The 72089-nt window shown below is 33.0% G+C and overlaps 4 protein-coding genes and 1 long non-coding RNA gene across 9 annotated transcripts in view; 4 read left to right on the plus strand and 1 right to left on the minus strand.

Annotated features, from left to right (window-relative positions):
• Positions 1 to 2960, minus strand: part of LOC112039412 (serine/threonine-protein kinase PBL34) — a 5149-nt gene extending 2189 nt beyond the window's left edge. The window contains exons 1-3 of the mRNA XM_024072290.2: positions 2241 to 2960; positions 754 to 1091; positions 489 to 624 (exon numbers count right to left, since the gene is read on the minus strand). Coding sequence (XP_023928058.1) covers positions 489 to 624; positions 754 to 1091; positions 2241 to 2454 — 688 coding nt within the window. The 5' untranslated portion in view covers positions 2455 to 2960. The remainder of the gene's footprint in view (positions 1 to 488; positions 625 to 753; positions 1092 to 2240) is intronic.
• Positions 2961 to 27263: 24303 nt separating this feature from the next.
• Positions 27264 to 30138, plus strand: LOC112039414 (pentatricopeptide repeat-containing protein At1g79490, mitochondrial). Its single transcript, XM_024072292.2, has one exon. The coding sequence runs from the start codon at positions 27404 to 27406 to the stop codon at positions 29906 to 29908; it is 2505 nt and encodes an 834-aa protein (XP_023928060.1). The 5' UTR covers positions 27264 to 27403; the 3' UTR covers positions 29909 to 30138.
• Positions 30139 to 30931: 793 nt separating this feature from the next.
• LOC136064036 (uncharacterized) lies at positions 30932 to 32353 on the plus strand. Of its 2 annotated transcripts, XR_010625684.1 has the most exons (5): positions 30932 to 31003; positions 31192 to 31283; positions 31362 to 31584; positions 31685 to 31797; positions 32053 to 32353. It is a non-coding gene; the product is annotated as an uncharacterized LOC136064036 (long non-coding RNA). The 2 variants fall into 2 exon arrangements; XR_010625683.1 differs by having other exon boundaries at positions 31685 to 32353.
• Positions 32354 to 43178: 10825 nt separating this feature from the next.
• LOC136064034 (protein TWIN LOV 1-like) lies at positions 43179 to 47489 on the plus strand. 4 transcript variants are annotated; one of them, XM_065765183.1, is made up of 8 exons: positions 43181 to 43473; positions 43625 to 44384; positions 44990 to 45197; positions 45315 to 45379; positions 45522 to 45601; positions 45710 to 45765; positions 45850 to 45913; positions 47146 to 47489. In XM_065765183.1, exons 2-8 carry the CDS (start codon positions 43787 to 43789, stop codon positions 47296 to 47298), a joined length of 1224 nt encoding a protein of 407 aa, XP_065621255.1. In that variant the 5' UTR covers positions 43181 to 43473; positions 43625 to 43786; the 3' UTR covers positions 47299 to 47489. The 4 variants fall into 4 exon arrangements, with proteins under 4 accessions (XP_065621257.1, XP_065621256.1, XP_065621255.1 ...); XM_065765185.1 differs by having other exon boundaries at positions 43179 to 44384; positions 45710 to 45745; positions 47146 to 47259; XM_065765184.1 differs by having other exon boundaries at positions 43180 to 44384; positions 45116 to 45197.
• A 21051-nt stretch (positions 47490 to 68540) lies between these two features.
• LOC111994821 (aldehyde oxidase GLOX) lies at positions 68541 to 70291 on the plus strand. The gene has a single exon (XM_024026699.2). The coding sequence runs from the start codon at positions 68597 to 68599 to the stop codon at positions 70289 to 70291; it is 1695 nt and encodes a 564-aa protein (XP_023882467.2). The 5' UTR covers positions 68541 to 68596.
• The last annotated feature ends 1798 nt before the right edge of the window (positions 70292 to 72089 follow it).

Genomic DNA, 72089 nt, shown 5'->3' on the forward strand with positions numbered 1-72089 from the left:
CTTGCAAACAATAAATTCAACTGCAATGTGGTGCTACTCCACTAGAAATTAGTGCTATCACTAGAAGTTACTGCTATTTATGTAGCGATAACTCTATCTCCTAATTGATACTACCAAAACTCAGAGGTACCTTTCTTCCATTTTGTTTTGTTTTCTACTTATGACTTCCATCCAATTGAACCCATCACATGCAAGGTTTCCACCAGAAACAATATATATGAGAAAGAAAATACATTTCTTGCCTGTTTGATATCAAAAATTTTAAAAATAATATGCTCATGTCTTTGTAAGCAATCACCCTTTCTATGGAAGGAAATATGCCATAATCATGAGTAACCAGAATTAGGTAACAAAATGATTATGAGAACTGAGTAGCATTAAAATCCACCTACAAGCATATGGGTCCTAAAGAATCTAACATTCATAATCCAAAACTGAAAGAATGGAGGAAAAAAGCCAATTAAACTGTCAAAAATGCAGTTACATACTTCTAAATAGATGGTTTTCCAAGCTCCCTCGAGGCATGAACTCATATACTAGCAGCCTTTGATCATCTTCAATGCAGTAACCAATAAGCTTGACCAGATTAGGATGAACCAGATCACCAAGAAAATTCACTTCAGCCTATTACACAAGATGAGGAAAATAGATGAAATATAATAAGAAAAACATCAATAAATTCGGGCAAAGAAAGAGAGGATAAAATTGTTGTTGAAATTTCATAAAGGAAAAGTAATTAGGAAAGTTACAAACCAGCCATTCTTTATGACCCTGTAGCCCATCATGGTTGAGAGTTTTTACAGCAACAGTAAGCCCTGTGCCAGGTTTCACCGGAGCAGTTCCATTTTCTTCAATCCACCCCTTGAACACACAACCAAAACCTCCTTCACCCAGAAGACTTTCAGGTCTAAAATTTCTTGTTGCCAACTTAAGATCATTAAATGAGAATTTTCGCAGACGAGAAGCAACTTTAAGCTCTTCTTCAAGCTTGGAAGTGGATGAATTACTTTCTGCATTACTAGTGGTTGAGGATGGGACAATTGGAGCTGCAGGTTGGTCTCTGCTTGTATCGTTGGCTGATTTACTTTCAGCTGAACAGAGCAAAGAACCAACATATAAGAATACAAACTAACATAAATGAATAAGCCAGGCAGGTAGACATCATGCATTACAACACTTTGTAACAATGAGCAAATCAGATTTAAGCAAAGATAACAAATAAATATTAGTAGGGATTCTGGAAGAGAGTTTGAGAGTATGAGAGTATGAATTTTCCAACAGAAAACCATAATAAACATAAGACAAATATATGAAATATGGTGTAACATAATTAGATGTATCTGACATGAGAGCAGTGGCAAGGGAGAAAGAGAGAGCACTGGATAATAAAAAGAATCTAAGCATTTATTCGACTTGATTAGAAAATATTTGCTTGAAGTATGAGCCCAGCCTGGATTTGAACACATTGTCTTCCCTCCATGGAATTATGCATAGGCCTGAAAGCAAGCACTCACACTACTGTGACAATATTAGGCAGATTACACTTTCTTTCAGGATTAGAGGAGCTCCACTTTTGGGTTTGCTTTCTGCTTTTGGGATATCAAGTGCAGCTCTTATTACCTTCTACTCAGAGATTAACCCCTCTACTTTTCCTTGATCATGTTGATAACCAGATACAAAGCAGAATAGAGATTTGCCCAAGACCAGAAACAACCAAGGCCATACCAGGTGTGCTTTTAACATTTCTCCAGGAAATTCAAGCTTTCATAGTAATTTCCTCACTTCTGGCCCAACAAAAAGGAGATGAAAGAAAGAAAGGAAGAAGATGAAAAAAGAAGAAGAAGAAGAGGAAGTTTCCATATTAACTCATAAGTCATAACTAGCGAGGTTTTATATATTGACCTTGACCCTGATGCAGCTATTTTATTAGCACCCTAAACCCAGTCCTCACGTTTCACAGTGTTTATACATATCCTCCACTAATTAATTGCACAATATTCTGAGCAAATCAGTCTCAATCACGATAATAATTACATGAGCAAAACATGCAGTAGTTAGTTAAAAATGGACTTGAACCACAAGACATGTTAAAATAGAAACAAAAATAAGACATCCAAGTGAAATCAAATCAAACATAACTAGAACTGTGAAACCAGAAACATAAAATTACTAAAAAACAAGGGAGAACATCATAACCTAGTAAAAAACAAAGTTCTCCCAAAAAGATAAACAGAAGTTACCATAATGAGTAGTGGTACCACTGATTGAGCTATCCACTTTGGATCTTGAAGAAATGCAGCTCCCAAGAAACCTTAGCCTAACCCAACACCCAATTTCTTCATCTTCCACACCACCTTTAGCTTCCACCACTTCCTTCTTCTTCTTCTTTTTCACACCCTTTGATTTTCCCACTTCCCAACTCTCCACTTTACCATTCTCACCACCCAATCCCATCTCTCTCTCAATAACCCCTAAACACTCAAACCCAACACACCATCACAGTCCTCTCATCTCTCCCCACCCCCAACCACAACCGGTAGTCAATCTTCCTTAACCAACAAAAACCCACCTAGAAAATCACCATATACCACTAAAAAATTCCACCTTTTTGGCTTTTTCCCACTTAGGCTGACAATATTAGAAAAACCCAGATGGGAAAACAGCTAGATCACAAGGTAAAGATCAAATTTTTGACTAAAATTTTGAAAACCCAAAATTGATCGACTTGTGGAAAATTATATAGAAGAAGAAGAAGAAGAAAAAAGTACTTAACTTACTTAAACCAGAGAGAAACAACAAATCTCAGTGGAACCCAGAAATGTCTGCTCAAAGATACAGAAATCTCAGACAAGCTGACCAGTTTAAAGCTAGAAAGAGAAGAAAATTTGGAAAAAAATAAATAAATATCACTTACATAATAATACTATGAATTATCGACTCTCTCTCTTTCTCTCTCTGTCTTTTTTTTATTAAAATCGAATCGAGAAGACTAGGAAAAGGCAAAGCTAGCTGCCCGGAGATTAACGGGTAGTGTGGTTAAGGCTGCCCAAACTGCCCGTTGTGCACTGGGAGTGACTGGACAGTGGAGTGGACAGGCCATTAAGCTTAGGATTTAAATAATTTTCACTGATTTTTATAGGATTACATATTAATTACACTTTATTTCCTTAAACTGTAAATACAAAAATTAGTACGAGGTAAATTGCTAATTTTTTCTTAAACTATGAGTATCAGAATTATTATCGACACGAGGTAATTTGCTAATTTTTAATATATTATAGGAGATATTGTTCAATTTTAGAGTTTAGTGGGAAAATTGAAGTGTGCACTATAGTTTAGGGGAAAAGTTAAAATAATCCTTAAAAATTCCAAATCAAGATTTGCTATTATTGTAGTATATTATATGTTGATAATTTGTAGAGACTCGATCAGAGCTCAGCAACTTTTTTTGGGATTTAAAAAAAAAAAAAAATAGTTTGTTCAAATTCCTAAGCTCTTGACTAGGTTTTATTTGGGTGAGAAAAAATGACTTGAAGCATATAAGCAGTCAACATCTTGAAGCCTGAATTCCTTATACGAGTTTTCTTGACAAACAAAAATAATAATAATAATAACTAGTCATTAACTTGTGTTATGCACGAAAACTTACTTATTTGTAAGATAAATTATATAATTTTATAAAATTTTAAATTGATTAAGAAATTACACTATTGCATGATTTGCTCTTGTATAATTTCAATTTGTGTTACAAATTGATGAAAAAGTCATTGCTTGAACGTGCAATAGTTTACAAAAAATTTGTTAGACAATTTCAGATACAGCCAAAAAAAAAAAAAAAAACTCAAAAATTTAGATATTAAAATTTCTGAAAGACAAAAAATATTAAAGAAAAATTATAAATGTTTGAGTTTGACTTTAAATTGCACTTGTTAGAGAGATAAAGTTTCACTCTTTGTTAAGTTTGGATTAAACAAAAATAATTTTCTTTAAAAAAAATGATGAGTTTGAGTTTAAGTTGGACTTGTTAAAAAGATAAAGTTTCACTCCTTGTTAAATTTGGACTAAACAAAAATAATTTTGTTTAAAAAAAATGATGAGTTTGAGTTTGAATTTAAGTTGAACTTGTTAGAGAAATAGAGTTTCACACATTGTTAAGTTTGGACTAAATAAAAATAATTTTATTTAAATATTGTATTGATGTGAAAAATTGTGAGAGTTTCAAATGTTTCGATTTAGAGAGATAGAGTTTCACTTCTTATTAAGTTTAGACTAAACAAAAATAATTTTATTTAAATATTGTGCTGACATGAAAAATTATGGGAGTTTCAGAGGTTTCGGTTATATATATATATATATATATATATATAAATAATTGTAAGGATTGGCTTTGGCTCTTAAGCCCAAAAGATGAATGGGTTAAGGCCCAAAGAGCCCCACACAATGAATTTATAGATAGTGGACTTAGAAACTAGACTTCAATAGGTCAAGCAACGCGCACAGTGGATCAAAGTTAATGAGAAAGCAAAGAATGCCAAGTTTTATGCAAATAAATCTTTCTTCAGTGAAGTCCGAGGAGTGTGATTCTAGAATATAGCTCTTTTAGACTTGGATACAATCTCAGTTCTTGTTGCTACAATGTTTTATTGCAGATTTTTTGATCCCCTCTCCCTGGAGGATCTCTTACGTTATATAACTCCCTTTAAATGATCTTGGCCCTCCATTTGTTAATCGTCCAGGCCACTACTTGAGTGCTTGTCTTATCAGACACCTTTCCAAGCCCCTTGTGAGTTAGGCTAGTCAAGGCAGTAATATTTAGGGATCTTCTCCACATAAATGCAACCAGGAGGTTTAGTGGGATGCATTAAATGTGATGATAGCCACTATCCCTTCAGTCATGTCAAGGCTAATCCCATTTACGAAACTCTTCCTTTATAGTATGACATCCTCTGGTAACATGCCACTAACGTGGCCTTATTGTCCCAACGTGTGACCTCCTCGGCGCGATGGTGGCCTCCTCAGCCATAGGTATGACACATGGCGCAAATACATTTTTAAATTCTTGTACCCCACAATAATAATTCCTTATATGAGCTAAAAACAATCTAGATGCATATGTATTTTTTCAGGTTATATCTATTGAAAGAGTATTAGATAATAATCAATTTATCCATCAGAGGAATATTGCTTGGTTTAAAGGTTTAGTGCGGAGATTTAAGTGTACTCAATAGTTTTTTTTACAAAAAAAGTACAATTGATCTATTTTTATTTCACATATTTTTTTACAATTTAGTTAACTTCACTTGTCATGTAGATCACTAGTCATTGCTTACTTTATTTTTATTATATTCAAATTACAATCAACCACCTCCATATAATTGATATTATTAATTTGTTAATTGTTATACACCAATCATACATTATTAACTTAATAGTTGTGAAACTTAAGGGATTAGTTTAGTGAATTCCATGACTTCATGAGGTCTTGAGTTCTAAACTTTTAGCCAACATCTTAAGGCTTCTATTAAGGGATTATAGATTTCTTTTTATAAATATTGGGTATTTATAGGGTGAGAAACTACTTATGTCTAGGGAATAGTTAGGTATTTAAAGAACTCTAAACTAGGGTTGTAAAAGAGCCAAGTTTTTCCAGGTAGTGAATCTTCAAACTCAACTGGATAACAAAAGTAAAATGTTCAAGCTTGACTCGAGTTCAAACCAAGCCTACAAATAATGTTTGAGTTTGAGCTTAGCTTGGCTCAATTTGATTCATTAATCAAGCCGAGTTTAAGCTTAATATCAAGATTTTGAGTTTGAAATCCAACACAAGTATATTATTATTAAGCCCATTTGGTTTGGACAAGTGGTCCTTACTCTTAGTTAATTAAAGTCTTTATTAGGTATGGGTTCATTTGTTAAGCATATTACTAAGCTCATAAACAAGCCTAAGCTTAGATTTTTTTATTTTTTTTTATTTTTTTTATTGAGCTCTATTATTCACAAGTCTGTCTATGAACAATATTTTTACTTGACCTTGACCTGTTTATTAAACAAGCCTAAAATTGAGGCTCAAGTTTGGATTGTTTATGGATGAACTATTTATCGAATCAAGTCTGAATTAGTTACAAATGAATTAATTCATTTACGCCATGTCTCAAAATGCTCGCATTAGAAGTAGAAGAAAAAAAAATCCTTAACAATTGTGAAAGATGTGAAGTTTACTATTTTTAATTCATGAGAAATGTTACGAAGATAGTATTTTCAATAAATGTTAACATAGTTTGATGTGATTGTATTTTATAAGTAAATAGGGTATATCATGTTTTAGGCGTAGATATGTATGGGTCATACGTGTTGTAAGAGAGCTGAGTGTATATACTTGAAACATAATATTATTTTGTCTAAATAAAAAAAGTGTTACGTCCACAATATTTTCACAACAAATCTTAGATATTAAGTCGGCCTTATAGCTGAATTGACAGCTCCCCATATATAAGAGAAATGTTATATCTATAATATTTTTACAACATTTTCACAACAAGTCATAAAAAACAAGTTGTTACTGGTTATTATTGTTGAAATAAAAAAGCAATCACAATAGTAGATTTAAATTTGAACCAATAACAATTATTCATCTATGATTTGTTATAAAAATATTGTGGACTTCTCCATATATAAAGTGCTTTTAGGGTTTAGGGGAGAAATAGTTTGAACTATGAGACTAACAGCATATTGTAATTATCTCTAAAAAAAAAAGTTGTTATTGATTCTAATTTGAACCTATAATTAAAATTACTTTTTTAACAATTTACAACTTAGAATTTGTGTAAAAATATTATGAAAATGTTGTGGAATTAACATTTATCTCTTTAAAAAAATAAAAAATAAAAGAAAAAGATGAAAATTGAAAACTTATTGGTAGGAAGCACGGCTCGAGGGTGGGCGTGCGTAGAGAGAAAGACAACGGCGGGCAGAGGGAGAAGTGGGAAAAATTGGGGCAATTCGGGCAGGTGAGAGAGAGAAGAGATTAGTGGGACCCACTTGATGGTGACGCGGCTGCCTTCAGTGGGCGGACACATATCACAAATGCAAACGCGCGCGTCAGATTGATCTCATCCATGACATGCAAATTTTTCTCTTTTTCTTACTCAATAAAATTATGACCTTTGTACCTTTTACCTCTATTATACTTTTATTATACTCTATACTGAACCTAATATTAAAGTACAATGAACAAGTCAAATTTCTTTTTTTTTTTTAACTGTGGGTATAAATTATTATTATTATTATTATTATTTTAAATCTATCTATGCCATCTTCAATCTAGCTTATAGATTTTCGAAATGAAAGGCATTTATTTATTTATTATTATGTGGGTTTTTGTTTTATTGCATACATGACATGTTATAGTGCATGTTGTTGATTTCACAAAATTTGAAACACGTTAATTTAATATCTATTAGGGCATTCATATAATCTTCACACGTCATGTGGATATCATAGTACCTCAAATGGTAAAATATGAAGAATTAGACGTCGTGTGGATAGATATTATAGTTCGAATGAATGGTAAAATATGAATAATTAGGGTTAAGAGGTGAAGTAGGACGAGGAGTATAAAGAGTGACAAAGAAATAGAATTTTCGATTAAATAATAATAATAATAATTTAGTACGTGATCAACCAAGCCCACACCTTCTGGCACATATTTATACTAGAGCAATATAACAAGATTACAATAATACCCACAGGTAGCGTATGATAGATGGATTTGAATCCAATGCAATAGTTATAGTCAGATTTATTACATTATGTAATAACTACTTTTATGTGAGTGAGACGAAACATTAGCGGGGTAAAAAAATTAAATAAGTTAAAAGTTAAAAATAAAAAAAGATTCAAGGTTTATTGGTTAAGATTAAGAGCAAGTTTTTTAACATTCAAACTCAATTATGGAAAGTGCTATTGCATGGTGAAATAACTTTAACTGTAGTATTGAATCTCAAATCTCAATTCATGATAGATTAACTTAACCTTTTTCCTTTCACTACATCCGCTACTTTATTAAGGATATAATATATATATATTTTTTTGGAGAGATTATTAGGGTTACATAATTATTGAATCTTTTCTTTTTTGGTTGGGATAAAAGAAGTTTAGGTGAGGGGAGGCTACCCCATACTAGAGCCAAGGCAAGCCACAGGTCTTAGAAAGGACTTACATTGGACTTATAGATCACCCATCAAGAAAGATTGCTAGTAGTGAAACTCAAACCTAGGTATTTTGGGCGAAGCATTCAAGCCTTACCAACTGAACTAAACCTCGTTGACTAATTATTGAATCATTGTTATGTTATTACGTCTCTTTATTAAGATAATACCAAAGTTCTAATAACCTTTGAATATAAAATCTAAAAGACATAGCCTTGAGGCCACCTTGCTCGCTCGAACCAAAAGTCAAAGTGTAGTTTTGTTAACAAACCTAGACTTTGATCAGGCAAATGTAAGTATATAGGTGTAACAGTTAATTAAAATGCCATTAACAGACCCTTTTGGAGATCCTATATATTATGGAGTTTTATTTATTTATTTTTAAAAATAAAAGAAAGAAAAAGTGATCCAATTTCGAATCTTTCAATTGTTATAGTTTACATGACGTAAAATTCATTAAAGATCCATGTCCGTAAAAGAAAGAAAAAAAAAACAATTTCCTTTCTTTTTTTTTTTTTTTTGAAAAGATCTCCCAAACCCCAATATATATAAATATACTAATATATATAATCCCAATATTATTTACAGTCATCGAGTTTTACAGTAAAACCCACCATAAATAATGAGTCTATCTCATGATAGTCATTATTATTATTATTATTAAATTAATATTTTAAAGACATTCTATCATTTCGGATAAATAGAATTGGATTCTACTAATGATTTCAATTAAGCACAGTTGGTAATAAGACAAGGGAGCTGGATCGAATCTGATAACATTTTTTTTTTTTAAATCATAAAAGAATTAGAGTTTCTCACACATACGCCATACCTAATATTAAACCCAATCCTGGCAAATGTACGAGCATGTACATGATTCTTTTTTTCCTTAAAAAAATGAGCGAAAGCGAGCAATTGTGGTTATTTTACTTGGACTCGATCATAATAAACCCTTTATTTATTGAAAAATAAATGTATAAAATACATAAACTAATACAGGGTCATAGACTGAACAGAGACTCCTTAAGGCACGTAAAAATGTTAACTATTTGTCACACGTGTTCTATTTCGTGAAGACGTAATGCTGATTATATGCACCCTTAACGTGAATGTAACTGTAGGAGTGTCAGTTAGATTATGTATGTAGCAGTGTACTTAATACATTTTAACACTGATAATTATTCACAAGGATATAGCATACTTCTACTTCACAACTTTCACCAATTTTTAATAATATTAGTGTGTTACTGCTCTCAGATTCGCATCTAATCTTTGTTTCAATTTTTCTCTCTCTCTCTCTCATCCCAATCCTTATGGCATCTCTAAGCTTACAGATCTATGACGTGGCATCATCTGAATGGTGCCATGTCAACCTATATAATGCCATATGTCAGAATTTCACTAGTTACAGAGATTTGGATGTTTAAGAACTTTATGATTCGATAATCTTATCTGGTTATTTCCAAACGAAGAATTTGGATTCAAATATTCTCTTCTCTATTTGTTGGTGAAAAAAATAAGGAAAATTAATTTCCAAAGGATCGATTTAAAAAAAAAAAAAAAAAAAAAAAGCACCATCAAATCAAAAATTGAATCCAATTCCAAATGTCTTAGTCTAGGATGCACGGACACAGAAACAGACATGGATACAGACACAGGTATGGTATGATACAGCAACACGAGCAATTTATGAAAAAATATAACATGATACTACAGATAAGTTTAGTGAGACTCAGCTAGTTAGTGGCCACCAAGTATTAAACCATATATAAGTACACAAAATAGAAAAATTATATAAACATTCAAATTAACTAATTTGCACTTGGATTAAGCAGTAAAAGCCACTTATTATTATTATTTTAAATTTAAAAAAAAAAAAAATCTCATTCTCACAGCATTTTCATTAACAGTCAAAACAAACAAAATTCAATACTCAAATTGACACAATCAGACATTCCGGGACTTTAAATCAATCTCAGAGATGATCAAATCCAATAAGATCGATCAGATTGGTGATCCAACACCGTAGAGGGTTATGAAGCGTTTACCTGAAGAGAGATCACGCGGGAGAGAGAGTGTGTTTGGTAGATCCACTTGCAGACGCAAACAGACACTTTTGTGTTTTTTGTGTTTCTGTTTCGGGCTTTAAAAGTTAAAAACACACACTCTCTCTCTCTCTGTTTCGATTTGATTCTTTTACAGTTTGCAGACCATGGATTTTTGTTGTTCGGGGCTCTATATGGGTTCCGGTCGTTTTGGTTTTCGAACCCGGCTATCAAAACGCACAGCTTTGCTCTCGGACTTTTTCCAACATGCATACGTTGTCGTTTTGTAGTATAGTGGTGGTTAATTTATTGTGGTGTAATGTTAGAGAAAAAAAAAAATAGTGTGAATATTCAAAATTATTATTTGTGTTCATCTATATATATATATATATACTATAAAACAGAAAAATCTCACTTTCGGTTGACTTCATGATGTCACATTAGCTTTGCTAGCTCCACAAATTTTCTCATCAATATTTTTTTTCCTCTATTTTTTAAATATAATTTAATCTCTTTTGAAATTTTTTTTTTCAGACCTATTACCTGACTCCCCTTATAGTTTTATGCAAACCTTACGCATTCAGATTTCAGACGCTCTCTCTTCTATTTTGATTCTCTTTCTCCTTTGACAAGTTCAGCCATTCTTTCTGTCTTTCTTAAAACCTCTGAAGGCTACCACCATGTCAACCATCACCCTAACTTCAGCCCAGCCTCCACCCATATATTGCCAAAACCTCTATAGTGCAGATATTTTAAAACAAGAAAAATTTGTGTTAAATATGATTTAAGTTTTGTCATTTTGGGTTGAGTGTCTTTGATTTAAGTATTTGGGTTATTGGTTTTTGATGATGCCGAAAAATCACCAATGAGCCACACGGCCCTCACGTGCTCCAAACAAGAACCTGTACAACACAAAAGTTGAAGACCTTAAGAGGAGTACCGGTGTGGTACCAGCCAAATACCCTCCGAATGTCAAGTTAGAACTTCTCACAACTCTAAAGTGCTAGAGCAGAGTCAATTATGTGTACCTTGGTTTGTAAGGGTATTGGGGCTTTTATAGTAGTAGAGGGTTGACCTCTCTTCCTTGGGCTAGAAGTCTTTTCCTTATAGGAATCCTTATGAGCGTATATTGTAGAATCCTTTCCTTGTAAGAGACTAACACTAAGCGTGGGATACAAGACATTTTCTTATATACTCATGCGTGGTGATTAAGACAAACCACGTTAGGGTCGTCAGCATCGCCTACTCCCTTTAACTTTATTAGCGTTAGCTACCTATCTTCATTGCCTAAGGTTAACTCGTCGGCTATGCGGTGAGTTTCGTGGACTTCCTAACATTGTCACTTACTAATGGATCCCGACGAAGGTTTGCTTACCCTCTTCAGCTTGTTCTCATTAGCTTCCTCTTATGCTTACTGTCTTCAACTTACTTTCTTCAGCTTACTGTCTTCAGCTTACTGTCTTCAGCTTACTCTTTAGCTTACTATCTTCAGTTTACTCTTCAGCTTACTGAATTCAGCTTACTGTCTTTAGCTTTCTCCCTGTCAGCTTTTCATTCCGTCCAGGTGTAAATGCCATCAGGTTGTAAGATGAAGTCGTCAGCTTAACGGCTTCATCTTATGTGAAGTCGTTAGCTTAGAGACTGACAACTTCATCTTGCGTGAAGTCTTTAGCTTAGAGACTGACGGTTTCATCTTGTATGATGTATTCAGTATGCATAATAGAGCTGACGGGTCTTTGGAGATCAACAACTTCTTTTATTTTTCCAATTAAAAATTCCCCTTATCAGTTTTGATTAAGGTCGAATGATGAAGAAAAACAAAAAGATGGGCACAAACAAAAAGAAGTAGAGAATGGGTTTTTTTAGTATTGGTTTCTTTTGAATTGTATGTACCAATCGATATATATATATATATATATATTGATATTATTGAATTTTGGTTTGTATGTGTGATTTTTTAGTATTGGTTTCTTTTGAATTGCATGGAATTGAGCAATCGTGATAACTCTTGCAGCTACTATTGGCTTGTAAGAAGGAATGGGAGGACCTGCATTTGTTTATAGCAGTAGTTTATCCTGAGAGTTTAGTTTGATTTTCATTCTGCTTGCACCCCATTTAGTTGAAATGTTCCCGTAAACATCATTATGTTAGCTTTAAGAAAAAGATAGACCTAGCATTATTAGTTACTATTGCTATGTAATTTTTTTTCAATGGCCTATTGTAGTAATTGTGGAAATTGTTATCAGATGAATAAAAGCATTCGGAGTGTTCAACAATTTGATATACAAAATCTGATGTTTAGTAAGCATTTGGTTCCAAGAATACTAAAGCTAAGAGTGTGAAGTAGTTGCATGTTTTTTGGGGCTATTTGCTCTTCTGGCTTAATGTTAATTGGGCAAAAGGTTTTTATGGGATGCTACGCTTCTAAGTACGCATCTAAAGAGGTGTTTAGTATGGTAGTAATATGAAGTTTAGACAACTAATAGTGAAATTGAAAATTGAGAAATGGTTTGTTGCACGCTTTAGGTGCAAGTTGAATCTAGATTGGCTCTTTAGTGAAAAGTTCATGTAAAATAATTGTTCAAATTATTCTTTAGTTTATTATTAATTTTTTGTGTTGAGAAATTTGATGTAAACTTTGACAAGCATAAAATGTGATTTTGGTCAATTTTGTAAATCGTTAATTGGACATTGAAACAAAGGTGTGTAAATAATAAATATTAACCATAAACACATCCAATTAAGAAAAACTCCACTCCTCTCGTACAACCTTAACTAAAAGTTTTTTTTTTTTGGAGAAACCAATCTTGAAACTTCATTAATAGGACAAAAAATTTCTGTCAGAAAATACAAAATCTCTATGGATATCCTTAAACCAAATTGTAGGTTCATACAAGGTCTTAGCTAACTTCACTAATTTATCTGCCACCATATTACCCTTGCGCTTGATATGTGAGAACTGAAAACTCCTCAAAGTCGCTGCTAGATTGTGTGCCTCATCAACTAAGTGGCCAAAGGCAGCCATACTTAGTTGATTAGAACCGAGATGTTTGAAGATAGTCTTTGAGTTGCATTCAAACACAACGTCCTAAATGTCTAGATCAATGGCAAAAGCTACTGCCTTTCTACAAGCTAAAGTTTTTAAGGCTTCAACCGTTGGGGAAAGGGGGATACGTTCAGAAAGTGTTGCGATAACTCATCCATCTAAATAACGTGCCACCACACCCAACCCCGTTGATGCCAAATCCAAGAACGTTGCACCATCATAGTTTATTTTATAGAAACCCGGTGGGGGTGGCAACCAATGGGTCAGATGAGGGCTGCTTCCTGTGGCAGTGGTGGGTCCTGCGTTGAGTGGAATTCCTGAAGGCGTTGAATTGCATTAGTATAGATCATTTCCATAGGTATTGTCATCGTCCTAAACTTCCTTGCATTCTGATTGTGCCATATACTCCACCCGATGTACGCAAATAACTCAACCATTCGTGGGTTGTTTTATGCAAAGACTTCTTGAAGCAGATCATGGAAGCATTTGAATTTCTCCTACAAGAACACTCTGCATTGTTCTAGCTCCCACCAAGTGCCTTTAACCATTGGACAGCCCCAAAGTGCATGTATTGTATCCTCAGTGTTGTCACCATAGCACTCACAAGTCGACTTCGGCAAGATATTCCATTCTTGCAAGTTTTTCTTTGTAGGTAAAGAGTCATTGAAAGCCCGCCACAGAAAATGACGTATTTTGTTCAGCACATTCAGCGACCACATCTGCCTCCAAAACTGATTGTGTGCATTCAAATTAGATGGACTAGGATCTGAAACTACTGCCTCTATTGAGAGAATGTGATAAGCGGATTTGGTAGAGTAACAACCATTACTTGTGGCAGACCAGATGAGCTTGTCCTCAGTGCCCAAGTTACTTAGAGGAATATTGATTATTGCCTCTGCATCGTGGGGGAGAACTTCCTCTCTCACTTTGTCTTCTAGCCACTTGCCCCTTTCCTCATTGATGAGAGCACAGACCTTTGTGTTGTTACGAAATTTTTTTTAGGGCGATACCACCTGACTTGCTTATGAATCCGGTAGCCACTTATCCCCACGGATCCTCACACATTTCCCATCTCCTATCCTCCACTTCGACCCCAACCACACAACCCTCCTTGCTTTTAGTATACTTAACCAAGCGAATGACCCGTTCAACTTTACCCCCTCATCCAGAATAGTGCAATTCAAAAAATATTTTGATTTGAAGACTTTATAGAAAAGGGAATCTTTATTGTGAAGCAATCGCCATACCTGTTTACCTAACATTGCAAGGTTGAAATTTTCAATATCCTTGAATCCTAACCCCCCATTGGCCTTTCGGTTTGCATAGTTTCTTCCATCCCGCCCAATGAGTTTTCCTTTTATCTCCCTTATACCCCCACCAAAATTTCCTGATAAGATCTTCAATATCTTTGCATAACCTTTTTGGAATTTTGAAACATCCCATGGTGAAAGTAGGCATTGCTTGAAGGACAACTTTTATCAAAATTTCTCTACCACCTTGCGATAATAATCTTTCCTTCCAGCCTTGCATTTTATGCCAAATCCTTTCCTGAATATAACTGAAACTTTGCTTTTTTGTTCTCCTCACAAATGATGGCAGACCAAGGTATTTTTTATAATTGGATGTAATCACCACCCTAAGAAGGGTTTTGATATTTTCTTGCATGAGTGGATTTGTATTGGGGCTGAAAAAAGGTTGTGTTTTGTCTCGGTTGATCTGTAATTTTTTTAGATGGTTAGCTATGGTTTTGGATATAATTTTATATAGGACGTTGCAAAGGCTTATAGGTCGAAAGTCGGCTTTTTCAAGTGATTTAATTTTTTGGACCAGGGAAATGAATGTGTGATTTAGGCTATCAAGCATGGACCCCGAATTTAAAATTTTTAGAGAAGCATTAATTACATCCTTGCCAATAAAGTTCCAACAAAACTTGAAAAAAATTGAAGACATACCATCTGGTCCTGGAGCTATTAATGGCTTCATTTGTTTCAAGGAACGTTCCACCTCCTCTGTTGTGTAATCTCGAACCAATTCAGCATTCATTAATGGGGTAACCTTTGTGTCAATGCCACGAAGAATCTACTCAAAGCTTGAAGGGGAAGTGGAAGTAAAAATCTGCTTGAAATAATCCATCAAAGCCTCTCCAATCTACCTATCACCATCCACCATAGACCCATCCTCCAAAATTAATTTGGAGATAAAGTTTCTTTTGTTTCAGTGGGTAGCTCGGCTATGGAAATAGCTTGTGTTCAAATCCCTATTCTTCAGCCAATCTACCCTTGATCTTTGATGACACAAACATTCTTCCTTCACCATAAGATCATAAACCTCACCTCTTAGCAACTGAACCTGATCATGATTCGTCCCCGCCATGGACATGAGTTATACTTGTGCTAATTGTTTCTTTTTTTTTTTTTAGCTAACAGATGGCGAATATTGCTAAAAGAGAGTCTGCTCTATTTTTGCAAACTCGTGCGACAAGCATCAACCTTGCACATTAACCTCCCAACCGATTCACCAACATTTTTTCCCCTCCCATGCAGATTTGATGATCCCCTCACATCTTTCATCTTTCAACCATGCAACTTTGAAGCGAAAAGGCCTGGATTTCTTATAAAATCTAATATTTTCATTGTCAGAACATAACCACAATGGACAATGGTCAGATAATGTACCTTCAATGTGGTGGAGTTGAACTGTTGGAAACAATTCAGACCATGATGGAGTTGCTACCTCTCTATCCAACTGAATTCATATCATCTTGCCTTCAAAATGATTATTACACCATGTGAAAGGTGGCCAAACGGATCCGGATCCTCTCCATTTCCCTTTGAAATGGAGAGGGCCTAGTTCACGATAAAGATTTTTTTGAAAATGATCAATGCTAAAAAACGTGACACGTCAATTAAAATGTTAAAACACACTTTATAAGGGTTCAACACTTAAACTAGAGGCTCTTTAACTCAACCGAACAAACCATAGTTTCTCTCTCACCAAACCCATCTGAATATTTCAAACTCTCTTTCTCAGATCAATAGAAAATGTTTGCTTCCCATACGTTTTGATTTTTTTCATTTTTTGTGAAGCAAATGGGTATCACATCTGCAAACCTTCTCCCTCTCTCTCAAATCGGCAGTGTTGTGGATTCGGTGGTTTGCTCTCTTTCTCCCTCTCTATCAGATTGGTGGCTTGGTTTTGTTCTGTGGAGATCGGCTGTGCTATGGTGGTGGGCTTGGTATGTGTATTTTGCGTGGTGGGTCTATGGTGGTCTGTGGTGGTGCTAGTTTACTGGGTCTATAATTTTTTTTTTTTTTGGCGGTGCTTGTGGTGGTGGTGGTGTGTAGTGCAGCGATGGTGGAGTGGGGTTGCAGGGGTTTCCTTTTTTGCTTTGATTTTTTGTTGTGGGTAGTCGATGGTAGTTGCTTTTGATTTGTGGTTGATTTTTTGTTGTGGGATGTGTGGGTTTGATGGTGGTGGTGGTGGGGATGGGTTCGCTGTGATGCAGGTGGCTATGGTTTTTGGTCGAATTTGGGGTCCATAGGTTGGATTTGGGTGGTTTGGATCAGATTCTCACTCTCTTCTCGAAGGTTCTTCAACTTTCTCTCTCGCCCTGCCGTCACGGTGCCATCAATACCACCTGCGCCAAGACTACGACAAGCTTTTAACTCAGCTCCTTGCTCAGTTCCTCGCTCACCATACAAATTGAAATCCTTAACCCACGAACTCAACTCCTTGCTCTCATGGATTCAAGCTTGTGGGTCATGACTCATGAGGCATACACTAGATTCAAGCTTGATCCCTCACCCATAAACTCAGCTCCTCGCTCACCTCACACTACGAGTTTCCAAATTTCTGGGTAAGTTTCTGGGTTTTTAAATTTCTTTGTAAATTTTTTAAATTTCTTTTCAGTTTCTGGGTTTCTAAGTACTTTTGTTTTTCACTTGAAAGCTTATCAAGGTTTCTGGGTTTTTGGGTCTCCTACAATTGCTGGGTTACTCTGCTTTCTCTTGGCAATGATGCCATGGTATACTGTGTACGATTCTTGGGTCATTGAAACAACAGTCATTAAGTATATCAAGGAAGTATGGCATTTTACAAAGAAGTTAATTCTAGTGGTATTGGATCCACAAGGAAAGGTGACTTCCTGGAATGCACTTCACATGATTCGGATATGGGGAAATAATGCCTTCCCTTTTACTAGTGAGAAAGAATATGCTTTATGGAAGTTGGAAAATTGGAAGCTTGATCTACTTGTTTATGGCATTGATGTAGAAATACCAAATTGGGTATTACTTATCTACTTATTTATACTAACAATACATGTGGTGATGAAATTTTTTTATTAAAGGTTTGTACTCGTGCGTGCATATATATATATATATATGCACTTTTTTTCTTATTAGCTCACTAATTATAGTACTAATATGTTACTTCTTTCTTTACCAGATGGCAAAATGGAGAGTTGTATGCTTGTATGGAGGTGAGGACATTAACTGGATCTGAAAATTCACAACTACAGCAAAAACTGTAGCTGAGGCTGCTGAGATCAATTTAGAATTGGTTTATGTAGGAAAGAACAAGGATGGGCAATATTATTTAGAGGATCAGATGAAATGGCTAGGGCCAATTAATAAAGTGTGCTGTGAGAATTTGGTATAAATGTAGGAGACCTAGAATGTTTGTGTATGTTGGTAGATTTTGGCAGAATGTTTTTGTTGGTATGTGTTGGCCTGAATTTGTGTTGGTATGTATTAGTGGGAAAAAACCTGAATTTTGGTGTAATTCTCTCTGTAATCCGAGACTTTAGCAATGGAACATGGTCTTTTTAATTAATCTATGACTTGTATACCAATTTATTGCATTGTTGTGAAGTGTTTGTGCCTTCGTTTGAATGTCCTGTTTTAGACAGCAATTTGAGACTGTAGAAACATCATGTTTGTCTGCCAAGCAACAAAATGGAATCTAAACCATTAATACACTCAAACTGAATATGCAAGCTGACTATATAATAACCAATGCACCAAGATGTAATCATAACAACCATTCACCATTATTATTTGTCACATTCACAGCAGCAGTTTTGAATATGAAGCACATATTATTTCTGGTCTATCAATAAAAAATTTCTCCTTAATTAGTAATTAAGCTTTAAAAAGGCACAAAGAGCAGCAAAATCCACATGGATTCCACTCATTTCAGCAGAGAACAATACACACACACTAATGGCATCGAACTAACTAATTTGGTATTGGTATTTTCTGTTCTACAATTATTGGCATATCTGCAAATGAGGCTTTGTTCTACATAAATGACATGAAACTAACAACTATGCAGAAACATAAACAGTAATTATGTAGAAACAGTAACTAGAAAATTTATGTAGAAATTACACTGTTAATTCGTAACAAAAGGAAATTTATGGATCATCATAACTTCAATCTTAAAATAAGAAAATTACAAAACTAGAACACTTGGCCACAAATGTAACTAAGTTTGAACATTTGAATGCGACCAAATGTGACTAAGTTTTGGACCATCAAAACTCCAGTCTTAAACTAGGAAAATTACAAAACAAGAGCACTTAATTTTAACATGTGTCATAGATTATAAAACATGATCCTAAACTAGAAAAATGGCTTGACTTTATGAACAATCTCATTCCATCCACATTGTAGCACTTTCTTGAGTCAATGGACCTCCACTTGCAACACTTTCTTGAGTAAAGAGACCTCTCGCACCATTAATTTTGTCGTTGAAGCCTACAACACTTGATATACTCTCTAATTGTGATGTTAATGCAGCACTTGCTGATAAGCCTCCCTGATGTGATGGAGAACTTGTAGAAGCCGACTACAAAAAAACCAATTACACATTACACATGTCACAAGCGTAGCATTAAAATTATCAAATTATGCATCTAAACTATTATTAATATCAAAGTAAAATATATAATTGTAAATATCTTTACCATTAAAAGTTGTATAAAACTAGTAATATTTCCAGAAGAAATATTCTTAGTTTTCTTTTGTGCCATGACATCATATGCATATATTTCTTGTAAAAATTGTACTAGTTTAGCAACAATAATAGTATACTATATTAATGTGTAAAAATAAAATAGAATGGTGAAAATAAGGATAATTTAGAATATTATCTCATGTACTTTTCTTTTCTTTATTTGTTTCTTTGATGTGCCTTCCTTTGGCTTCGGCATATTTTCTATCCATGATTTATCCTACACTTTTTATTACGATAAATATCCATTTTCTTTATCTTTTTTGGTACAATCGTAATCGAAGCACATAATTGATCTTCTTTGTCTGCAAAATCTGTGGAAGGCTTAATGATGTCTTCTTCTACATTAGCTTTGCAATTCCTAAGGTCACAAAGTTTTTTTTTTTTTTTTCAAATCTGCAATTGCTAAGCTTAGTATATTATGGCCTTCTTTAGTTTCATTCACTAATTGAATATATTTTGGACATAAATCTTGATACCAATCTACATATTCCAGTCGAGTATCTGGCTTAATGTTATGTGTTGTGCAATTTTTTCCGCTTCCATCTTTTGCATCTCTTCTCCACCTCTTCATGATATATCTATTTGGAATCAACTTGATATCTAATACATCAAGAACTTTAAAACCATGCCTACATAAAATACCAAATGACTTAAACTTTCTGCAACTACAAGATAGAGTCTCATCTAATGGATTCCAAATGACCTCATATTTTCCATTTTGATTGAAAACTCCAACCACGTAACTATGTGTTTGACTCACACTACGTTCTAAGATGGAAAGTATCATTACCTCTTCAACTTCTGTCTCAAATAAATCAAATAACTTAGGCGTGTACACTATTGCTACTTGGTTAAGCATAAGAGAGCTTTTGAGCTTTAATCTTGAAAATTTCTGTCTAAAGTTGTATTCTGCTTCTAACTTCTTATCCCACTTTTGATTGACAACTGTTTCAAAATGAGGGAAAAACTCTACTATATTAAGATCAGTACGCAAGCAATCCTTCAAATCAGCATTGAAACTTTCACTAAGCTAGGTTGTCTTCATTCCTGCAGTGAAAATTCTCTTAACATATATTTGGACCAATTTTTCCTTCAATTTAAATAGATCAATTAACCATTTATTTTTATGAACATCGTACTTATCTAGCATTTCATTCCAAGCTGTAAGAAACTCATCTTCACCATCATACTCATAGATACATGCTAAGAAATCAACGTTAAATTGAGACTCATTTTTGAGTAAATGACCTAAGTGTTTCTCAACATTTTGCCACATATGCCAACTACACAATGCATGATATGTCTTAGGCATGACTACTTTTATTGCAGCTGATATTGTTGCATCTTGATTTGTGAAAAAAAGGCCAGTTAATTTAAACATGACAGTAATAAACATGTTCTTTAAAATCTTGCATCCATAATATGCCATCAAGAATCATTATAAAGGAATCTTCTTATTATGATTAAAGAACTTATTTATAATGAGAATTTTTTTTTCAAAAGAGAGAAATTTATTAATTTAAATATCTAAACCTTGTGATCAACACCACAATAGTATCCTTTTGATCACCTCTCTATATACGTCCATAATCCACATTAAGTGTACAAGTAATCATTTTAATTTCACATAAACTCATCATTGATACTATTTTCTTATGAACCAATTATAATAGACTATATTAACAGCTGTGGAAATATTTTTTTTTTATAAATTGTGCCACTAAACTTGTTGATTACACTATGAATTAGGATCATGTGTGTAAGGATTTTAGTGTTGATCCATTCCATAACATTTTATAGTAATAAATTCAAATTTATTTATGTAATTATATCCGTTTGAAAATCTAGTTAGTTTTTTAGTTTATATTTAGAGCTACTCAAAGAAATGCTTACTAAAGAGGTTTGCTTGAGCGAAGGTCGAGATCGATTAAGTGCGATAAGAGGTGTGCTCAAGCAAGATGGTAAACTTGCTTAAGTGGAACATTAAAGGTCTGAGATTTTACATGTATCTCGCTTGAGCGAGGTTGTAAAAATATACTTTTCTAATCTACTTTCCGAAGTGGTTTCTCCATTAAAGATATTCTTCTTTGATTTTTCACTTTGTCACCAAATGTTATGTCATGCTTAATTGTGCTTTTTATATTATTTATTGATTTGTTAATTGCTTAACTATAGTGAAAAATTAATTGTTTGAGTGGATCACTTCACCAATATAATTTGATAATTTTGCTCATTAATTCACATTGGGGTCTAAACAGAAATTTCAATGTTCAATCTTATTTATATATATAAATTTTAAAGGAAGACTCTAACTTGCATCCAGCCATCAAAACAACAATATAAACTCACTAAGACAACAATATAAATGCAGAAAAATGAGATGGACTCCAAGAATCATCTAGCCATTATAAAGATTCAATCTTTATCTCAAAAAATTAAAAATAAAAATTCAGATAGACTCTAACTTGCATCCCACCACAAAACAACAATATAAACTCACCAAGACAACAATATAAATGCAGAAAAATGATCAAACGTCAAATAAGATAAGCATAAACAAGTTTACGGATATACCTCTGTTTTGGCAAGATAGAAACAGAGATGCTCTAAAGCTAAACTTGTTCTTTGAACCTTCTGTGAAGCTTTTTTTTGGGGGGGGGGGGGGGGTTTAAAATCTGTGAAGCTTTGAACGTGCAACCTCTATCTCACTTTTCCCTCCTAAAAGCTCTTCTTTGTTTTCCGGAAGAACTTGCATGGATAACCTCTGTTTCACTTTTCCCTCCTAAAAGTTTTTTTGTTTTTTTTGTTTTGTTTTTTTTTTTTTTTTTTTTCCAGTACAATTTGTCTGGTTGAGTTAAAAAACCCTCTAGTTTTAAGTGTTGAACCCCAGTTAAGTGTGTTTGAATATTTTAAATGACGTGACACATTTTTTAGCGTTGATCATTTAAAAAAAAAAAATCCCTACCGTGAACTGGACCCTCTCCATTTCAAAGGGAAATGGAGAGGATCCGGATAAAAACAAAACCCAAGTCCTGAAATCCACAAAAATCCAAAGCACTCCTGAATTCTCTCATCTGACGTTCCTGTCTTGGAGCACCCCCTTTCTTCTCCTCGGCTTTGGTGATTTCATTGAAATCCCCCACACAAAGCCAAGGCAAATCCATCTTCAAGCATAAGTGTCTTAGCAGTGCCCAAGAATGTTCTTGGTTGGCCGTTATTGGGTTTCTGTAAAAACCCGTTAACCACCAGGCGTCATCCATTCCTAAGTTAACTACTGCATCAATGAATGTTGGTGTTGAATCTATAACTTTGAGGTTAAGTCCATCCTTCCAATAGAGTGCCAAACCACCACCTGTATTGACCCTTAGATCAATGAAAATGTTCTCCATATTTATTTTTGAACAGAGTCTCTTTAAATGGCTATCCTTTGCTTTAGTCTCTGTAAGAAAAAGTATGGATGAGGAATATTTTTTTGCCAACTCGGTGAGCTTTAAAACTACACGTGGTTGTCCCAATCCACGACAGTTCCAACTTAAGCAATTCACTAGTTTTGGGGGGCTGCTTAGCAGCCTCCACCACTTTAGAGCAATCATTATGAGCAACCTGGATTGTTTGTTGTCATTTGGAAGGGAAATCTGATGAAGATGAGTATCGGCGCTTTTTGGTAGAGAGTGGTTCAAGTCCTGGAGTTTTTTGAGATAGACCAACCTCACGTCTCTNGGGGGGGTTTAAAATCTGTGAAGCTTTGAACGTGCAACCTCTATCTCACTTTTCCCTCCTAAAAGCTCTTCTTTGTTTTCCGGAAGAACTTGCATGGATAACCTCTGTTTCACTTTTCCCTCCTAAAAGTTTTTTTGTTTTTTTTGTTTTGTTTTTTTTTTTTTTTTTTTCCAGTACAATTTGTCTGGTTGAGTTAAAAAACCCTCTAGTTTTAAGTGTTGAACCCCAGTTAAGTGTGTTTGAATATTTTAAATGACGTGACACATTTTTTAGCGTTGATCATTTAAAAAAAAAAAATCCCTACCGTGAACTGGACCCTCTCCATTTCAAAGGGAAATGGAGAGGATCCGGATAAAAACAAAACCCAAGTCCTGAAATCCACAAAAATCCAAAGCACTCCTGAATTCTCTCATCTAACGTTCCTGTCTTGGAGCACCCCCTTTCTTCTCCTCGGCTTTGGTGATTTCATTGAAATCCCCCACACAAAGCCAAGGCAAATCCATCTTCAAGCATAAGTGTCTTAGCAGTGCCCAAGAATGTTCTTGGTTGGCCGTTATTGGGTTTCTGTAAAAACCCGTTAACCACCAGGCGTCATCCATTCCTAAGTTAACTACTGCATCAATGAATGTTGGTGTTGAATCTATAACTTTGAGGTTAAGTCCATCCTTCCAATAGAGTGCCAAACCACCACCTGTATTGACCCTTAGATCAATGAAAATGTTCTCCATATTTATTTTTGAACAGAGTCTCTTTAAATGGCTATCCTTTGCTTTAGTCTCTGTAAGAAAAAGTATGGATGAGGAATATTTTTTTGCCAACTCGGTGAGCTTTAAAACTACACGTGGTTGTCCCAATCCACGACAGTTCCAACTTAAGCAATTCACTAGTTTTGGGGGGCTGCTTAGCAGCCTCCACCACTTTAGAGCAATCATTATGAGCAACCTGGATTGTTTGTTGTCATTTGGAAGGGAAATCTGATGAAGATGAGTATCGGCGCTTTTTGGTAGAGAGTGGTTCAAGTCCTGGAGTTTTTTGAGATAGACCAACCTCACGTCTCTTGCAAGACCAAGTGGGCAAAACTCGAAGGTCTGTTGCTGAGTTTGAAACCCTAGCTAACTCTTTAGGGTCATGTGAGTCACTTAAGTTGCCGTGGCTTTGTTCAAAACTTAAGGCATGTGAGTTTGTTTTGATTGAATTCAAATTAGACTCTTCAGTGCTATCAAATTTTGCCAGCTCTGCATCAATTCATTTAAACGTATATTGAATTCCCTAACATCAGGGGCAGCAATGGCTTGTGGAGTAAAGGAGGTTGTAATTGAGTTTGAATGCAAATCCACTACTTCAATTTGCTTATTAGAAATAACCTGGGAATTGAATGTTGCATCATTGCCGTGATTTGTGCTCTGCTATAATTCTGTGGGAGAATTAATCTCGTAATTAATATATGGATGTGCGTTATGCACTTGAATGTGGCCATTCAGACTGCCTGAGCCGTTTCCTCCCCACTTGCTTCGGTCACTAACTTTCTCTACTTCACCTTTTTTCGGTTGGTCTTGCCTGGATTCATTGAAGTCCATGGAGGAGGGCGTTGGATGAGCAGCAGATTGCTTCTTTGTCAAGTAGAAACCTGGGACTATTATACTGGTTTTTTTTGTCTTGACGAAAGTCGGGGCTTTTAAGCCTGAGTCAAATTGTCTATCCTCTGGCTTTAGCGTGCCCTCACTATCAATCGAAATCTCGCAATCCTTGTCGTCATGAGTTAACCGACCACACCAATAACAAAGGTTCGGTAAATGTTCATACTTGAAGCTTACCTAGATTTGCTTGCCATTCTCTAGTGATATGAGGCATCCACGGCACAAAGGAAGAGACAAGTCTAATTTCACCTTAAGTCGTAGAAAATTTCCACCATCAACTTCCTTAAAATCCTTAGGTTGAGTCACTTCTCCAATTACATTGCTTATTTTTAAGGCTGCTTCCAAAGTCATGTATCGTGGGGGAATGCCATGGAGTTGGACCGTGAAAGGGAGAAAGTACCTGCTAGGATGCCTAGAGTGAATGGACGGGCTAACTATAATCCGCAGCCAAAAAAGAGGCGAGCCTGTTATTCATGCAAGGCCTTACGTGGACGGACCTAAGATAGACGGAGGGAAGAAAGATGGGTTGATCGGCTATGGGCCTGTTGGACCTCTTAATCGGAATACTTTGGCCCATTCTCGAAAAGCCCTAAACAGAGTCCTTGCGCAATCTGGATTCTAGAATTTTCATATATTGGTGAAGATCTTCCCTATAAGGAGAAGATTTGTCCACCACGTTTCGGACTCTAAAAAAAGATGATTTCTATAAGGAAAGGACTTCGACTCCAAGCAAAAGAGGGAAAACTTTCGACTACTATAAAAGCCTCAATACTCTCACCAATAAAGGTACGCATTATTTACCCTCTCTAGCACTCAAGAGTTGTGAAAATTTTTTCTGACTTAACCTTCGGAGGGCATTTGGCCGGCACCACACCGGTGCTCTTTGATAGGCTTTCTTCTTTGTATTGTGTAGGTTCACGTTCGAGCGCGAAGGCATCGTGTGGCTCACTGGTGAATTTCTCAGCTTCATCAGACCCAAAAACTTGCATTGTTGAATTTGACTTCCTAGACTGGAACTTCTTTATCATATCGCTGCATGACAACCAAATGCTAATCAAAGCTCCATGGTTTGCTTGATAGGATTCTATCAACATCCGCCTTGTTATCAAAAGTGAAAAGTATTATATGCTCATCGTAGTTTTGAATCTTGAAACCATTGCGAGACCTCCATAAAGGATTGAAGGTTTTTGCAATGGCATCAATGTTTAGGACTCTCTTTGTAAGAAATTTTGCAATGATGGAGAACTCCAAGGAGCAATCTTCATTGGTTAGACTGAATCTAGGACCCTCCCTATCGGACAAAGTGAGACGACTCCAGTTTTGAGTTAGAGCTTCCATAGTTCCCATAAAGCAAAAGCTGACCAACTCTTTTTTCTGTTTCCCAAACCCTTGAGAAAAAACCACTAGCCTACGAGTACGCTTGATACTCCAAGGAACACATACTGCAGGAACACATACTGCGCACCTTCACAACGAAGGGACCACCACAATTCTACTAAGCAAAAGAGAGTTGGAACCTAACTTCAGTTGCTATAGAGAAATCTCGTAAAGTTATTATAAAATGTGATAAAATTTATGATTTTATTTAACAAAATTAATGCATTTCTGGCCCTCTAAGAACAACTTTTCATTGTTAGATTTTAGATTTTACACATACTCTTTTGTGATCCTAACAAATTATGCCATTAAGAAAAAAAAATTAAGATGTTATAAAACTATAGATTTACTACTCAAAATGATGTTATACCCTTTTTTTTTTTATAGTTTCAATAGAATGTCAATCTATTGTGTTTGTTACACAATGGTTACTTTTTATCATTAGACCTAAACTCTTATTTTAAAAGATTAAAAGAAATATTAAATTTAATAGAATAAAAGACGGATTAAATCTATTTTCCAATAGCGATTAGTATACTATATACTACAAGTTGAGCTTAGCAGCTGATGTTATACCAAATGGCTTCATCGATTTCTCGTATTGTTTAATTTTATGAGGTTTGTGATATTTTTTTGTAGATGTTGACTTGAAAATAATTGACCAATCCTTATTAAAAATTTGCAATACCTTTTTATTTTTTATTTTTTTATATTATTATTTAAGGGGCTTTTTCTATTTGGATTACTCATTTTTTAGTTAAAAAATGCCCCTACACCCTTATGTTTAAGTAGAGACAAAATTAGAGGACAATCCGGTAAAAATACAACTCTAACTCCCACTAAAATATTGCCTAGAAAATATGACCACTTTCTTATTATTTTTCAAATTAATTTATTCACTTATAAATTAGATTTTTAAAATAAAAATTATATATATAAAATAAAAAACACAATTTTTATTTTACAAAATAGGACCACTAAAAAAAAGGCATTATCGCATGCACGAAGCGCATATGATAAGGCTAGTTTTAATTTATAAATTTATAAATTTTTATGAACTTATTACAATACGTGGTTCTTTTGATAAAATATGATATGGAGTCTAGTGTCCATAAAGTTTGATCGGGCCTCATCCATCAAACCAGTCATTTGGTCTTGGGCCTCATAAGAAAACCCGGCCCATTACCACTCTTCTTCCCCTCTCTCTCAGTCTCTTCGGTGCTGAAATTGCAAACAAGCGGGCATCAATGCAAAGGGTTTTAGCCGGGTAAGCATTTCCAATACCCAAAACCCCTAAAAAAAAATTTCTTATTCTTTACTTTCCTAATTACTCAGTTGCCCCACGAAAACTCAATGATTAATTGTAGGAAATTGAACCCTAGAACTCTCTATTCACTCACTAGAAACCCTACTTCTAGCTGTACCTCTTCATTTCACTCTTTCAATTCAATAACCCCTAATTTGTACACAATTGAACTGTATTCATGTTGCAAAAGCTTCAGTTTTTTGAGCTCTATAATGGGTTTCAGTTCAATTTCCCAAAAGCTTTCTATACCAAAAGACCCTAATTTTGTCAACCTTAGTTTTAGTAGAAATTACTGTTCTGGAAAGAACGGTGATGATGGGTCTGGGGAGTGGACTGAGGAAATAGAGTATTTAGATGAATCAGGGAGTGTTATTTACAGTGGGAAAGGTGTGAGGTCAGTTGAGCCTGGTGTTGATGACCATGTGATGGTGGGTGGGATAAAGAAGCCATTTTTGAATGCCTCAGCGGTTGCTAAGATTGTTGAGGTTGTGAAGAGGTGGAAATGGGGACCTGAGTTGGAGACCCAGTTGGATAAACTCCAATTTGTACCAACTATGACTCACATTACTCAAGCCTTGAAGGTTGTTAAAGATAGTGATGCTTGTTTGAGTTTGTTTAGATGGGCTAGGAGGCAGTCGTGGTATTTGCCAAATGATGAGTGTTATGCGATGCTGTTTGATGGGTTAAACCAAAATAGAGATTTTGATGGAATCCAATTGTTGTTTGATGAAATGGTTGGTGATTCTAGTAATAATGGGATTTCATCATTTACTGCATATAATCGGGTTATTCAGTATTTGGCTAAAGCTGAGAAATTGGAGGTGTCATTTTGTTGTTTTAAGAAGGTTCAGGATTCAGGTTGTAAAATTGATGTCCAAACATATAACTCTCTTATTACATTGTTTTTGAATAAGGGTTTGCCTTATAAGGCATTTGAGATATATGGAAGCATGGAAGCAGCAGGGTGTTTGTTGGATGGGTCAACTTATGAGTTGATGATACCAAGTTTGGCGAAATCAGGCCGTCTTGATGCTGCTTTCAAGCTCTTCCAAGAGATGAAAGAGAGGAATTTTCGGCCTGGCTTCAATGTCTTCTCGTCGCTTGTTGATTCAATGGGCAAAGCTGGGAGATTGGACACCTCAATGAAGGTGTACATGGAAATGCAGGGTTATGGGCTCCGATCATCTGCTACAATGTATGTTTCTTTGATTGAGTCATATGTGAAGGCCGGGAAGTTAGATACTGCTCTTAGGCTTTGGGATGAGATGAAGAAAACAGGGTTTAGGCCTAACTTTGGGTTGTACACATTGATTGTTGAGTCGCACGCAAAATCAGGGAAGCTTGATATTGCGATGTCTGCCTTTAAAGATATGGAGAAGGCTGGATTTTTACCAACCCCATCTACATATTCTTGTCTCTTGGAAATGCATGCAGCCACTGGACAAGTAGATTCTGCCATGAAGCTCTATAACTCGATGACAAATGCAGGTATGAGACCAGGTTTAAGTACTTATACTGCCCTATTGACGCTTTTGGCTAACAAGAAGCTTGTGGATGTGGCTGCCAAAATTTTACTTGAAATGAAGGCCATGGGGTATTCTGTTGATGTGAGTGCTAGTGATGTTTTGATGGTGTATATCAAGGATGGTTCTGTTGATCTTGCTTTGAGATGGTTACGCTTCATGGGCTCATCAGGTATTAGAACAAATAATTTTATAATCAGACAGTTGTTTGAATCATGTATGAAGAATGGTTTGTATGAGTCAGCCAAACCTCTCCTTGAAACATATGTGAGCTCTGCAGCAAAAGTTGATCTCATACTATACACATCAATTCTAGCGCATCTTGTGAGATGCCAGGAGGAGGAGAATGAGAAGCATTTGATGTCTATTCTTAGTGCTACCAAACATAGGGCACACCCTTTCATGTGTGGACTCTTCACAGGCCCAGAGCAGAGGAAACAACCAGTTTTATCTTTTGTGAGGGAATTCTTTCAGAGCATTGATTATGAGTTGGAAGAGGGAGCTGCAAGGTACTTTGTCAATGTTCTTCTCAACTATCTTGTTCTTATGGGGCAGATAAACCGAGCTCGATGTGTTTGGAAGGTTGCCTATGAGAATAAGCTTTTCCCAAAGGCAATAGTCTTTGATCAACATATTGCTTGGTCCCTTGATGTTAGAAACTTGTCGGTGGGAGCTGCTCTTATAGCAGTTGCACACACCCTCCATAGATTCAGAAAACGCATGTTGTATTATGGTGCTGTCCCAAGACGCATTAAATTGGTTACAGGTCCTACCTTGAAGATTGTGGTCGCACAGATGTTGAGTTCAGTAGAATCTCCTTTTGAGGTCAGTAAGGTGGTTCTAAGAGCCCCTGGAGATTCTGTCATGGAGTGGTTTAAGAAACCAATTGTTCAACAATTTCTTCTAAATGAGATTCCATCAAGGTCTGATATCCTCCTGCACAAGCTGAACACACTTTTTCCCAGTTCAGCGCCTGAAATTAGATCTATGTCTCCTCCCAAGCCTCTAATTGCAAGGAGGGCAATGTAAACATATCTGATATCAGCTCTTCTTCTTTGTAATTAATTTCCTTCTTTGTTCTTTTGCTTTTCTCTTTTTTGTAACCTTTGATTTGCTTTGTGCCTTTTTTGCATAAAGCAGCTTTTTGAATATACATCTTTCTTACTTATAAAAAAATAAACATATCTGATATCAGTTATAGGCGTTGTATTTGTGAAATGGAACTGTAAGTTGTTATATCTTATAGTGGTGTGTTCTTTCTACCTTGGGTCTCTTATTTCATATTGATGAGACATGCATATAGGCCAAAAAATAAGTGGAAGTTTGGCAAAATAAATAACAAATGATAAAAATTCAAAGAAGAAGTGTTAATCTCATGATTGAGTCATTGACAAACATTTACACATTGAGTTGTATTTTGAAAATTCATGTTATTTCTGAAACTCAGATTGTTCTAATATCAATGAAACTTGAACTTTGCTTTTAGTGGCTTTCAATCTTCTTCTTTTTTTTTTTTTCTTTTTTTTTTTTTTTTTTTTTTGGGATAAGTAAATAATATTATTGAAATTTGAAAAAAGTGTGACCCAATACACTAGCTGTATACAACAGGACATACAAAGAAAAGAAAAAAGGAAATCTGAAAAAGAAAGAACTTTGAAAATCTCAAGGAGGCCAAATAATCTAGGAACCCCACAATTGAAAATGATGTAGGCAGCATTATCCACTCATACAAGGACTTGAGGAATATATATTTCAGCTTGGTCATGCCAAGTTCTTTGCCTTCAAAGCACCTGGCATTACATTCCTTCCAAATGCACCAAATGGGATACAATAGAGCTGCTTGCCACACAGCCCCACTTAGTTACATTTCTGATTTCTCTGATAGTTGTTTGGCCGCTCAATAAGTTTGGGGATGCAGGTTCCTCCCTCCACACTTGTCTATAGTTTGCTATGTTTTTTTAGCTACATTTCTGATTTCTCTGATAGTTATTTGGTTGTTTTCAATTTTGATTTTTCTTCCTACAGTTTATATACTTGTCTTTGTATGGTTGACAGTCTTGAAAGGTTGTGAATTAATTGGCACTTCAGGAAGGAGATCAAAAGTGTATTGGATGAAACGTACAGGTAATGTCATTTTTAGGTGATTGCACCAATTGTGGTGTGATAGATAGTCACTTTGAAGATTAATAAATTCATACCATTCTCTTCAATTAATTTTTCAAGCCAGAAATTAGTTTGAGTCTGTAGATTGCATATTAGTATTTGTTTATTGGGAGAGATGATATTTACCAACAAGCAGATATTGGCTGCAGGGTGAGCACTGAGGAGGATATATTCTTAGATACTGCCACCTATGCAATGGCGTTTCGGGTACTACGTGTTAATGGATATGATGTTTCTTCAGGTATTTTCTGAAATAGGAGACAGCATACATGATTTTGATTGTTTAGGTAAGTTTTAATATCTTTATCCTGTTTTGTAGATCCATTTACCTGACTTTCAGAAGATCATTTCTCCAGTTCCCCCGGAGGATATGTGAAGACATTGGTGCTGTCTTGGGATTATTTAGGGCGTCTGAAATCGTCGTACATTCTGATGAATTTCTTCTGGAGAAACAAACTTTCTGGACCAGTCATTTTCTGATATAAGAATTATCCAATGGTTCAATTCATGCAGATGGATGAAATATATATGTTGGCCAACAGGTAATTTCCTGCAATAAAACCCTTTTTCACTGATTCAGTGATGCTTGACTGTATAATCCACAGTTAATTGCCCGAAGACTACAACCTTTGATTGTTTCAGGTGGACGATGCTCTTAAGTTTCCTTACCATGCAAATATGGATTGTCTATCAAACAGGAGAGCCGTTGAGCATTACAATAAAAGAAATACAAGGATTTTAAAAAATGCATATAGGTAAACCTATGGTGGTTTTTTGCCCTTCATTCTTTTATTTATGGAATATGGAGATTTTAATTCTGCTAAAGAATTAGCCATTTTTAGTGGAATATTTTATTTATCTTTGTATTCTTCTTATGTAGTTCTTTAAATACTGGCAATGAAGATTTCCTAAAACCGGCAGTACAAGACTTCAACATGTGCATATCTTTGTGTAGTTTCAACTGTCTTGATATCATGACTGGCATTTTATTGAAATTTTTATTATAGCAGGGTCAAAGGTTGGCACGTGCAACAGGATAAAAAATCAACTAGAAGCAACTCCGTTTGTTGGCAAAAAATCATTTTAATCTGGAATCACTGGTTTTCCTTGTTACTAGTGGATAGTGATTGTTACTTGACCATGGTGTCAAGAAAAATCAATTAAATTGTTGGTCATTGAGATATCTTCTTGCTTCAACTAATGCAAGGAAGTGTAATATCATCTTTTGTTTGTACAATTTAACATTCTCATGTAAGCCGGTGGGTTATAGTCTTATAGAGAGCAGATTAGACAAGCTAAAGCCTACTGTTACTTCTCTGTTGCAGCAACCTTTTCTTCCCTGAACTTTCTGATCCTCAAAAAAATAAAACGAAAATCAGTCCCGCATTTTTTATTGATTAAGCTTTTTTTTTTTTTTAAAAGTTGTTATTGATGAAGCTATGAACTTCTCGTTGTTGATAATTTGGTGATTGACATTGGCATAATCTGTGTTTGGTTGGCCAAAACGGGTCTATCAAAAAGGGATCCTCTTTAGGGCAAGTAAAGGAATGCCTTTGTCTGCAGTGTCCTTTCTCTTTCACATTAGATAATATTGATTATATTAATATATAAATGAAATACAAAAAAACATGCTAAGAAATCTACCATTACTTTTGGACTACTTGTAAAATTTGAAAAGTATTCTGTAGCAGTGTCGTTAGGTTCTCTTTTTACCATCCTATAGCTGAATATAAAACCAAGGGAACAAAAATTTTAATACTCAATAGAAATTATGTTCTTATGATTTAAATTGTTTGTCTTTTCATAATATACACAAAGTGTGGTTTGAATAGTGTAGTCTGCTGTTGAGATTCTGAAGATAACATTTTCATGTCAATGAAGTTGCAAATATCAACTCTGGTGAAGAACATATTTTACAGAATTTAGACCTTGAAGAAGTTGGGGATCCAGCAAATCAGGTACATGTGATTATATTTTAGGGATCCCCTTGCATTGCACCGCCCTGCTTGGTTGTGACCATTATTTGATATATAAATTGGGAACACATTTGATGATGTATTATCTAGTCCAGCTATTTCTCTATTGCAATCGACAATATAAATATCTGTACAATGGTTGTATTGTATGAAATGAAGCTACCACCCATTATGGGTGCATTTGATTTCAACATGTAACTTGGACCATCATTGCAGTAGATTTCAGTCAAATTTAATATCTAGGCAGGGAACCCAAAAAAAGAAAGAAAAAGAACTGTCCTGCATGATTTGAGATACAGAGTGTTGGCTAGGAAGAGGGTTAAAAAGATCAATTCAAGACAGTTTTGACTTTTGAGTAGCCAAGAGCATCGTAGCTCAGTGGCCTTGCCTGTCTCCTCTATGAAGAAAACCAAGGTTCAAATCCCCCCTACCCCACTTATTGTAACAATTGAATTATCCAAAAAGAAAAAACAAAAGACAGTTTNTTGAGAGAAAAGAGTCAATTTGATGGCAAGCAGTGTGTTCTGTCTATACTCTGTATTGAGAGAAAAAATAGAAAGAAAAAAAAATGAATACACCATTAGAACACACCTAGACTTTATTGGCTAGGCTAGTAGGCTAGTTGTACATGTGTCACATGATTCACTTGTTCAGTTGTTTCTGCGTTTTTAAGTCCAAGAGAGAACTACAGGTATTGGGGGTGATCTTTTTCTTTTCTTTTCTCCCCACACCCACCCACCCCACAAAAAAAAAAAAAAAAAAAACTTTAGGCTGCATAACATGATAGTTCTCCACCGACCATAAACTCCTTAATCTCAAACTCTTCCCAATCAATATGAAAAGATTGAATCATAAGCTTTGGTACAACTCAGAAAAATTACAAACTAACCAGCAGTTGGAGTAAGATTAGTTTTCATTTTTTTCAGAAAAATTACAAACTAGATTAACCAGCAGTTGGAGTAAGATTAGTTTTCAATTTTTTTTTTTTTTTTTTTTGTTTTTGGGATAGATAATCAGAGTAATATTATTGATGAATAGAGAAAGGAAAAATAAAAGTTGTTGTTCATGATGATGAACACAGGAAAACATAAACAAACAACCAAAGAAAGAGAAATCAAGAAGCTACTCTAAGATTAGTTTTCATTCTTTCAGCAAAAGGGGGGGATGTTATGTGTATTATTTTCGTTAGTATTGGATTAGTAATGTTATAGTCTGTTGATGGAATTTCTAAGTTAGATTAGATTATGAGTTTGTTTTAATAGATTCAAATAAATTAATTTGGATTATATATGATGAGTTATGACTAACTTTATTAAAAAATAAAAAGAAGTTTGGATTTATCTTTATCTAGCTATAATCAACCTTTTATAAATTTAGACATTGACCATGAATAAAGATGAATAATGATTTCTGGAACTACATATTGTTCATTAATCTAAGCTGAAACAAAGAGGCCTGAGGTTACTTTATATATTTTTATTAACCAAAATATAAAAAAGTATTAAAAAAAAAAAGTCCCAGAATATTTCGTCCACCTCTAGCAAACCAATTCATCACTGAATCCATTATACGTAAGCTTTTAGCAGCAGCTTACCTCAAGACAATCAAAACTGTTTGCCATCAAATGGTCCTCTCTCCGTTTGAGTTCTTCAAGGTTAAATTTGATGTTGTCATCAGATTCACATGTAATTACAATCAAGGGATTAAATAGTTTGTCGAAACCATGTAGGTTACTTTTGCAGCGTAGTCAGCCAAGTACCAGCTCTCAACTTTGGAAAAATATACCATACATTAAATGCATGATATACCACCTCCTCAACTCTCAAAGTACTTGAGGGTACTTAAGGGTGGTGCAGCCACGTTGGTCGTGAACAGACAATATTCATGAACTTGGAAAGCATCATCCTAGGAAGGAATTCTTCATCTTCTTCTTCTTCTTTTTCTTTAATATTTTTTTGAGAAAATCCCAGGAAGGAAATGCAATTCACTACTAAAAATGGGGGGACTCTGACTATATAATATAGTCAATTTATTCTTTGAGCCAATCCTTAAGATATCATTGTAGTTTTATGTTATTATATTATTATTATTATTATTTTTTTTTTTGTAGAAAGTTATTATTTTATTAGAATAATATATACATCAATTAAAGCAGATTCTTTTGAGTTATTTTTTAAACTACCAAGTGTTTGTTTGGACAAGTTAAAAATTTCAGTTTATTTGCAATTTTAACTTATTTTTGGTATTATTCATGAGTCATACTATATTATTCAGCTAACTTTTATACTTATCTACAGTACTTTCAACAAAAAGTTTTCAGTTTCAGTTAAATAAGTTGTTCCCAAACAGACACTAAGAAATAACAGGCATAAGGTATAATATTCTGTTATATAAACCTAAACCGTCCTATCCAAAAAAAAAAAAAAACTATTTATGTTCATCTTGAACAAAATTTAGTTACAAAATTGGTTGTAACTTTAGGATAGAACCTTATTTAGTATCTTTTTATCGGGGTGAATTTTGACAAATCTACTATTGGATTACAATCTTCTTCTTATATTTTTCATGCTTACAGAATTTCTAGAAAATTAAAGATCAATAGTTATGTTATCAATAATTTGTTTAAATTAAAGTTTTTGTAGTTTAAAATTATGTATAAAATATAAACTTATAGATCATATAATAAATAACATCTTGACACAAAATTTGACATGTATATTAAGAGCATAATAAACATATAATTCAACGGTTAAATTTTTTAAATATGTAGTAATATTTATTTTATTGACTAAGGCTATAGTTTTAAGTTATAATCAATTTTATAACTAAACTTTGTGCTAAATTTTTTCCCTAGAGTCCACTTTAGCTTCACACGTGATGCGGATACACTGTCCAGTATGGTCACAAGGTCTTTGTAGTCCACCACAACAGAAATCAAACTCAGGGTCCATTTGTTTCAAGTTAAGCCTATAACAGACTATACCCAATTCTTATATACCATGTTAAGCCTTTAACGGGCTGTTCATGATTATGCTATATTCATCAGAAATTTATTTATAGGAAGATATTAAAAAAAAAAAAACTAATTTTTGACAACTTTTTTATTTAAATTTATCATAAAAGTGATATTAAAATTTTATTAAAATAATTCATTAATAAGTAATCTAAGGGCACTCATTAAGCAAATGTTATTATTAATAGTAATACTCAATTTACAAATTGAGAAACCGATATTAAGGAGGTAGATGAATTCACAAAGTGAAAGGTGCATAGTTTTTTTTTTTTCCTAGCTAAGACAAGATCCACTAAAACTAAAAGGAAGCCAAATCCATCTTCCATGCACCAAAAATAGACTAAGGCAAAGAAGAAATATTACAACAATAACTTAGGTTGAGGGGAGAGACAGCCTTAGCCAAGGCATGAGTAACTTATAATTTAACTCCCTTTTAACCTAAGAGAAAGAGCAACTTAGAAAAGAACTATAATTGGAGTTAGGGGCAATATAGTTCCACACCTAGAAAAGAAAGCTATATTAGGTGCAAATCTTTATAACATTATATTGCTTTTTTTTTTTTCAAACAAAACAAAGTTTTGTAGGTCCTACTTAAAACCCATACTTTTTTTCCTTACCACATGTTCTCAAGCACTAGAATTTTTTTCCCGAGTGCTTTTCTTAGGTCAATTTGTTCTTTGAATGAGGTAACCCCACATAATAATCAAACTAAAACCTTAGCTTTCCTTAATTTTTTTCTCTTCTATTTTAACTTTTTCACAATTTCAATTTTGAAACACTTTAGGGTCTGTTTGGTAAGAGTATTTAAATATAATTTTTTGTTTTACAATCCATAAAAATGATGGGTCCTACATTTGAATTTATTGTTTGGCTAATATTTTCTAAATATAGTTTTCAAAAACTTCTATCCTATTTTCCTCGGCCCTCATTTGTGGGCCGGCTTCCCAAAAAAAAAAAAAAAAGAACATGATTTTGAAAACGGCTAAAAGGGTGTTTTCAGGATACAGAAAATGTTTTTAATGACATAGTTGTAAATAAATTGAAAACAGTGGACCCCACATATTTGTCTAAACTCTTTTATCTCTTAAATTAAGGGGCTTTTCTTTATCACAAAAAAAAAAAATATATATATATATATATATTCTCACACTTCATATTTAAAACTTATCATTAAAAAAAAAGGGGCTTTTCTTTATCACAAAAAAAAAAAATATATATATATATATATATTCTCACACTTCATATTTAAAACTTATCATTAAAAAAAAAATTGATGAGCTCTATTCACTTATCATTATTCACAAAAAAAAGAAAAAAAAGGTAATTTACAAATTTTACACGTTACTTTTTGTAAATATATTTTTTTTAAATCTCAAAAATAGAAATAATCTCCTAAACAATTTTTTTTTTTTAGTATTTTGAAAATTGTTCTTAAAAGTGGGAGCTAAACACGTAAAATATAAAAATTATTATCTAAAAACTAGTTTCAAGTTCAATTTTTAAAAAATTGTTTTTATACTGTTTTGATTTTTTTTTTTTTTAAAAAAAAAAACCACTCTTACCAATCAGGCCCTTATTTTTACTATAGAACCAAATTTTAACTACTTATTACTTAAAAGAATAGAGAAAGACAAGGTTAAATTTTACATAGCTTTTTAAGTGCATACAATGATACAAAGCCATAAAAATACAACTTTATAACACTTTTTGTTTTATTTATTTTAATAATATGAAATATATATTTGTAATCAATTGAGATTATAGAGAAACCAAATTATAATAATGATTTAAATTCAAATTCTAAACAAACTCATACCGATGTGTATTCTTTCAATCTTTCAATTGAGTAAATTAAACTACGTATGAACAAATAAATTAGAGTTTATATATTATTGCAAAGCACGCGTGATTACGCTATTTTTTATTTTTTATTTTGGATTTAGTGAAATAATATTTAAAAATGAGATAAAGATAGTGTCTTAATTTTTTGAATATTTTTTTATGTGAGAATTGATAAAAGTTTGAAAGTCTAAATCTTATAAACTTTTTTTAAAAATAATAAATTATTCTTTTGACCCGATTGTACTTTTAAATCTTAAATTATTTAACTAAAAGATATGAGTATTTTTAAGAATTTAAGAATCTGTGTGGAGATATTTTAGTAAGTAAAATGATAAAACTAATTTTGTTATTAGCAGTGTAGGCACTAGGGCTCAAAATTGTATATTGGGCCTTCGGCTTTGTCCGAGGAGGTTGACTAGTCCGAGGACCAATAAATAGTATTGAGAATGTCAAATTTAGAGTCCCATGAGTGAGATGCAAACGGAGAGACTGGAAAAGTTAGTTTGAGGAGTCTCACCTCTTCGGATGAGCAAAGCACAGATCAAATACATGTCCTATCATTCAAGGTGACCTTCTTGGATGTTCTGCTAGCAAGGACATGTATTGTGAGCGCACAAGAGGGATGAAAGCTCATAAATATCTAAGGAAAAGCTACTGCCACAACATTAAATGTTCTGTAACTAACTTTTTGGTTGCATTTATGTGGAGAATACCCCTAAACAGTGCTGCCTTGGCTATCACAACTTACAGAGAGTCAGGGAGGGTGTTCGATGGAACAAACACTCAAGTAGTGGCTTGGGTGATCAACAAATGGAGGGCCAAGATCATGAAGAGGGAGATATATAATGTAAGAGACCCCTGGAGGGAAGAGGATCGAAAATCCAAGAAAGAAATATTGTAGCAATCTAAAATCAGACTTGTAACCATACTTAAGAATATTTTATAAGAATCAATCTCTTCGGACATTGCCGATGACCTTTTTTCTTCAGTTCAAACTTGCTTATTTGCACTCTTTTATCATCAAGCCTACCTAACCTGTTGTTTGATTGGCTAAAACTCAGTTTTCTAACCCATTCTCTACAAATTCATTATTTTGGGCTTTTTAGGCCTAAGTCCATTCATACCTTGGGCTAGGAATTCAAATTTGGTCTTTACAAGTAGTATAAATAATTATTTATCTATTTTATTAATAACATCAATTAATAATATTTAGGTTAATTTTATTTTCAATCTTATCTTTTAATTTTGTCAATTTGAACTAAAATTTTGACTCACTACTAATTAAAGTAGAAAACTATAATTGAAAGATGTATGGTGACTTTTTCAAGTTCAACTATAATTTGGAGTAGAAAACTATTAGGATTCCAAAACAAAAAAAGAAAAAAAGAAAAGAAAAGAAAGTAAGTTACCTATTACATGACAGTAGTTCAATGCAGTAGGGTAGGGTAGTTTTAGAGATGGACAAATGAGTCATAAATAAGTCAAGAACATGGAAAGAGAAAGGGCACATAGATTTTTTTTTTTTTGGAGCAAAGGACACACAGATTTTAATATGCCATGGACAAAGGGACAAAATAAGAAGGCGCACACAAAAGGCTTAATTAAGATTAAGAAATTGCCCGCTAAACTGCTATATAAGACGACAAAATGAGAATGTATAATATGGACAACCTAATCTTAAACTCTTTTCTTTTTTTCTAACATAATCTAATCAGTACTCATTAGTTGTTTTTTTTTTTTTTTTTTTTTTTTGAGTAAAGTACTCATTACTCATTAGTTGTTGATGAGTCAGCACGGGACACGTGGGAATGCGGCGATTCGCGGTGCTACAAACTCAAACAAGACAAGAAAAGTTAAAGTTAAAGTACCGGTGTAAGAAATATTTTTATAAATTTTTTATGAAAAAAAATTAACTTTTTCAATAACCTTTTACGTATTTTAGTAATTAAAATTTTTTAAAAATAATTTTATTAATAATTATTCTAAAAAGGTAAATAAAATTTAGTAATTTTGATAAGGTTGGATGCACAGCCATTGTTCATCCAAATTTCCTATTTTTATAAATCTAAATTCAGTGGGTAGAATGCCATTATGTCATGCTCTCTCTATTTTTTATTTTTATTTTATAAAAATAAAGTAACTTTATTTTACATTGGTCACCTACCTATGGCTAGGTGGACTTTATTAATTATTACATTAGTTTTACTATTATTGGATCCGGATCAGATCAGGCACTGTATAAAATAACAGGGGACGATTCAGGATGATGTGGAATGGATAAGGACCATCAGCGTTGGTTTGTGTAATATATATATATATATATATATATTTTTTTTTTTCAGTTTTTATTTGTTTGTTGTTTTTATAATCCTTTTTAAAATAAATTATTGTGAGAATTAATATAATCAATATTTCCACACTAAAATATAATAAAAAAAATTTTAAATTTATTTATTTAATAAAATTTATAAAATTTGTAATATCACTTATTTTTATATAATTTTTTCATATACTCATTTACAATACATTTCCATTATGGAAAGAATTAATATATGTATAGACTCGTATCTATGAGGTGCTAATGTGAGATACGTGTTAAAACGAGTGGTTTATATAATTTTTGGCATATCAAGTTGTGAATTGTCAAGAGGTTCTATATTAAAAAATTAAAGTTTCAAATCAAATATTTTTCTTGTACTTTATCCCAAGACAAATAAAAAAAGTAATAAAATTTTTTTTAAAGGAAATTTTATTAAAACAAGTTAAGCAGTACATAGTACACGTAGCATTAGATAAAAAAGCAAGTACAAAATACAATGAGGAAAAGAGTACAACACATAATTATCACTAGCAAAAATTCCACTGTTTGCCAAATGATTCGTATAATGGTTTCAATCACGGTGGATGTAAGCTTTTTTTTTTTTTTTGATAGGAGGGTGTAAGCTTCTTTAAAAATTTGGAGGATTTGCGATCAAAAATTGAGGGGCTGTTTGGTAGCAGTGTTTAAATATTTTTATTCAATTTTTAATATTGTTTAAATACGTATTTAAGTGTTATAAAAAAATGTATCAAAAGTATTATTGTTATTTAAACACTGAAAAACCCACTAATCCTTACTTCTCCGTGGTCTCTAATTAGTCCACCAGCATCGGCCCTTATGATATTAATATATTTGTGATAATTAGAAAAAAGAAAAGAAAAGAAAATTCTCACAACATATTTTTTTTAATATAATTATTCAAGTGATATATTGTGATTAACATCAATAAAAATGATATTAATGATATCATCACATGAAAATAGTATTATTTTGATCATAATTTTTTATTTTAAAAAAATTATAAAATTTATCATACCTATTATACCACTGTTAGAAAATATTGACATCCTACTACTTATTGTGTAGAACAAAGTACGTATTACCAAGGGTTAAAAAAACAAAAAAAAGAATTGGGCAAATTATAATTTATCTATTTGTAGTTTGGTCAAAATTTAAGTTGCCTACTTATGATTTGAAATTTGACACTTTATCCACCTGAGATTAGTTTAGTTAGATTTCTATAATCTATTTATGTGAAAAACAGAGCTAAATATGTAATTTTTCTCAACTTTTATGTTTTTCTCCTCCAAAAATACAAAAAACATAAAAATACAAGATCAAATAAGATAAAAAACTATCCATCAAAATACTTCCATCATGAAATTTCAAACCACAAGTAGATAATTTAAATTTTGGTCAAATTTAAAGTGGATAAAGTGTCAAATTTTAAATTACAGGTGGATAAGTTGTAATTTGCCAAAAAAAAAAAAAAACCAAAAATGCTAAGATCGTGTAAATTTACATAATTTTTGTCATAACTTACCGTGTGAGGAGTTGTGACAAAAATTATGTCAATTTATGTAATCTTAGCATTACTTTTTTTTAAAAAAATAATAAACAGAAAGAGAGAGAAAAAGACAGGAGAAAAAAAAAAAAAAAAACCGAGGGAACTTTCCTTAACAAAACAGGGAGATAATAAACACTTTCAAGTCGATCAGTAATTGAGCAAAGTTGGGGCCTACATTTACAAAGATTGAGTGTGACTCATTCTATTACAAAGCCAGACTGAAGGTGACCATCTTTGGCGTTTTCAAAGTCTATCCAATGAATGAAAACAATTGGACTTCGTAATAAAGTGTGTTAATTGTAAAAAGTAAAAATAGAAGGGCATTGTTAGCAAGATATTAATTGCAAAAAAAAAAAAGTTATTACCCAGAGATTATAGTATAATTTCCACTAAAACGTTAACTCTTATGATATGATCACATGGCATGCATATAATTTTCTATCATATTATCAATATTTTATCATTATTAACACGTCACCTAATTAAATTTATTGAAAGATTAAATTATACCTAGGATCAAGATCCGAAAATGATAAAAAGTTTAAAAACAAGTAAATGCATAAAGATTGATTCATCTATGACCATTACCTTCTAAAAATAAATGAGTAAAGTGACCATCAACGTGACATCTTGGGGCTATATATATATATATATATATAACTCGGTAAAATTTTTCACACCAGTTCTATCAACAAATTTTTACTAAATTTTATATAGATTAATTATCGACATTATCTTTTTATTTATCATTAACAACCTATCATATTAACAAGTATTTTGTCTTATCCTTATATTTTATCCTCTTTTGGCTTTGACTCTCCTTACTCTAGATGGTAATTACTCACATTATCCATAACAGTTCTGTTTTAGTGTTATCTACTTAACTCATCTTTACACGCCCTACGCAGCTAACCCAAAACCGAAAGTCTTGTGCCTTTCCTTATACAAGAAAGAAATAGACAACAATTTAAATTGATGATTTTTTTCATTAAAAAAAATCCTCAATAAGCCCAAGTACCACATATATGAAGAATAATAATTTTATATAAATAATAATAGAAGGGTTATTGTCAAAATTTTAAAACTAAAATGATAAAAATAACAATTCTCCAAATTTAAACACGGTAATTTAATCACAATAAAATTTTTCTTCAAACAAATTAAAATACATATAAATAGCCGTGTTTGATTGACACGTAATGAGTTGTAAAGGAATAACAACATTCACCGAACATAAGCGATCTAATCCATGATAATTTTTTTTTTTACACCCAAACAAACTAAAATTGTAAATTGACACCTATTTTATTACAAAAAAAATATTTGAGCTTTATCCATTTCGATTTTAACTGAAAAAAAAGAAAAAAAGAAAAAAAACCAACAACTCAGTAAAACAAAAATGAAAGGGGTTCCCAATTCCAGTCGACCAGACAGACAAAACAAGACAAAATTAAGAGAAAATAAGTGGAAACAAAAATCTAGTAAAATTTTGTGTGACTCTGCATACTTTGGTGGTGGTGTTGCTTTTGTTGTTGTACTGCTTTGGTGGTGTTGTTTTGCTTCGCTGTTGAGTGTTGAGATCAAAATCTCTCTTTCTTTCCATTCATGAACCAAAGGCGATTGATGGGCATCTATCAACCATCGTTCCCACATTCTGTACCACAAGTTTTGATCAAGATATTTTGCATTTCTCGTCTCTAATCTCACAGCCAGGTTTCCATAATAATTCATTACAGTAATATTTTAGTCTCACTCTAACTCTGCTCCTCCACGCGATGTAGCTTTTTCCGCTTTGATTATGGCTTTTAAGGTGACATTTCTGTGTTTTTTATATCATTTCTGAGATGGGTTTGTTGAATTCTAGGTGCTTCGTTTCTGGGTCCTGTTGGGTTTTGTATTTTTTTTGCTTTCTTGAAAGCAAACGAGGTTGAGAGTGCCACATGGGATTGGACCGACCAAGGAGAATCGAAGAATTCGCAGTTGTAGTAGTAGTAGAAGAAGAAGAGGAAGAAGAGGAAGGAAGAGGATGGAATCACAGTTGAATTTCAATATAGAAAACTCGTTCGATAGTCGCTACTCGTTTTGTGCACGCCAAGCGCTCGACGATTTGCCTTACAGCTTCACAATCACTGACCCGTCCATCTCTGGCCACCCTATTGTGTTTGCGAGCGAAGGGTTCTTGAAGGTGTTCGGGTATTCGAAAGATGAGGTGGTTGGAAAGAACGGCAGGGTTTTTCAAGGCCCGAAAACTGACCGAAAGTCGGTTATGGAAATACGCGAGGCCATTCGTGAAGAGCGGTCTATGCAGATTAATTTGTTGAATTATCGCAAGGATGGGACACCCTTTTGGATGTTGTTTCATTTGAGCCCGGTTTTTAGTGAAGAGGATGGGAGGGTCGTCCATTTTGTGGGAGTTCAGCTGCCCATTTTGCCTCCGCGGCGGCCGAGGTGGTCGGCAAGTGGGGTTGTGAGGAATGGGGCGAATTTGTGTGAGGAGGGGGATAGGGTGTGTGGTAATACTAATATCATGTTTGGATCATGTAGGAGGGAACTGTGCTCGGATACTCCAGTGGAATTGAGTCGTGTTTTGGCTTTGGAGTCGGTGTTGGATGATAGTAGTAGAGGTTTGTGTTTTTTAATTTCTGAATTAATATGATTTGTACTTAGTTGTTGTACACTGTATGATGAAATTATATTATACTTCTTGTGATATTGTGTTCATGTTTAGCTCTTGTATGATCGAATTGCATTTGTATTGCTTGTGATGGTGCATTCATACTTAATTCTTGCAGCTTATTTTGGATGGAAGGTCGTGTTGTTTGTGTAATTTATCTTGTACTCCGTATTGTGTTTTTTCATATAGTTTCTTTATTTCCTAATAGCATGCACTTGGTTATTTGAGTTCTTAATACTTGATGTCTTATCGTGGTGCTTAATTTTTGAATGTGTTCTGAGCTCTCTCTCTCTGTCTCTCTCAAGCATTATGATTTTGCTAATAATCTTGACTGTTTACTTGCATATATAGAGTGTAATATTTGGTTTTGATTGTTGTTTTGTATTGACCGACTTTTAATCTGAAATGAATTTACACATTTTACATTCAATTTCAGTGATCATTCTTAGATTTCTTTTTTTAAAGTGTACTAGCCTACTAGGTGTACTTCTTTAGATATCCTTTTTGTTTTCTTTCTATGTTTTGGTTGTGTTCTGATTTATCTGCGGCATACAGGATTAGGTATTGAAGAAACATGTGAGGCTAGTAATCTAGAGAAGCAAAAGGCTGAAGTTGCCATTAACAAAATATTCTCTGTGCTAACCCGCCATAGCGAGTTAACACGCAGATTTGTTTGTGCAGAGAGACACAGCTTACCTCGGGCAGGCATTCTTAGTTCATCCTTAAATATCTCTCTTGGTAGAATCAAACAAAGCTTTGTATTGTGAGTTGTTGCAGATTCTTATTTTTTTGTTTTACAGTGGATTTCATGCATTATGAAGATTTCTGATGTCTTTACTTTGTGTTTCGTGTGAACGCAATTTATGTGTTGCCATTGCAGAACTGACCCACACCTACCTGACATGCCTATAGTTTACGCAAGTGATGCTTTCTTAAGAATGACAGGTATCAGAGCTTTACCAAATATACAATGGTATCCATGTGGTGAATTCATTACAATAAATTTCTTCTAGACCATGCGGTTTATATAAATATTAAACAGTCCTCTCTATATGCAGTTATCTATATCAGTTTCTTACTTTTGTAGGTTATGCTAGAGATGAAGTATTGGGGCACAATTGTAGATTTTTAAGTGGCGCGGATACGGATTTCTCAACTTTATATCAAGTACCTTCATTTATTCATTTCTATAATTTTTTGAATTTCTATGTGATTTAGTGACTAAGGTTATGGATAGCATACACCTTGTTAAATATGTTGCTTATTGTTTCCCAGATAAAGGAAAGCATAAAAACTGAGCAGGCATGCACAGTACGTATCTTAAATTACAGGTTGAAACTTAACTATGCTAGCAATGTGTTTCAAGGATTTAACTTGTCATAAGTTTTCAAAATAAATGGCTATTTAATTCTCAGGAAAGACAAGAGTTCGTTTTGGAATTATCTCCATATATCGCCTGTTCGTAATGCTTCTGGAAAGGTATTGTTATATACCAAGTTTTTACACCTGGTACTTTTCAACTTGATTTGCTTTTGGATTGATTAAAGATTATTGGGATAGATGATGCATTTCATTCAGTCGTAGTCTTTTCTTTTTGTTACAGTGTCTGAACAGTGAGGAGATTAATATTTTGCCCATGTGTGAACTTGAATTCTTATTATGCTTGAAAGTTGGCGTGATTTTACTTATTATATGGACTGTTTATGTAGGTTCTTGTTAGTTTTGGAAACTGGTTGACATTATACACTCAGTTTGGTGAAGCTGGTTTCTGAGGGAAACTTCTTTGTATATCATGATATTCTAAATTTCTCAGATATAGTGTGACCTGCAAGAAGCCTTTTGTGGTTTCTAGTTTTGAACAAGACCGAATCCCCTAATTTTTTCATTGAGTTCTGCAACTTTCATATTTTGAATAATATGCTAATTTTGGACTGCATGTTTCATAATATATGGATTCCTAGCTGTTAAAGGCGCTTATTCAGAGATGAACTACTGTTGCTAGACATTTGACCCTAGTAGACTAGAAGAATAATTTTCTATGGGTTTTACATATAATTGTGATTGTTTATGGTTAGCTAAAGGGAAAGCAACTAACCCAAACGATGAAATTCCATCAACGTCCGTAAAATTATGGTGTTCTTACTAATTTTGATATGATGAAAGTGGTTACATTTAAGATGATTTGGAAAATGAAATGACTTAAGTTATGCAGTGCTGATGAATAAATTATGTTTTACCAGCTTAAATTTTCTCCCTAACATTCTTTAATTCCTTGTTACTTGCCCTCGTGCCAACAAATTTTGTCTCCTTATAGATGCATGTGTCCAAGTCAAGTGCAGATTTAAGATGTTTTTGGTGTAGGTTTCAAATGCAAATCTATTGCCTTACTCTGGCTATAACAATTAAAGTGAAATGTATTGGTCACTGAAAAGTTACAGTAGCTAGACACTTTTCAATTGCCTTCAATTATCAACTTATGAAGAACAAACTATTTAGCTTTTGCGGACTTTTGGTACATTCCAAGTTGTTTCACTGCTAGTTGCTTTTGTTGAACGATCATGGACTTAAGTCCCGAAAAACCCATGTAATCAGGTCAAACATTAGACTGCTACAGCTGATTTTACACTAAACCACTTGCAATTCTGGCATCTCCTTCTTGTGCTTGCCTAATGCAGTTCTTGTCTTAGCTTACTGTGTTTATGCTTGTTCAGGTAGCATACTTTGTGGGTGTTCAGATTGAAGAAGGCTGCAAGAACCAAGATAGAAATGGTCTTTGCCCTGAGATGAGGCATCGTAGTGTCGTTGGCGCAGTTAAGGTTGCAGTAAGGAGCTTATCTATGGGTGCTGGCCCTTCTAGATCATAGAACAACCTCTGCATTCTTTATCTGTTGATTGCTTGTGTTTTAAATACTATTTGTCACGCTAGTAGAACCTTAGATTCATATTGTTTATATATAAAATGTTTCAATATAAGGTTGAAACTACGCATTTGCATGTTTCAGTTAAATTGGGACTGACTAGAATTGATGATCAAACATATCTGATTTCGGATTAATTTGCTGCTGTGTGATTAACATATTGAACCATCGTTATGGTTAAAATTTTTAAAATGAAAAGCACATAATTTGCTATCAGGGTCAAATTTTTATGTGGACCCCAAATTGAACTAATATTTGTTGCGTGACATATCTCTCAGTATTACCTAGCCAGGCTAATGTGTTACATAGATACGATAATAGAGCTAGTGCATGGCCTTTGGTTCTCGTAAAGGTGGCAATGATATTTGATATAGAATCAGTGTGAATTTTGGATAGGTGGCTTAAAACGTGGAGGTGAAATCAGGTTATTTTTTATTTTTTATTTTTATTTTTATTTTTTTTAATATGGGAAGAAAATAGGAACTTTGTAATAAGAAGAAACGGCTATATCAACCTAAATTACAGCTTGAAACTGTGACTGTGGTGGTACATCTTTCGTCTATACTGTAAAATTCAGTTATTTTTATTATTGATATGCGAGCTGGTTGGAGATCGATGAATTCATGGCAATACCTTGGCTAGCTGGGATAACTAAGCGAAAGGACAAGAAGATTGGCTAGTTCGAAGTTGGTTCCGATGGGTCTGTCTGTATCATACCAAAGTAGCAAAGAGTTCTAGAAAACTGAACATTTATTATTAACATTCAGTTTATCATATGATTGTCCCCATCTACGAACTTCTATCTTTTAAACTTTTGGGAGGACAAAAAATCTATGAATTGATTTTTTTTTAGTTGAGTAAGAGGATTTAAACTCTAATATTTGGGTTAAATATATCAAAAAGTGTTCGTTAAACTGTAAGCTCTAGGCTAGCGAAACTCTTTTAAAATGGGTCAACAAAACATTATTATAGGTATTTTTCCTATCTTGGGGCTCTTAGAGGCGTATAACTCAGATTGAGAAATTTTCAATCCATCCCAACTATCACACGTGTAAAATTTCACTAAATTCTTTCCACATGGGTCGGGGTAGGTCAATAAGTTGGGCTTAAATATTTTATGCCTTGTAAAAAATTGAGTTTTCATAAACTATTTAAGTAATGTTTCAATAAATTATTACAATTCACATAATATGCCTAAACTATATTTCAAATTTTTAAATTTATCTAATGAATTGTCTAAATACCAAAATAAATCAAATCTAAAAATATTAAAGTAAAAGTAATAAAATAAGTTAATATATATATTAAGTGGCGTTAGATCAAGTGGATTGAAAAATTTGTTAACTCCAAACCAAATCAACCCAACCCAATACCTAAAATCAAATTCCAATAACCAATCAAAGACGTTGGGTTGGCATGTAGGATGCACACCCCTACAAATGGTTATTTTTATGGTTTAAAAGTAAAGAAAAATATTACTTGGGAGTTGGGACACATTATTTTTCCTATTTCCTTATGAAATTTAATTGCTCCACGCATCGAGCACAGATCAAACTTTTTTAGCCCTCATCTGGTGGTAATATTTCTTTTTATTTTGGTTTACATTAAAACAGTAATAACTAAAACTAATAAGTAATAACAGATGGGCTGGCCGAAACTCTCTCTTTTTTTTTTTCTTTCTTAAAACAAAATAAAAACAGAAAAAAAATAGACTAGTTGTCAAAAGTTAAAGATTTTTACAACTTTAGAGTTTAGACCCACTCAGAGTCGGAGAGTGATAGTAAAACCTTGTAAAAATTCCTGATTTCAAAAATCAAACACAATTATTAGCTTTCTCCTAAACCGACTATGCGTGATTCAAAAAAATTAATAAAAAAATTAAATAAACCGACTCCGAGTCTGATACTGAAACCTTATAAAACTAGGTATAGTTATAATATTGGCACAAAAGTTTGAACTTAACATTCTCACAAACTCTCTCTTTTATCATCAAGAAGAAGAGTAATTCTTGGTCCTGATATTGGGTTACTAACCATGGAGTTTTATGGCTTTTCTGGTGGTAATGAAGACAAGTGGGAGATGCAATCTTCTTCTGCATATGATGTCCTCCCTTCTGATGAGAGTTTCTTTCATGCGCTTGTAGCAGAGCAAAGCCCGGATGAGAAAAACGTTGCTATTTGTTGTGAAGATAATGAGAGTTGCTTTCTTATGCTTTCGGAGCAAGGTTCTTCTAAAGATTCATACACTGAAAAGCTTGAGATAGATGAGTTTTTGGGTGGTGATTTTTGCATGGAAAATCTTCTTTCTTTGGAAACACTCCTTAGGGTTCTTGACATGAAGGCTCCTAGGAAAGATTTGAAGGTGGGTCAATGTGGATTTGCCAAAAGTGGGGCTTCTTTGGATGAGGCTTGGTTAGATGAGGTAATGTTTGCTGATTTTCACCAACCACGAACTCTTGCTGCTTTCCTTAGAAATTTTGTTATATGAGAATCTATGATTCTATATATATATATATGAAGGAATCAAAAGATTGGTGCAAGTGGGTTTTGCTGTGGGGTTTGAAGAATTCAAGAAATTTCAACGAGCAGTTTTACAATGGTGACTCACTGTGACTATGATGCTGAAGGGATTTGCTTGTTTGAATATGTTTTTTTTTTTTTTTTTTCTAATTGTGAAGAAAAATATTTTAGATAATTTTGATTAGTCTACTTTGGAATTTTAGGGTTTTTCCCTTTTCCATTTTGGAAGTATCACTCAATATGTATCTGGCACATTATATTAGAATTGAAATTTTGTTAAATGCGACTTTATTTTTCATTCGTACTACACCGTGATGCAAATATTAATCTAATTAATGTATTGTTTCTTTACGTTCTATACCCAATGATAATTTTTTCATTTAATTAATTTACTGATTTTTTAAATTAAAAATATAAAAAATTAAAGAGTTAAATTAAATATAAATGAAATGAATGAATAAAGTTATAATTTATATAAATGAAAGTTGAATGAATGAATGAATACAAACTAAAGTTATAATTTATAATTCAATTTTAAAAAAAACTGTCTCTCAAGCAGACTGTCCTAACGGAGAAGTTCAAACGCAAGTATGTGTTAATAGTAATACAAATGTATGTCAATACCGTTACACTACATAAGCTGTCTTTTTCCTATATAAATAAAAACATATATAAAATTGTAAATATATTAGTATGGGTGACATCACTATGCATGAGTAATTTTTCAATAATTCTAAGTACAAACATATGGATTCTCAAAAAAAGTACAAACATATGATACTCCATCTTGTTACATAAATGATAAATCTTATTATCATATGAGGGGAGGAATTATTACGTTGTTATTCTCCAATTAATAGTACTAAATAACTTTTTAGCAATACATATTATTTTCATGTATTTTCTCCTAAAAATGATTGGACAACATTGTAAAATATGCACATACATCACACTTTTTTTTTTTTGACAAATTTTCTCTAAAGTAGGTTGGAAAAATCGTTTTCAACCTAATGAGTTGCATTTTTTATTATTTATTTATGAATATGTGAATTATCCTTTTTAACATACAAGGAGTTCAGGTTTTTTTGGGGGGTTTTACACGTTAGTATTATGAAATTTTAACTTAGCCTCAGTTCCTGAAGTATGTTTATTACTGCCAATTTCAAAAGTAGAGCTGTTAAGTGAACTAAAATCATTCTTCATATATCATGAGTGTTCCATTCTATGTTCTATCAATGTACTTATAATTATGGTATATATGCTACGTGTCTGATTTTTTTTTTCCTTTAATTGTTTTAAACTTTTGATTACTTTATAAGAAAAGAATGGGCATGTGATAAGTTGTAATTGATAAGCACAGAACGGAATGCTCAATGGCAAAATTAAAAATTTATTGTTAGGGGGTCAAATTAAAATATGATAATAAATTTTATTTTACACATTATATTTTATGTTATGTATTAAGTACAAAAATTTTGAACATAGTTCTAGAACGGTCTTTTAGAGAATTAAAATAATCAAATATGTAGTAAAGTTTTTATCAATTTCCTATTCATCGAGCACAGATTAAACTTTTTAAACCCTCATCTGTTGGAATTTTTTTTTATAATTATTTTATAGTAATAACAGATGAGCCCAAACAATTTTTTTTTTTTCCATAAAACAAAGTAAAAACAAAAAAGAAATATAATAGTTGTGAAAATCAAAGACGCTTGTAGACTTGTAGCCTTTAGACTTTAGACCCACTCAGAGTCGGAGAGTGATAGTTAAACCTTGTAAAACTTCCAAACTTTCAAAAATCAAACACAATTATTAACTTTCTCTTAAACCGACTATGAGTGATATGCAAAAAATTAATAATAAATAAATAAACCGACTCCGAGTCCGAGTCCGAGTCCGAGACTGAGACTAAAACCTTATAAAACTAGGTGTAGTTAGTACAAGGCAACAGACTTAACTTTCTCACAAACTCTCTTTTATCATCAAGAAGAAGAGTAATTCTTGGTTCTGATATTGGGTTACTACCATGGAGTTCTATGGCTTTACTGGTAACGAAGGCAACTGGGAGATGCAATCTTCTTCTGCACATGATGTCCTCCCTTCTGATGAGAGCTTCTTTCATGCGCTTGTAGCAGAGCAAAGTCCGGATGAGAAAAACGTTGCTCTTTATTGGGATGATAATGAGAGTTGCTTTCTTATGCTTTCGGAGCAAGTTTCTTCTGAAGATTCATACACTGAAAAGCTTGAGATAGATGAGTTTTTGGGTGGTGATTTTTGCACGGGACCTCTTCTTTCTTTGGAAACATTACTTAGGGTCCTTGACATGAAAGCTCGTAGGAAAGATTTGAAGGTGGGTCAATGTGGATTTGCCAATAGTGGGGCTTCTTTGGATGAGGCTTGGTTAGATGAGTTGATGATTGCTGATTTTCTCCAACCTCGTCCTCTTGCTACTTTCCTTACAAATTTTGTCATGTAAGGTTGTGAGAATCTATATATATGAAGGACAAGATAGGTGCAATCACATGAAGGATCAAGTGGAATTTGAAGAATTTAAGAAGATTTCAACAAGCAGTCTTACAATGGTGACTCACTGTGTCTAGGAGATGGATTATGACGCTGAAGGGATTTGCTTGTTTGAATATATATGTTTTTTTTTTTTTTTGAAGTTTTTATTCCAATTGTGAAGACCAATATTTTAGATAATTTTGATTAGTCTACTTTGGATTTTTTGGGTTTTTGCCTTTTCTTTTTGGAACTATGGATGTGTAATCTGGCGCATTAATAGAAATAAAATTTGTTTAGACATTATTTTTCACTTGTAATATACTCTTTCTTGAGATTCTATACCTAATGATAATTTTTTTAATTTAAAAATATCAAAAATATTAAACCTATGTTGTTTTTGAACACTTAACAATAATAATTCAGTTTAAAAAAAACCGTGTCTCTCAAGCAGACCATCTTCTTGGCTATTACTTCCGGATCACCAACAGTGAGCACACGACCGAGTTGAAGGGAAGTTCAAACGCTCAAGTATGTGTTAATAATAATGCAAATGTATGCCAATAATACCGTAGTACATATATATAAATACATTATTATGCGTGTCATCAGTATGCATGAACAATTTTTCAATAATCTTGAGTACAAAATCATTTACTGCTTCCTAATTTCACATAAATTGTAGATCTTATTATAATGTGAAGGAAAGAACCATCACATCGTTATACTCCATTTAATAGTACTAAATAACTTTCTAGCAATACTTATATTTTCATGTATTTTTTTCTAAAAATTGTCGGACTATCTTGTAAAATGTGCACATGCATTACACTTTTTATTTTGACAGTTTTCCTCTAAACTAGATTTGAAGAATCTTTTCCAACTTAATACATGGGAGTTAAGGTTTTTTTTTTTTTTTTTTTTTTTTTTTTTGGGGGTGGGGGGGATGTTTTCCCACATCAATATATCAAATTTCAACATGTCCTTAATTATTTAAGAATATATACACTCTTGTTAAACATAGGATATGCATAGATTAAGATTTAATAAGTCTGTTACAAAACATCCTAACTTTATAAAAAAAAACTACTAGTTTTTCCACCACAGGTGATGGTTTCAAAAATACTACAAAAGAGGAGATATTTCTCGATCCAAGTCTTACCAATGCATTAACACATTGGTTAGCTTTGCGGAAAACATGGTCAATCCGTTTGCTAGGGATAGCTTTCAATAGGTTCTCGTAGTCACATATTTATTATTGTGAATTACAAAAGTAGAGTTGTTAAGAGAACTAAAATCTACCTTCATATAGCATGATTATTCCATTTTATGTTTTACCAAAATACTTATAATTGTGGTATATATGCCATGTGTCTGATTTTTTTCCCTTAATTATTTTAAACTTTTGAATACTCTATGAGAAAGAAAATGGACGTGTGGCAAGTTGTGATTGGTGGAGAACAGAGTGAAATACTCAATGATAGAGTCAAAATTAATTTATCTTTAGGGGGCCAAATTAAAATATGAAAATTATTATTTTTACACATTATATATTATGTTATGTATTAAAGTACAAAAATTTTGAACAATTTTCTTTTTGAGAATAAAAATTTTGAACATAGTTCTAGATGAAGATAAAGTATTTTAGAAACTAATATATGTATATATAATAACTAAATATGTGTCAAAATTAGGAAAACATATTATATACTTTTCTACCTATTTGATCAATTCTCATGTAGGCATCACAGAAAATATAAATATAAAAAATAATTATCTCTAATTAAGCCTGTAGTTGACGGTACTTTATGGAATTAAAATAATAAAATATGTAGTAAAGTTTTTATCAATTTCCTATTAATCGAGCATGCATAGATCAAACTTTTTTGGCCCTCATCTGGTGGAAATTATTTATTTATTTATTTACAATAAAAACTGATGGTGGGCTGTACTTTTGTTTTTTTCATCATAAGACAAAATAAAAACAGAAAATAAATATAATAATTGTGAAAATCAAAGAATGCTTGTAGCCTTTAGAGTTTAAACTTTAGACCCACTCAGAGTCGGAGAGTGATAGTAAAACTTGTAAAATTTCCAGGTTTCAAAAATCAAACTCAATTATTTACTTTCTCTTAAACAGACTATGAGTGATATTCAAAAAATTAATAATAAATAAATAAACCGACTCCGACTCCGAGTCTGAGACTAAAACCTTTTAAAACTAGGTGTAGTTAGTATAAGGCAACCGACTTTACTTTCTCAGTTTCTCACAAACTATCCTTTATCATCGAGAAGAAGAGTAATTCTTGATTCTGATATTGGGTTACTACTATGGCTTTACTGGTAATGAAGACAAGTGGGAGATGAAATCTTCTTCTGCATATGATGTCCTCCCTTCTGATGAGAGCTTCTTTAATGCGCTTATAGCAGAGCAAAGTCCGGATGAGAAAAACGTTGCTCTTTGTTGTGATGGTAATGAGAGTGGCTTTCTTATGCTTTCGGAGCAAGGTTCTTCTGAAGATTCACACACTGAAAAGCATGAGATAGATGAGTTTTTGGGTGGTGATTTTTGCATGGAAAATCTTCTTTCTTTGGAAGCATTCCTTAGGGTTCTTGACATGAAAGCTCCAAGGAAAGATTTGAAGGTGGGTCAATCTGGATTTGCCAATCATAAAGAAAGTGGGGCTTCTTTGGATGGGGCTTGGTTAGATGAGTTAATGTTTGCTGATTTTCATCAACCTCGTCCTCTTCTTGCTTTCCTTACAAATTTTGTCATATGAGAATCTACATATGAAGGAAAAGATTGGTGCAATTACATGAAGGATCAATTATGCTATATTTGTCAAGGCAAGTGGGTTTTGCTGTGGGGTTTGAAGAATTTAAGAAGATTTCAACAAGCAGTCTTACAATTGCGACTCACTGTGAATATGATGCTTAAGGGATTTGCTTGTTTGAATATGTTATTCTTTTTTCTTTTCTATTTTTGAATTTCTTTATTCTAATTGTGAAGAAAAATATTTTAGATAATTTTTGATAGTGGATAAAATCAGTTTGGTTGAACACTTCGGCTTCGATGGGCTACAACGTTTGCAAAGGCCTGAAAAAGAAGAAAAGAATCAAAGGAATGACCGGGGTGGACCGGTCCAATATCCTCCGATGGTTAAGTTAGTGCCTTCCCTCCTAGAAATCTAACTGTAATGTAAGGATCTCAGAATATCGTACCTTTACATAATTCAGACCGGTCCTTATATAGGGTACTTTAGGGCAGTTATTTGGTTCAATAACTTCCCCCAGATTTGTGGAATCCGGATGTAACTTCTTTAACGGTCATAACCGCTGCTAGAAGTTACATACTTGGGAGAAATTGACGGGATAAGCACCGGTTGATGAACCATTTCAAAACCTGCTAAGTATCGTGTGGTCGTCCATGTGCAATGCTTATGGACGACCCTTTGTCATGCTGTTATCTGGTCGTCCATGAGACTCATCCGTGGACGACCCTTTTGGCTTGATTACGGGATCTACCCAATTGGTCTACCTCTCAGGGAAGAGAGGTCTGGACGAATAGGAGATGGCCTAGTTGTTTGGCAAACTGCATGTCATGGACGACCCAACTGGACGAATAGGAGATGGCTTTTTCACTACCCCATCAATTTTGATTAGTTTACTTTGGATTTTAAGGTTCTTCCCTTTTCCTTTTTGGAACTATCAATATGTTTCAGGCGCATTATATTAGAATTGAAATTTTCTGTCAATTTTTTTTTTTTTTTGAAATTTTGTTAAATACGGCTTTATTTTTCATTCGTACTACACTAATCTAATTAATATATTGTTTCTTGACATTCTATATCCAAATAATCCAATGATAATTTGTTTATTTAATTAATTTCCTGATTTATTTAATTTAAAAATCTCAAAAATATTAAAATTATATCGTTTTGAACACTTAACAATAATAATACCCTTAACGGAAGTGGAGAAAGAATTGGATTAGTGATAAATGAAAGTTAAAAGGCCAAATGTAAAGTTAGATGAATAAATTAAAAACAAAGGTTATAACTTATAATTCAGTTTAATAAAAATATGTATATATTGTACCATTCAGTACTTGGAATTTGCTTCCAAGTTAAGTTCCTTTACGATGTTAGAAATCAAACATGTTCTACAGTTGATTTTCCACAGGAAAAAAAAAAAAAAAAAAAAAAAAATCAAACATGTTATAGTTTTTGTCTAGTGGTTACTAAAAATATTTTCGCTCAGTCGCCTACTGCGAATTGATTGTTGTCTTTCCATCGGTAATATGTTAAGCTATGTAATGAGTTGGGAAAATTCTTGAATGAAATTTTCCAATGAGAATCTGGTTTGAAAATCCATTAGTTTGAAGGCTTAGAAAATTATGAAGATTTATATATATCTTGTAATATTAGAACATTCCATTAGCAAGACTTGCTTGTTATTTGCCGCCCTTCCATTTAAGGGGGCTTCTTTGATGCCTTGTGAGTTACATTCCTAATTGTTAACACTGATTTTTTGTATTTCTATGCACTTCTTTTGGTTCTATGGATTTTTTTATTTTATTTTTTATAGTTATTAATTTGTATAGTGTAATTTCAAGATCTTACACTCAACAGACATCTTTTAGTGTTTTCCATAAAAATGTTTAATATTATATTAAATTAGAATATCAAGAGAATATCACACCTAATTTTGATCAAAATTCGTCTAATGTTGGGAATCTTGGGATGTTTAATTTTTAAATGTTTGTGAGTTTTAATTAATTTAAATAACTTAGTATTTGTTTGGATCCACGACTGCGTTTACATGTTTTGCATTTTTTTTTCCAGCGCTTATGAACAGTAACTGGTACTGTTTATGTATGTGATTATACTGTGCGGGAGACAAAGTTACTATTCATGCACTGTTCATGGGACCCACAATCACTTTATTAAAAAAAAAAAAAATGGTCTGACGGACTATTCACATATTTTAAATTATTTTGCTACAGTATTTTTAGTTTTCAATTTCAGTAAAATAAGTTGTTTCCAAACGGACCCTTAATTTACAACTATTTTTAATATATACAATATTTTAAATATAATATAAAAATTTAAATTTTTGTTGATTTTTATAATGTTGACACAAACTTTTAAAATACCTCGTTTTTCATGTTATTATATGTATTTTACAATTTGAATTTTAGAGTTACATATAATGTTAATATATATTTAATTTGATTTTTATAATTACAAATTGTATTAAACAATGATATTATGAGTAGAAAATTATTGTATGAAACCAAAAATAAAAATAAAAATCTAGTATTTTTTCCACCAAAAAGATGTAATTTGGGAGGATATATATTTTTGAGTGATAAAGACAAATTCATTTTTTCTGGATAAAGTTTAGTTACAAAATTGATTATACCTTAAGGTTACAGTCTTACTTAATATCTTTTTATTGAAGGTAAGTTTTGATAAATCCACTATTGAATTACATCATCTTCTTATATCCTCCGTTCTTGCAAAATTTCTAGAAAAGTAAAAATCAATAACTATATTATTAATAAATTGTTTAAATTGCAAGTTTTTATAGTTTAAAATTATACATAAAATATAAGTTTATAAATCATATACTAAATAATATCTATTTGATACAAAATTTGACATGTATATTAAGATTATAAAAAACATGTAATTCAACGATTGAATTTTCAAAATATGTATTAATGTTTATTTTATTGAGTAAGGTTGTAGTTTTAGGTTACAATCAATTTTGAAGCTAAACTTTGTCCATTTTTTATAAATATGTTCAAATGTCAACTATTTAAATATGACCTCTACTCTATGATGATGATTGCTCTTAGCATCTTATTATTAGACTAAGAGATCAATCGATTTTTGGTGTAGACAAAATTTAAATTTTAAATTTCTTATTCAACAATGCTAAGGGGGTAGCTAGGAATTTTTGCTTGGGGGAAGGGGGGGGGGGGTGCTGAATTGTAGTTGTGAGGGTAAACAGGCTGAGAAAATGAGTTGGGCCGTAAGCTGCGCCCGAGGACACCTAAGAACCCAAGGATGGTTGTAAGGTTTATTAAGTTTTGGGATCAACGGGTTGAGGATGAGAAAGTATAACAACAAACTGGTGGTAGAGCTTACTTGGGAAAACATTGTGGAATATTGGAACCCAACCATCTTGGGAATGTTATACAAAAGGTAATCATTCCTTTTATGGATAAGTTTTAAGGAAGGTAACCAACAACAAAAGAAGAAATATCTGGGAAGAAGACTACTACCACCACATTTTGAACAGTGATATCTCAGTTGACAGCTATTCACAAAGTTTTCAGGAGGTTTCTGATGGGACAAGCATCCAGGAGATCACCTACATGCAACAAGTGGAAGGTTTGGATTGAAGATGGAGGGACTATATAAGGGAAGGTCCCCGTGAAAAAGGAGGCAGGTAATTGGAGAAAAAAGAGAGAGAAAGAAAAGAACATCTTGTACTTAGATAAACTTGAGTCAATACAAGAACACTTCATCCTCGGATCTGATTGAGGAGTGTTATTTCTACTAAATTGTGTCTTCTTACTTTCTTAGCACAAATCCAATCAATTTAAGCCCACACTTGATTTATAGAGTCTTTTCCATGTAAAATTCATTCTCTAACAAATATATTGTTTTGGGCTTGTTGGGCCATTATCCATTGTTAGTGGGCTGAGGGTCCAAATCTAGTCCTTACAGTAGTATTGATACTTTAGCCATAGTTCATATTGAATACAAAATTATCAACTTTGATATATTCATATTCTTAAATATTAATGAAGATACAAAAATTATATATTCATTATAGACAATACAAAAATATCCAATAAAAAACATTTTGCATCAAAATTATGTCTGACAATCTTTCGTGGAATAAAGATAGCAATGGAATATATTATCATATAGCAATAAAAAAATGAACAATAAAATCTTAATAAGTTAAGAATATGCATAAAGTACTGATTAAAAATCTTAAAAAAATCATATTATAAATAGATAAAAAATACCCACACACATATATATATATATATATATATATATATATATATATATATATATATATATATATAAAACAAAGCATAAATCTAAGCACCCATGCAATATAGAAGAAAAAAGCAAAAATGAAATCATAAGATACATCCACATAGGTGCTTTCTTGAAGGCTAAAATAGAAAATTAAACAAAATAATACTAATGGCAAAAGAATGATGATGATTGATAAAAGAGAGAGAGAAGAAAATGCACCCTTGTATATTTAACTTTAGCAAAGAGTCAAGGAAATGGTACTGCACCTAGACAAAAAATGGATTAATAGTTTTGGTTGTGTTGAGATGAGAGCTTTTGCATTGAGAAGAAAAAAATGGGGGCAATGGACTGGTTAAAAGCTCAGTAGGTACCTTCCTTGAGTTATTATCCATTGGATTGATTATAAATTTTTTGGAAAATTGAGAAGACCAACTCTTGGTCATTATCATTTGGACTAACTATAAATCTTAGGAATAATTAGGATAAAGTTTTGGACAATTGGGAGGCCAACAAGAAATACATTGGACTAACTAGAAATCTTATAAATAATTGGGTTTTTTTTTTTTTTGGGGGGGGGGGGGGGGGAAGGTGGTATGTCCTATAAGTAGTACATATAGTTGTAGGAGAAAATCAAATTTTCTCCATTTAATAAGTTTTTTTTTTTTAAATTAAAAAAAAANACCAATTAAATGCTCTGCACTTAATCAACTGGCTGCATTTATATGGAAATGACACTTGAACAGTGATATCTCAGTTGACAGCTATTCACAAAGTTTTCAGGAGGTTTCTGATGGGACAAGCATCCAGGAGATCACCTACATGACAACAAGTGGAAGGTTGGATTGAAGATGGAGGGACTATATAAGGGAAGGTCCCCGTGAAAAAGGAGGCAGGTAATTGGAGAAAAAAGAGAGAGAAAGAAAAGAACATCTTGTACTTAGATAAACTTGAGTCAATACAAGAACACTTCATCCTCGGATCTGATGAGGAGTGTTATTTCTACTAAATTGTGTCTTCTTACTTTCTTAGCACAAATCCAATCAATTTAAGCCCACACTTGATTTATAGAGTCTTTTCCATGTAAAATTCATTCTCTAACAAATATATTGTTTTGGGCTTGTTGGGCCATTATCCATTGTTAGTGGGCTGAGGGTCCAAATCTAGTCCTTACAGTAGTATTGATACTTTAGCCATAGTTCATATTGAATACAAAATTATCACTTTGATATATTCATATTCTTAAATATTAATGAAGATACAAAAATTATATATTCATTATAGACAAATACAAAAATATCCAATAAAAAACATTTTGCATCAAAATTATGTCTGACAATCTTTCGTGGAATAAAGATAGCAATGGAATATATTATCATATAGCAATAAAAAAATGAACAATAAAATCTTAATAAGTTAAGAATATGCATTAAAGTACTGATTAAAAATCTTAAAAAAATCATATTATAAATAGATAAAAAATACCACACACACATATATATATATATATATATATATATATATATATATATATATATATATATATATATAAACAAAGCATAAATCTAAGCACCCATGCAATATAGAAGAAAAAAGCAAAAATGAAATCATAAGATACATCCACATAGGTGCTTTCTTGAAGGCTAAAATAGAAAATTAAACAAAATAATACTAATGGCAAAAGAATGATGATGATTGATAAAAGAGAGAGAGAAGAAAATGCACCCTTGTATATTTAACTTTAGCAAAGAGTCAAGAGAAATGGTACTGCACCTAGACAAAAAATGGATTAATAGTTTTGGTTGTGTTGAGATGAGAGCTTTTGCATTGAGAAGAAAAAAATGGGGGCAATGGACTGGTTAAAAGCTCAGTAGGTACCTTCCTTGAGTTATTATCCATTGGATTGATTATAAATTTTTTGGAAAATTGAGAAGACCAACTCTTGGTCATTATCATTTGGACTAACTATAAATCTTAGGAATAATTAGGATAAAGTTTTGGACAATTGGGAGGCCAACAAGAAATACATTGGACTATTTTTTTTTTAAAATTAAAAAAAAATCACAAAAGTGGATTTATTGCAAAGGATATATTTGTTTCTAGATAAATCTAAATGTTTTAATTATTTTTAAATCAATATTTACGATAGAGGAGATGATTCAATTTGAACCATAAATATGTCAATTAAAAAAACTAACAGTTACAAATGCGAATTTATTCCATCTTCAACGATCACATCCCTTAAAGATGTCGATGTCAATAGCGAAGTGGATTGCTTTAACAACTGAGATCGATATATCTTCTACCGCTTCGATCTGCTCCCTATCGCTATTCTGCTATATATATTATATACAACAACACACATGGTTGCTACGAAATTGCTTCCTTTCGCTTCCTACCTCTTCTACCTCTTCGATCTGCTTTGACAATTTTTTTGCTCTTGAAAAATTGCCCCATCAAAGTTTAAATCACAGAAATTGCTTTTCGAAGACAGCCACTTAATCTTGCTGCACTGCTTTGTCATGCATTATCATTTTTGACATTACATTACGTGATCACTTTAAGAATTCCTACGTTATCACGTGGTATTATAGTTTGAAATATCAATTATACGTTCCAAATATTTGTTACCACTAATTAATTGTAAAGTATATATAAATTAATAAAAAACTATTTTACTAATACCGATAATTTAAAAAAAAAAGTTAAAATTACAAAAATATATAAGCACATGGGTATTTTAAATAAATAATACTAGACATCTATATGAAAATTATGGTAGATTGATAAACTAATTGAAAAAAAAATGAATTTTCTTTTAAATGCATTAAACTTTTAGTAAAAAATTTTAATTGGCATTGTATTTTAAATCTCTTTGAATTCTAGTAACAAGATTTTATCTATATTAAATGAGTAATAATGGATATTACCAACTAAATTACGGGTGGGATTCACTATTTATGTCAGAGAAAAGAACACGTATGAATTCTGCATCTGGGAGTACTAAATAATTAAATTGATTAAATTATCTTAATAATAAGTGAGTTACATAAAATTTAGATGATACAGATTCATCTAGAATCAACAATCTTTTGCTTAAATCTAGAATAAACAATCTTAATCATTAATGAATGACATGACAAAAATGCAATGTATATTGTACATACATTGAGCCACTTGGCTCAAGTACAATTGTACAAATATATATATAATGTAACTTTCTTATGTTAATCAAAACAAAAACTTATGGTGTTAATAGTAATGTAAATAAATAATTACTTTTTATTTTGAATATATTGAATTTGAAATTTTTGGTAATATAATTTTAATTGGAGTATACTTGCTATTTAAGTTGGAAAATGCTAAAGTTACAAATTATTTTACAATTTTCTGATCTGGTGAATGGTTATTAGTAAGTAAAAAAATGATGTTAGTAGTGGGTCTAGATGAGAACCAGTGAGAATTTATTATATCAATAATTTGTAAAATAATTTATGCCTATAACATTACTCTTTACGTGTTTTTTTTTTTTTTTTTTATTTTTTTTGTACAATAAATACTTAAAATTTAGAACTCTTATCTTATTCAATCTGCTGTAAAACAAATACTTAGAACTTAGAACCTTATCTTATTCAATCTACTGTAAAACAAACACTTAGAACGTAGAACCTTATCTTATTCAATCTACTGCAAAACAAATACTTATAACTTGGAACGTTTACCTGGTGCACCGGCCAGCACCCTAATCCTCCCCACAGACGGCGCCAATTGTAAGGACCCAAATTGAATTGAGTGTTGGGTTTTCAGCCCAATAAGCCCAAACAATAAATTTATAGAGGGTGGGCTGACAGGCTTAGGTGCTGGCCGTTGATCACCATGCCCAAACTTATTTTTAAAAATGGCTAAGTGTTTTCTTACAAATGAGGGAATGCTCCTCGGCCTGTGGCCGAGGAGGCCTTTTTTTTCTCCCCCCCCCCATCTTTTTGGCTTTACTAGCTCTTCTTTTATAGTTTTTATCTTCCTATCTTTTGCTTCCATCTGTTGATTGTCTATTCGCCTTCTCTCTGGTCGTCCATCCCATCAGAGGCTTTATCGATACTCAAGTGGCTCACTCTGACCAACGTTATCCTGCCAAGGGGTTACCTCTCCATTAATGCGGCCAGGAGGGTTAGTTGAGTGCATTAAATGCGAGAGTGACAGCTTACTTTGGGGTTAGCCACTCCCTGAAATCACTCTTGTCAGGTCGAGGACAAGGTATCCTCGGCGTGGATTTAAGAGAATAGGCTTCCCCCCTTCTCCTCAGAAATAGCTTGCGCTCCTCGGCATGGGCCTTGGGTCTGCTATATGATGGAACCAAAAAAATTCAAATGGACAACACAGAAACACACATGTATATATTAATAGCTAAAGCAGAGAGAAAATTTTTTAAATTCTAAATTGGAGTCTAATTTTGTGTCACGCGTCATTTAATTTTTAAATTTTTGTGTCAAGTGAATTATTATGTGTAAAAATCCAAAAGTCTAAATTCAATTAGATTTTAGATTGAATTTTAATTGGAATTCAATTTTGCGTCATGTGTCTCATCTAATTTGTTAATTTTTGTGGCAAGTGAATTATTGAGGGCAAAAATCAAAGAGTCTAGATCCAAGTGAATTTTTGTTAATTTTAAATAAACCTGTATATATGCATAAGGTTACACATTAGTTTAAATAATATATGCGAATATTTTTCTAAATGACAACATGGTAGGATGGAGGAGACAACATTTTATTTTTAAGAAACAACTCCAAATTAGCTTGGAACTAAACTTTATTACTTTTTGAAAATATAGTTTTAACTATAGTAAATCATCTAAATAATTAGTAAACAACTAGAAATTTTGGTAATAGGGTTTAATATACAAAGTAGGTTGTATTAATAATAATTTATTTAATTAACATTTTTGGTAATATAATTTTAATTGGAGTATTAAGTTCTTTTCTTCTTCTTCTAAAGCTTAAAAAAAGGGTTTAATTTTATCTGTATTACACTATCTTAATAATTTGTAAACCACTTAAAAATTTGGTAATAAAATTTAATATATATGGAGTAAGTTCTTAAAAAAGAGTAAGTTATCTAAGTGACAAAAACATATTAGATATAAGATAATGAGCAATTTATATTTAAAGCAATAAATCAGGATATCATATACTATATAATAAAAGTTGGGTTTAGAAGACATGGTTGCACTCAGTGGTTTCACTAAATTGCAGAAATTTTGTTAGATTTAAAAAAAAAAAAATTGTCCTTATCTTCTTCTCCTATAATTTCTAAGTTGATAAAATTTTAATTTGACTACAATTCAAATTCTTCATCTAATTCTTTTATATATTTTTTTTGTCCTTATCTTTTTCTCTTATAATTTCTAACTTGATAAAATTTTAATTTGACAACAATTCAAATTCTTCATCTAATCCTTTTATTATTAATTTATCTATAATTTCTAAGTTACTAAAAATCTTAATATTACAATCCAAATTCTTTACTATTTAGTTTTACTTAAATTATATTACTCCACAAGTATATAGTTCATTAGAAAAAGAAATTAAAAAAAAAAAAAAAGAAAAAAGAAAAAAGAAGAAGAAGCAACAACCCAAGTCCATTATCTATTCATACTGATTTACCAAACTATTTTTTAGATAAAGTAAAAAAAAATTGTGAATGACATATATACATCAACGTTTCCACTTTCTATTCGTTTGAACTTTTTTTATTCCACTTTTTTATGGGATAGCAACAAAACACATTGATTAGAAATCTTAATTCCAATAGGATTTAAATTCTATATTAAGTGGAACTCTACCTATATATATCTGGAGTGAAGTTTACTCCCATATGTGAATGCCTAAATTCTATGACAATCGACAACACAGGTATGCATTCTTTCTTGATTATTATTATTTCATTTTTTTAAGCTTCTTTTTTTTACTTGAAAAAAAATTAATAAAAACTTCTCTCACGTGCACTACTTAAATTCATGAATTCGGCTTATTTGTTCTCTTCTACAATAATTGGTTTAGGATTTCGTTACATACTCACACTTTCATCTCTACAAACAGGTACATTCTTTGTTCTTTTTCTACATTTATATCTTAATTTATGATTTGTATTAGTTTCTTAATTTTAGATTATGAATAATTTTGATTATATTCCTAATATTAAATTTAAATTATTATTTATAGGTTTTTAGTTGTGTTATATTCTTCTAAAAAAAAATCGTGTTATGTTTATATGTTAATAATGTATACATATGGCTAGAGGATGTCTCCCTAATAATTTGAAACTAGGTTCTTGAATTAACATTTTTTTGTATTTAATTTTCTTATTCTTTGTAAGGCGTTGATTTGTGTTTTTTTGATAAAGTTTATGATAGTTATTTTGTTTTTTTTTTTTTTTAGATTTAGATATGGTACTTCATTGTGATTATCAATATCTATTTTAAGAGTTTTAATCGGTAACATATATTGTTCCATGAATATAAATTAAAGAGAAATTTTTTAGAGTAAAAGAAATAGTAAAATTGAAGAACCAAGCTGGTTGACTATTTAAAACTCACCTTGAAGAAGTAAAATTAGTAACTTTTTTTGTTGGGTTAAGATAATTAAACTTTTGTTATTATTTTAAAATAACAATTTCAAAATTATATATATGAAAAAAAATATCTTATTCATGATATAAACATATTTTCCAATATATATATATATATTTTATATATATATATAAACTTATTAAAAGAGTGCAATAAATATGTTTGTATTTAGAATGCATAAGATGATTTAATTTTTTTTTCCGTATATTATTTTTTGCCAATATCATGAAACAATATTTGTAAGCTTTGCTTTAAACTTACGTGGATTTGAATTTGTCATTAATTTTTTTACAAAATTTTTCATTATTTTATTTTTAGTAATTTAGATTGTTCTTAATTATTAAATTGAGGTTTCCACTTAAATTTGATTCCAAATATTGTTTTGGATAGTTTTTAATTATTAAATTTAAGGTTTTTCTATTTAAATATACTTTGGTGATTAATTGAGCCTTAAAGCTCAATATACATATATATATATATATGTTTTTTTTTTAGAATACTAAGTATTTTAACACACACACACATACGAGAAGAGGGGAGAAGGTTTTAAAGAAACTGACAATAGTGTATATCCAAAATGACCTAACTCTTGGATACCCAGTACGTACTTTATAATACTTAAAAGTAATATATATGCATTTATAATACCTTAGTTTCAAACAATATGCATTCATTATATTACTTAAAAGTAAATTATTTATTTTTATTATCTATTTATTATCAAATTTTAAGTGAATTATAAAAAAAAACTATTTACATATGAATTTTGATTAAGCCGTGCATTGCACGGGCATTAGGGGTATGCAAAGGAGTCGAGAAACCGCTACAACAGACTAGAGTCGAGAAACCGCACCGCACTTGAAGCCGACCGCAGGAGCTGAGGCCGGCAAGCGAAGACTAAGGGTCTTTCCGATGTCAATGCGGTGATGCAATCAAAAATCAATTCCGATTACTGATATTTGTACCGAATCGATATGTTAATGCTCCAGTCCAGTTCTATAAGATGATGATGCTATGAATCTATGATTCCTATTTCCTAANGACTTAACAAACAGAATGTTTCAGTTTAACAACTAAAAAAATAAATAAAATAAATAAAACGACATCGTTTTAGTTTATGGTTACAAATTTTAACAAGCATATAAATTGTTCTATTCACATAACCTATCTCAGAACTCTTTCTTTCTCCTCACCTCTCTATTGCTGCAACACTGAAGTTGCTGCTCAGTGCTCACCTCTTGCCAATCTGCCACACATCGCCAGTGGGTTTCATAGTCACAAGCAATTAATCCATTTCTTCTCTCTCTCTCTCTCTCTCTCTCTCTCTCTCTATACTCTAAGTCCATGAGTACTGACATCTTTTTTTTTTTTTTTTTTTTTTTCAGCAATTTTATTTTGAGGGAGATTGAGAGAGCTATCACTCTTCAATCATTCATAGAGAGAGTTTTGAGCTTTTTTGCTTTCTGGGATTTTGAGGGTTTTTGCTGTTGGAGGCTGTCACCTTTTGATAAGGTCGAAGTGATACGTGGAGGCCTATGAACATTACGTTTGTAACTTGTACTAATATGGGAGTTTCTAGTCCATTTGGGTTATTATTATTATTATTGGATAAGAGTTTTCTGAAATTTCGTGATTGTTTTTTGACTTTTTTTTTTTTGGTAGTTTGAGAAAGAGTCCCAAACTTTGAGTAATGTATATTGTTAGTGTCTGATTGAGTAATGAGTAATTATGGTATAAGTATGAGTTGGAATATGCTTTTGTGTGTTGGATGGATGTAGAAAAATATTATTTGACATTTTTTTTTAATTTGAATTTTCTTTTGCTTCCGTATTATGCGTGACTATATAATGCTAGTATATATATAAGTCTTGGCTTTTATTATGTTAGGCATGACAGATTCTAGAGACATGACTTTTTTATTACAACATTTTATTTTCACAACTTGTTATTTCAAGTGTTATAAAATTAATGGGTTTCAGTTAGTTCAACTGGTAAAGTCTCTGATGGTTGTATAAGAGATCTGAGTTGAATTTCTGCTAATACCAAAAACTGATTGGTGTTTTGGTATGATGATAAAGAACTGTCATCAAGAGCGGACGCCGTAGGTTAAAACTCTCTAAAAAAAAAGTGTTATAAAATTACATGTCTAAAATTTATTATTGAGGAAATCAAACAATTAGCAACCTAAACGATTTTAGGTGTAATCATTAAATGCAGGCCACGCCAACCCAAGAGATAGAAAATCCATCTAATACAGTATTCACCACATTCAAATAACCTACACACGGATATATTAACTGCAAGTATAAATATACGCGTATATGTATGAATACCAACAATAAAACACGTGCTGAATACAGCAATCAGCTCCTAATAAATGTATATACCAATACATACGAAAAACCCTTCTAGCTCCTCCCTATTCCTTCAGTTTCTAACACATAAACCCTACGCCAATATAATATATATAACTAAACCGCACACACAGTCAGTCACAAACCAAGAAAACCCAAGAAAGCTAGCGGCCAACCATGGCGTCCAAGAACCCTTCTTTCTTCTTCTTGCTGCTCTCTTTAACTCTGGGTTTATGGTCTCTGATATTCCCAGCCTCTTCTTCATCTTCTTATTATTATTATTCGTCGAAAGATGCGGCTTCTGACGATGAAGGTGACTGGGTTTTACTCCAATCTAGCATTGGCATCTCCGCCATGCACATGCAACTGTTGAAGAACAACATGGTCGTGATCTTCGACCGCATGGACATGGGTCCTTCGAACCTCTCTCTCCCAAACAACGCCTGCATTCAAAAACCGGGCCAGCCACCGGACTGCACAGCTCACTCCGTCGTGTACGACGTCGCTTCGAACACCGTTCGTCCCCTCCTAGTCCAGACCGACACGTGGTGCTCTTCGGGCTCGTTGATCCCCAACGGAACCCTAGTCCAAACGGGCGGGTACCACGAAGGCGACCGCGTGGTCCGCACGTTCACTCCCTGCGATGACTCCTCCTGCGACTGGACCCAGCTCCCCGTGCCGCTCGGCGAGCGCCGATGGTACGCGTCGAACCAGCTTCTCCCCGACGGGCGCGTGATCATCGTCGGCGGCCGGCGCGTCTACACGTACGAGTTTTTCCCGAAAACCAGCGCGGCATCCGCGACCTTTTACATGAGCTTCTTGAAGGAAACGTGCGACGGGTACGGCGACGAGAACAACCTCTACCCTTTTCTTCATCTACTGCCCGATGGGAATCTTTACGTTTTCGCTAACGAAAGGTCAATCTTGTTTGACTACAATCGCAACCGGGTGGTGAAGGAGTTCCCGGTCATTCCCGGCGAGTTCAAGCGGAATTACCCCAGCACTGGCTCCTCCGTTTTGCTCCCGCTGTGGCTCAAGGGAGACGCGTTACCGGAAGCGGAGGTCATGATATGCGGCGGCGCGCCGTACGGTGCGTTTAACAACTCGAATTTCAAGCGGGTGTTCGTTCCCGCCTCCAACACTTGCGGGCGGATGAAACTGACCGACCCGGAGCCCAAGTGGGTCATGGAGGTCATGCCGATGCCACGTGTCATGTCCGACATGGTTTTGTTACCCAACGGTGAGGTTCTCATCATCAACGGCGCAATGAACGGGACAGCTGGCTGGGAGGACGGGGCAAACCCGGTTTTCAACCCGGTTCTGTACAAGTGCTACCTACCCGACCCGGCCCGGAGATTCGTGGTGCTCAGCCCGTCGAAGATTCCGAGAATGTACCACTCCACAGCGATACTGTTGGCAGATGGCAGAGTATTAGTGGGCGGGAGCAACCCACACGAAAAGTACAACTTCACGTCGTATTTCCCAACCGACTTGAGCTTGGAGGCTTTTTCACCCTATTACCTGAAGCCACGTGTCTCCGCCATGCGGCCTTCGATTCTGTCCGTGGAGACCACCGGCGACACCGTTTTGTACAAGCAGGTATTTGCCGTTACTTTTCAGCTGAATCAGTACAATCCGAGGAGCCAGATCTCCGTGAGCCTCGTAACGCCGTCGTTTACTACGCACTCCTACGGTATGAACCAGAGGTTGATGTTTTTGGAGGTGATTGAAGTGCACCAACTGTCCACGTATGATTATAAAGTGACAGCCCGTGGGCCACCCACCGCCACGGTGGCACCACCTGGGTACTACATGCTTTTTGTTGTCCACGCTGGCATTCCCAGCCAAGCCGTTTGGGTCAAGGTGGTTTAATTTTAGTGAATATTTTGTTCACTTTTAATGCAGAGTAATGCATGCACGCACAAATTTATTATATAGATGAGATATATGCACAGCTAGAGGTTTTTTTTTTGTGAGGAACGGAGTATATAAGAAAAGTAGGTGACATTAGAAAAGACTTTTGAAAAAAGAAAAAGGGGAGAGAAAGGGAGAAGGAGGAGGAGACTTAGAAAGATACCCCTGAAGCCTAGCCGAGGAGAGTTCTTATCAGACAGTTAGCTTGAAGTGTCTTTGCCTACACTGTAACCGTGACCTTTTCTACCACGTAGAACTAGTTTTTGCACCCACGCTCTAAAAATTTATTGTTTGGGCTTGTTGGGCTAGAAACCCATCATTTTTCTGGGTCCAATCCAAATTGAGTCCCTACATCAGTAAATCTAGTGCTGCTTTTGCTTTTTTCTTAGATACCCATTTCTTATTTCAGTGATTTATCAGTTGGGTCTTACTCAATTTGTCTTCTTTTTTCTTTTTTTCTTTTTTGGGTTTTGTGTTTTATGGGTTAATGATATGGAAGAATAATTATAGTAATTAGTAAATAATTTTTTTGTTGCTTAATTTGGAGCTAATAGTTTGTCCACGTGCATATGATGCTGAGCTTACAAATTTTTTTTTTTGGTTAATTTTGTTCCCTTTTTCCTCTATTATATCTAAGACTCGAATTAGTATGGAGTATGGACCTATTTATAGTTTAATTTAGTTAGTAAAATAATTTCTCATTTCTACATATTTTCTCTTCATTAGGTTGGATGTGCGCTTCTTCTTCTTGTTTTTATTTTCTTAATGTTTAAAATAATTTTTTTTTAATCTATGCATTTTGCAATCACTGATGTTTTTGGTGGTTGTTGGCTTGTAATTATCTAATAGTGGGTATTAAGCTTTTGAATTGGTATGACAATAATGTTGTTCAGGTAATTTAGCCGTGTGAATCTTATGAAGTGGAAGTGAGAATTATGACAAAATTTGTCATACTTTTTTTGGGTCATAATTGAGTGCCCTCTCCATTTCTTTATGGCCTTCTTGCTTTCTAGATTGACAAAAAATGTATATGCTTTGGGAAGCTATAATGGGAAGCTCATAGTAATAATTTGTTGTCCACTATATTGCTACAAGTGAAGCTTCAATTATCAAATTGTTACTCTTTCTCATCATGCAGTTCCTCTCATTCTTTACTTTGGTTTCCAATAGATACCAAATGATGTTTTGAGCATTTTGGCTTTAGCTAAAAGTGGCTTTAGATACTTAAAGCATACTATATATAAACATGTAATTTTGTTGAATGTAAATAGAGTCAGAGAAAAATAAAGACCGTCGTTCTAAACAGGATGACTTACATACTGCTAGTTCTTGTAGCTATGTTGTGCACGCTGCAAAAAAAGGTAATAAATATTATGACTATTTTTTAAATGATTTTGACTTCTCCTAAAGTTTATATAGAACCAATATTCATCATTACATAAATATGTTGTTCATAATGTAGGTAAAAACGGAAGATGGACGTCCTGTAGAGCGTGCAGTATTATATCAAATACTACACACTCGTAAAGATAGATCTGCAGTTAATCCTGTAGTGCATGCAAAAATGGAGAGTAATTTCTCCATTGTAGTTGGGGGTAAACAAAATAGGAATTCGAAAAACAATATTATAGTTTTTCCCTTCAAAGTTGTCTAAAGATGAGCTTTGTTCAAATAATTCAAGTCTTAGAAGTCTTGCAAAATATTGTATATAACTTTTGAACCAGCATGTCTTTTTGACAAAAACCCAAGCATATGA

Source organism: Quercus suber, unplaced genomic scaffold, assembly GCF_002906115.3.
Source record: "Quercus suber isolate HL8 unplaced genomic scaffold, Cork oak 2.0 scaffold_613, whole genome shotgun sequence".
NCBI classification, from domain to species: Eukaryota; Viridiplantae; Streptophyta; class Magnoliopsida; order Fagales; family Fagaceae; genus Quercus; species Quercus suber.

Coding starts and splice junctions, on each gene's coding strand:
- LOC111994821 (XM_024026699.2), top strand. CDS start 68,597: ATGGCGTCCAAGAACCCTTCTTTCTTCTTCTTGCTGCTCTCTTTAACT.
- LOC136064034 (XM_065765182.1), top strand. CDS start 43,787: ATGGAATCACAGTTGAATTTCAATATAGAAAACTCGTTCGATAGTCGC. Junction 44,385..44,989: donor GTTGGATGATAGTAGTAGAG/GTTTGTGTTTTT, acceptor TGCGGCATACAG/GATTAGGTATTGAAGAAACA. Junction 45,914..47,145: donor TTCGTAATGCTTCTGGAAAG/GTATTGTTATAT, acceptor ATGCTTGTTCAG/GTAGCATACTTTGTGGGTGT.
- LOC112039414 (XM_024072292.2), top strand. CDS start 27,404: ATGATTAATTGTAGGAAATTGAACCCTAGAACTCTCTATTCACTCACT.